The following is a 70,910-nucleotide window of genomic DNA, read 5'->3' as shown; positions in this document are numbered from 1 at the left end:
CTATACTGCCTGGGCTGAAAGGGTTCTAGATTCAACCAGAGATATTTGTGGCTAAATGAGAGGTTATGATTAGAAACCTCACCGGGATTTGTACCCCGACTATTTGGAGATGTTTTCATGTTGCACACAACTTCAGATGTTAATAGATCATAACCATAAGTGGTTTTGATGGTTAGCTCCAGTACATCTTTAATAATAGCCTCTCTAAAGACAGATTACAGTCTATGCAAGTTCCCAGAGACCCAAAACCCTGAAGAAGTCCGATGGCTATGAGGTCATTTGAAAAAAAGGCGAATGAGTTAATTGCAGATATTGCAGACTTCTTACTCTGACAATATGTTTGAATTATTTTGCTGTTTTGGAGGCTGTGCAGACAAACAATTATTTTCTTATTAATCAATTATTGACACTGTTAAAAAACAAATAAAACATTTTTTACATCACTGAGTGCATGACGGACTGAAAAATTGTAATCGTCATCATCTTCAAAGCCAGTACAGCAGGAAGAAGCTTCAAGATATCTTGATCTTGAGCCTGTTCTCTCTTCATATCCATCCACTGGTTGACTGCTTGACTTCCTGATCTGCCTTCAAATTGCGGCACTTCTGACTTAATTAAACACAGCCATGATCATATACAGAAAGAGGGATGACAAAAGCAAATAGAGACAAAAAGAGGAGAGGAACTCCATTGTTCTACCACAACACTGGCGTGTGTTGCCAACGAGGCGAGGATGAGGTGAAGCACAGCTTATGTCAAATCAAATAAATTACTTTCAAAAGGGAGAACCGTTAGGGGGGGGGGGCATTTTGGAGCTTTTAAAGTTGAACAGCATGAAGTCTTAATTACTAAGACTTCACGCCGGCCAGCGCTGCACTCAAGCTGCGGCGGTCAGGAGTTGCCCCCACGGCTTCAGAAGAAGGAGAGAAGACACAAAACATTTTCACTGTTTCTGTCTGCAGGAGGCAGGAAAATAAAGGCTGGTTAAACTCTATCCCGTTTCTGGATTGTTGGATTACAGCGGTTGTGATTTTATCTCGTTCTTCACTTGGTGTCATGATAAAATTAATTTCCAGCATATTGCACATTCTTTGCAGCTATTATCCGTCCTGTCAGACTGAACCTTCACACACACCCACGTTTATTGGAAATAATGATCCGAGGTTACCCCCCACCGACCAATCACATGTTAATGCTTGTTGTTCAGATAATGAGGGGAAGGAAAGGGTGAGCTTCTGGAAAAAGATCAGAGAGTCCATTTGTAAAAAGATGTGATGAAGTGAATGTTCATTAGGATGCACATGCTCCTAACCCTAACTGCAGATAGAATCATAGTTAACTATATTAGAGAATCTGTACTAATGTCTGACACTGAAGTGCTGTTCTCAGTTCTCAGCAGATCTCTGATCTGATTTCTGTTCCTAAAACACTCATCATCGATCAGTCTCTACAGAAATTATGCACTTATACATCTATAGAATCACCAGCCTGCAGAAATAAATTGATTTTAAAATTAGCCTGAAACCCCCCAAATCCACACACACGATCTACTGTACAAGATACTCTAAACTATGTACTCTTCCTAAACACAGATGTGATGATTTTTCCAAGAATGTTTTCTTTTAGTCAAAACAATGAACTTGTTTGCCGAGAGCTTATCACTGTGAAGCTGTCGATTGCTCATAACGAGGACACAAACTGTATTTAGGTCAATGAAGAAGTATCTATTCTTGACAAAGCTGAGGCAAACATAACATTGAAAGCAAACAAATGAACAAAAAAGAACTGGAAATCTTCTATCAGCTGTTGGTCTTTTTCCTAATTTTCTTTATTTTCAAGTAACTAGTGAATCACAATTGTAATTAAACCATACAAAAAGATGATTGATCAATTGACAGCACATTAGAGGCCAAAGAGTTTGGAAACCTCTGCTGTAACCTTTAACAGTGAGTTGTGTTTAAAAGCTTCTTGTTATATTGTGTATTCTTAAACTTAAAGACACCTACTGTAGACACAGCAGAGCAGAAAAAAACGAGGCAGAGTCAAGGTATAAAGCTGCTCATGATGGAATACTAAAGTGGAAGTATATGGAAGTTGTATTTGAGTACGGTGCTGTAGTGAGCAAACCCAATTTTTTAAAAAGTTGTGACAATGCAAAAAATGTAACTAAAAACAGAATGAAATTATCTTAAGATGATATTTTATTCACAACAAAAAAGTGTTATACTATTTCATGCATTTGATGCCATTTACACGTCTCAGAAAAGTTGAGACAGGGCCATGTTATCACTTTGTACCATCCCCTCTTCTTTCAACGGCGCGAGGAAAGTTGTCTCATTCTCATCTGGAAGCATTGGATTCCAGCTGCTCAGCAGCCCTGGGTTTTGCTTGTGATAATTTGCTTTTTATGATGCTCCAAATGTTTTCAGTGGATAAAAGGTTTGGACCGCAGACAGGTCAGTCCAACACCTGGACTCTTCTACTAGAAAAGCCACGCTGTTGTAATAGATGCAGTATGTGGTTGAGCTTTTTGCTACTGAAACTGGCAAGGCCCTTACTGAAGGCACTAACACAGGGATGTCCAAAGTCGGTCCTCGTGGGCCGCTGTCCTGCAGGTTTTAAATGTTTTCCTGCTTCAACACACCCGATTCAGATGAAATGGATCTCTTCAAAATATTGCAAATTTCTGCTAATGATGCATTGATCTGAATCAGGTGTGCTGAAGCAGGGAAACATCTAAAACCTGCAGGACAGCGGCCCTCGTGGACCAGGTGTGCACTAATGGATCCATATACCATCAGAGACAACAAACTGGATGGTTCCTCTTCTCTTTAATCTGGATGATGCGACATCCATGCTTTCTGACGTTTGTCTGACCACGTAACAGTTTTCCATTTTGTCTCATTTTAAATGAACTTTGACCCAGAAATGATGAAGGTGTTTCTTGGTCACGTTCACATTTAACCTGCATTTGTGGACGGCACGGTGGTCTCAGTTCACAGACAATGATTTCTGGAAGTGTTCCTGAGCCCAAGCAGTGATTTCTATGTCACAATCATACCTGCAGGGCCTGAAGATCCCAGAAGTGTCTCCAGATTCGTTAAATGGTAAAATGTTTCACTTTAAACATTTGATTTGTATTCCTTGTTCTATTGTGAATGAAATATTTGTTTATGAGATTTCAAATCATTGCATTTGTTTTTATTTACATTTTACACACCAGCCCAACTTTTGTGGAGGTTATGGCTGTTGTTATTTTCCACCGCTGCCGTGTAGCAAAAGATTCTTCTTCATATGAAAATAGATTACCTTCAATGTTTATTTTCTTCTTGGCAGTTGTGCATTTTTGTACTTTACATGCTGGACTTGCTGATTTACACCTAAAATATTGGAATAGAGGTGAGATGATGTTTCATTTACTTAAGTACTCAGAATTGTTGTTCTTTTCACTTCAGTTAATTTATCTGACAGCTAAAACTCGTGATCTGAACGTGATATATGATGCTCCTTAGCAGATTAAAACTGGCTCTGATTTAAGCAATGGCATTCGTGCATTAGAAATATCATATATAAAACACCAGATTAAGCTTCTGTTTTTTTTTGCTACTCATCTCAAAGCCATTGAGCTGCTTATAGAAATAACAAATCTGAGTATTTCCTTCTCCATCTCCAGGACCACCAAGCAACATTTCTTGATTAATCTCATTGTTTAAAGACTTCTTCCTTTCAGTCCTGCTTTATGATTTTTCTAAAGTATGTGCTGCAGATTAGTTGATAACTGCCCTTTTGACCACATCTCTTTTGTTAAATACCAGTAGATCCTGTGAAGTCCATAATAATTCCTTAATTAACACCCAAATGTTCTTGTGTGATTTGGTCATTTTTTGTTTTTGTGTCCATGTTATTAGAGTAGTTTATAGTTTCCTTAATTAAGTAAGTAAATAAAATCTCACCAGACTTGAACTCTGCATCACTCTGCACAGTCAGAGCTCTTTTCCTTCCTAATTAGCCGAATATCCGGGCATCTCCTGTGGTGATATCAGAACAAATGTTAAGGGGGCATTCTCCTTTTGGCTGATGTACGTGTCTGCTCTTGTGTAAAAATCTCTCGAGCTGTGTTACCTTTAGAGGCCATGCAATGGCCCGTTAGCAGCCGTGAAGATCAGGGGTCTGGTAGCCGTGACGATACACTTTCATTTCAGCCAGCTAGTAATCCCACAATGCAATAAAACTGTCTGGCCCCTACGTCTGGCTCCAGTCAGACCAACTTTACTCACAAAAAAGTCCCAACCCCCTCTCAGTATTATTAAGAGGAATGTAAATCTTAAAATACAAGTTTGGATCTCTCCTCAGGTTTTTTTCCTTTGGAATGTAAGATGTCATTAAACAGCTTTTGCTAAAGACAGAGTCCGTGAAGACATACAAGCACAGAATCACGTGTTATAATGAGGGTGTGCGTCTCCAGCAAACCAAGACACCAGCAAGGCCAGAGGTCACTGCAGTGTGGTCGGCTGTGTTTACGTTGGCAAAGCAGCTGCAGCTTCATGCAGAAAGTGTGTCTCTGGGTTGAGACTTTGTCTCACAGCTGCTTTTGGTCAACTTTACAAAACAAACAAGTGGCTTCTGCACTGTCCTCCCTTCTGGAACGTAATTTTACGAAGATAAATTGTTGTATGACGACATCTCATATATCATAGAAACATGTATTACGGGACCTGCCTGAAAAATCTTAATTGAACTCGTTAATATATTAACAAGGAGACACAAGTACAGTACATCTGATGCTTTTATTAGTTTTGCAGGTATTGAGTCATAAAGTAGCCTGGGAACCAGACGATTCTGAGACTTCATGTTTCGTTTGATCTGGCAGGATGCGTCTGGACCTCCTCCTGTTCAAACAGATTTACACACAGCCTTTTCGAAGCTGGGCCAATCACATCTGTTTATATAATTTGCAGCGGATCTGATACGATAATACGAAAGAGAAGGGCTGTTGGGAATGTTGCTCGAAGTGACATCCCTAATTCATATTTGCTTGTATGTCTGGTGACGCCAAGATTTTCTTAAACTACAATAAAGAAGACGTTGAAATAATAATCCAATATAGTTCTAGATTAAAAATTAATTTCTTTCTTATTCTGAGAGTAATAAGAATCTCTGTACCAAATTTCATATCAGCATTTCATATTGAAACTTTCTGGAGAAAAAACACATGTACCTATTGATGCTAGAGCAAAAGTCAGGGGAAGGAGAGACACCAAAATAGTAAGCGAACACTACACACCCTCTACAAAACATACTGATTAAACAACAGAGGGGTTTCAGTCAGAGGCTTCTTCAGCTCTGCTGCAATGAGGATCAGTACAGGAGATTATTCCTGCCCACAGTAACAGGTTACAGGTTTTCTTTGACCATTTGTTGTTGTGTTTTCTGGATTTTTGTTTAGCACTGTACATTAGTTGCACTTGAAATTTTATTGAACTATTGTTTGTACAATAACTATGAAGGATGTTCTGTTTCTTCCTCATCTTATCACGTAATAACTATAATTTCACAATTTTGTACTATAGCACTATAAATTCCCTTTAGGAAAGCGTTATTCAGATCTATTCAACTCAGTCAGGATTCATCCCGACACTTTGCTGTAATCTTTCAGCTGAGAACAAAATAAACAAAAAGGTCACCCTCTAAATTAATTCTACTTGCACTGATAATAAAACCCTCTTTATGGGGAGTTTAAGAGAATAATATCCCATTTATCTCTGAAAATAAAGCTTTATTTGAACTCTTTGAATTTGAATCTGACCAGCAGTGAGTTTGTCTCTAACCACTGCAACTCTATACAGAAAATGTGAAACCTTTTGATGACCTCAGTTTCCTTGTTGCAGATCCATTTCATGCAGTACAGCCTGAAACATAAGCTTCTGATATTAACTTTACTTCCTGTATCACATATTCTGTCTCTATATGAGCTCAAGATGACCCCCTCATCATACACATGAACCAAATGAAATAATAAGCAGATTGTGTAAATGGTAAACTGAATGAATTAGATCATGCTTCTGTCTTCCATCTATTGCCCCTTACATCCATCAGAGGTCTTCAGACTTTCAGGCTGAGTTTGGATTGCCCATTCATTCGCTCATTCAATCACCATTTAAGTTTTGCTATTTCAAGCACTGATGTGGGAACGCAGGCAGCCAGCTGCTGTTGCATTTCAGACAAACACCAACAGAATATGTGAAGGCCTAATTTGAGGGGGTGGAGGGCACAAGTTTGTTCTTTTTGAGATGAGAACACGCTGTGATTAAAATGTCTCCTTTTAAAGCCCAAAAGAATTATAATACAAATTTGTCCTCACCCAAAACTCTTCATTTGCATTTATCCACCAACTAAAGTAAAAAAAAAAGGCTCTGCAACATATTTTACTGATCATTTCTCAAATAAAGCTGCTGCTCAAATAAAGACAGAAAGTAGCCACATTGCAGTTTAGCCCCACAAGTAGTTCTCCTGTGTCTATACCAACCATTTTGGATTTTCTCCTTGTCAGTTTGTCTCAGTCCCTCACACATACTTGAGCCTATGGTTTTTTTAATTAAAGCTTCAAACCTGCTCACGTGTGCTTGCTTCTTGGATACACATCCTGCCTAACTGCCAAACTCAGGAGCAGGAGTCAATTGTTAATCAAATCACGCTCTAAACTGAATCTGCGCTGTCATAGTAAACTTGTATGTCAAAAATCCAGAACTCCACATGCTTTGGATTTATAGCCTTAAGCTCCCTTATGATTTTAAAATCTGGTTAAGAAGATGCTGGAGTCATTCTCGACAAATACCAATCCACATGCTGTCACCAGCAGCGTAATCGTTTAACATCAAGAAGCAAATGCTGAGTCAGTCAGTGTAGGTAAGATGAAGGTCGGGCAGTGTGCTGGCAGATTCAGAGAGAATGGCGGTCACTTAGGGACAATCAAGCCTCCTCCTGGCTGGAAACTCCTGTTTGGGACAGCGTGTGCTGATGAGGTTGCACAGATACAGTTTCTGCCCGTCAGAGGTTAAACATGTGAGAGTTGTGCTTCAAATGCCGTTCTCACTGTGTTAAAACTTGCATTAACATGGGCATATCTGCAGTACAGTTTTCTGCAGGAATACACTGGCTGAGCGGTCATTGCGTACACAAGAGGCGCCATGGGGATTCCAGAGGGCCTCTGTCCGTCCTCCGCATGCGTGTGCGAGGATCATGACCGCTTGCACTCCTTCATAGACTGCAGGAGCCAACTCAGTTATCATAAACAAGTGCTTTCACATATACATACTGCATTCTTTGTTGATTTGGGGTTCATTTTATTTGACTGATGACTGTGAACTCTCAAGAAAGGCAACAACAAAGGTAACAGCATTTCAGAAAAATGTGCATGTCGTTTGTTTGTCACTGGGCAATAATGGGAGAAGCACTCATATATTTAATTTTTCAGTAAAAGTGCTAATACAACAGTGAATCAATCCAAAATAGAAGCAGTAATTTACACAGTCATACATATAATCATCAGTAACATAATACTGGATTGTTAGATCACAGTTATCAATGTATTAATTCAGTTAAATTAAACCTCACTTATATAGTTAAGGCAATAATCAGTACTTTATCCCATAAGAACCCAGACCCATTTTTCCATGGAGAAGAATTATAGGGAATATAAAACAGAACAAATGGACCACATAGATCAGATTTCTGCAGAAATATTTCAAGTACACCAAGTGTCAAATATATGTTTAGCTAAGATATGTTGTTACATTGCACATTTTTGGTAAATATATTTTAGTTTCAATCATTTTTTACACACGTGTCACCATGGGTTCTTGTAGTTTAACTGAAACCATGGTTTTTGATCATATTTATCACCTGAATCTGCAACCAGTGACATAATCTGTCAAACTGATATGAAAAAGACAATAAACTTGATGACCAAGCTTAAGTATCATTGAATACTAAAGCCAAGTTTGCCCTTAGTGTCACTACCAAACAGATTATATCTTTATAGATAAATGCATGCTTGTGTGCTGTTTCATTCCACCTCTGCCTGCAGGTGGCAGTCGTGAGTTTTATTTAGCAGAGATTTCATGCACAGGTTTCTTGCATAAACCTTCCATCCGGTACTTTTTGTCTTTTACATCTGCAAACTGACACTCAAGAAAGGAATGTGTAATGGGCTCACATCAAGTACAAAAACAGGTGCAGCTGTCAGAACTGAGACGTCACTTCAGCTGAACATCTTCTTCTCAATCGCAGCAGTGTGAATGTGAGAGTGAGTGTTGCCTCTCCTCTCCTGAACAGCCATTAGAAAGGAAGATGAATGAAGGCAGCAGAGCTTAAAAGGAACAGTTAGGCATGATTCAGGTCTGTAAAACTCTATTGATTGACTGCTCGCCTTCCTGCACAGTCCCTGCCTGGCTGGTTCCAGAGCAATTTGTCCCTCAGGTCTTAGGTTGCATGTGAATTTTCTGTTGTGTCAGCTGAGTTTAAGTACAGCGCATGCTTGAGCGGAGGTGAACTCTCATTATCCCACACTGCTTTAATTAAGAGCTCCCTGTCAACCAATGCAACATCTTTAACTCATTTATTACCTTCCACAGTAGGCATCCCCTAACTGCAATGAGCAATATTTCATCTTCCACAGTCGAGGGCGTGTGTTTGTCATAAACACATCTTAAACACATAAATTCAACAGAAACTGAAGGTTTTTTTTAAAACATAAAAGTAAAGTTCATTGCTGGAAACAGAATTCAACACTATCAAAAAATAGTTTTACTATGTAAGAAGGACCATCATTTTGTAAACATGAAACCATAAGCTCTAAAATTAGTACACACCAAAGTATATTTTGCATTTAACTGGACTGAAGCCTTGTAGCTATGATGCCATATTACAAGTATTAGTCTTTTTTTCCAAAGCAGTTTTAGATCCTTTTGGTCACCTGAGGGCAGCCGAACAAGCTGCCAACCCAACACATCAGATTAGAACCTTTCACATCAGATGTCTTGATGCATGAACAGCATGTGACCTGAAACAATAACAAGGATTTTACAGCAGATCTTTTTTTTCCCCAACTAGTTGCCTGAGTGAAATGTTGACACTAAGGACAACCTTAAAGCTTCAGGAAAATGTATGAGCTTCTCTTTTATTCAGCACGAATGCATGCTTTATCAACCAGGAAACATGTCCACATTTAGATGGGTGTTGGTAGAAGCTCTTGGGGTTTCATCCAGGAAACATGTTTTTTGTTTCGCTTTGAGCACCATACTGATTTTTTATTTTTGTTTTTGTTTGAACTATTTTCTCAATCCTCACAGAGTTATTATAATGCAGTTCACATATGTCTCAGAGAACCTTCCCAATGTGGAAACTTTCGGAGGGCTCTTGTAGTGAAAATGCAAAATTTTGTTTGCATATACTTTGACATCTTATTTCTGCCAGTTTCCCCAGTTATTTCTGAGTTCTGTAACAGAACTTTTAAAACATAGTTTATCTTATGTAAAGTATACGGCAGGAGTTGTTGGTTTTATCATATTAATATTCATAATATTGAAACTCATCTGTTCACAAGCAGGAAGAGACACAGCTAGGGTCACGGAGGGTTAATGAGGTGAGGGATCAGCAATCATGAGGAATAGCAGTGAATTGGTGAAATTAAACAATGTTTTCTGATAGTCTCTTAGCAGTTGCTTTCAAAAACACAAGTAAAAACAGTCACATTCACAGTCACGCAACCCTGCAGGAAGGTGCCAGATTGCCAGATTTTGAGTGAGGAAGTGCAGCTGAAGTGCACATACTCCCTTTCACTATGGTTTCACTGCTATGCCTGTGACTCAGGCCCACATGACAGGGAAATTATGATAAACTTTGAAGTTTTAACATCAGAGGTCTAATTTGCCAAATCTTTGTGGAATTTTAGATCACAGTGAAAACAGACAACTCTGGTGTGACAAAACTGTTTTAATTCCTTGAAAAATGTGTGTGGGACTGAAAATGCCTGTTATTTTCCGTCAAAATGTGACGAGGCGGGATTGAGATCAGGATCTTTTTACTTAGAAACATTGCATCAGCACAAAGAAAAGGTTCCTAAATGTACAACATTTCACTCTGCTGACTGGGATGATTCTCAACAGGGTTGCTTGATAGTGATTTAGACAGCTTTATTTCAACAATCACTAATCATCACCTTTCTGTGCTTCAAACAGTTGCTGACTTACACATTCAGTGGAGCAACATTTGCATTCATTTGTGGACATGTTTCCAATATTCATTCCCTCTTGATCCGTTCTGGACCCTCTCAACTCCTTGGGGAGCTGTCTGACTCTTTAGTTTCTAAATGCTGCACAATGTTCACCACCTACTTGCTAATAGTGTCTGCTCTGTGGTGCTGAGCGGATGGTTTGCATCGACAACAGCTCTCCTGCTGCAGTGAATAACATAACCAAAAATGTGGGAATCAAGTAAACTGTAAACCCATGGATAAAGATGCTAAAATGGCAGTGATTTTTACAGATTAGGTTGTTAAAATTTGCTTTTTCACTCAACATATAATAATTTTTGGCTGCTGTTATTATAAAATATTGACAACAGCAACACTAAGATTGTACATTGAGCACAATTGCCCTTATTCAGTCATTTAAAGATGTGAAGAAGAGAGAAAACATGAGAAAAGATGGGGGATAAATGCAACTGTTTTCATTCAAATTTGAAACAGTGATCCTATGGTTGAGCTAAACGTGTCTTAGACCAGGATGTGACTGTGATGCTCAAGTTCTGAATGCAGCACCCTTGCACTCACTCTATTATCACACCTCTAATCACATTCTCAGATGTCTTTTATTACCACAGAAAGCTGTGCCGATCACTCTTTAGTTTTGAATGCATGATGATTCCCTGCTGCCAGTAAAAACTTCATGCTTTCATTATGGAGCTCAAATGAAAATCAAAATAAAACTTTCTGAATCTGACTTTCAAGCCATCAGAACCCTTCAACCCAACCTGACCAACATTTTCACACGGCCACTTCTGGAAGTGGTTTGTGAGGTGTGTCCTCCTGCTTCTGCGACAACAACAACTTTGTGGTTTGGGTTTCAAATCAAACTGAACACAACGTATTATATATGACTGCCTTAACTTGTGCTTCAGAATTATAGACAAAACCTTTTGTTCTCTGGCTTTATGATGACTTTATTGAGGTTAAGGTTTATTAACCATCTGTGACACAATCCGAGCTCCAATGGGAGCTGTGCAGGCTGCATTAGCACACACTTGTCCTGTGGTGGGGGAAGCCAGGCCGAGTGCCAGGTTTGCAGGGGCGCACAGGCCCAGTGATGCTCAGCACGTCCCAAACAACCAGTGCATGAACCAGAACCATCTGCTGCCCGTTTCACTTACATTCTCGCTTGATGGTCTGCCAGTTTGCTTTTGCACCCCTGGAACGACACTAACAACCATACGAGCCACCAAAGCTGGCAGCACATCCTGGCTCTCTTCTGATTTTTTGCCAGAAACAAAGAGATATACTTCCCTGAAATGTATTTCAAAGCAGTGTCATTTATCACAAGCCCTCTTTCTCACTCCTTCTACTACTTACTGTAATGACCAAATATGCTTCTCCACTCTGCTTGAGTGTGTTTAAGTAATTTCCATCAACTAAATAACCATTAAGCACTCAGCAGCCTAGCCTCAACTGTTGAAACGCATAAATGGCTCATGACCTGAACATTAGATGCATCATCCCCAGAACTGCCGGATCACTGTTAGAGTAATTTCCACCAACTAAATAACCATTAAGCACTCAATGAGCACCCCCCTCAGCTGCTGAAGCACTCTGGAGCATCAAAGAAGATGGGATTGATCAGAGATGTTATGAATCAGAGCAAAAGAAAATTACATATAGAATCTGCAGTACAAGTTTTTGTCATTGGAGCGCTTGTCATTCTGAAAATTTCTCCACTTCCACAAAATGTGCGATCCCCTGCATGCAACATAAGAAGTGAAGCATAAGTTTGCCTTAATGATCTTTTACACATCTTTCCTGTCAGTTATAAGAAAGCACAACTAGTGTTTCAAAATGAGTCATCTTACGCTGTGAACACACAACAAAGTTCTCATCGGAAACTGACTCATCAAGAATCACATCGTATGTAACATTTTCATGTTTCCTCCATTGTTCAGAAATGGATCTACAAAGTAATGTGGCTATAAAAGGCTGGACTACAAGTCATAAACATTCATGAGAACACCATGATTCATTATGGATCCATAATGTTTTATTGGAGCTGATAAATGCATCAGTAACCATTATGTGCTGTTAAAAACAAGGTCAGGAAGTTTTGTGAATGAATTTGAGTGCTCTTGAGTGTATCAGGCTTATAAATGTTGCTCCTCTCCATTATAGATGTGTGTTATTTAGTGGTTATGAATGTGTAGCTGTTTTTGTTATCAGAACTTTCTCAAAACAAGGGTGTGCCTCACATTACTTGTTCTTCTACATAAGTCGTTGTCAGTCTATCAAACCACACCTCACAAATGTCCGGTGATGGAGAAAGCTAATATTATGCATGCAACAGATTATAGAAATACAAAATAAATTATCAAAAACAGAAGAATGGTCATGACATTTGTCACTTTGCTTTAAATAGAAAAAAATCTCATATCTGTTTCTCTAGACATCCTGCAGAAGAACTCCTGTATTCATAATGCTGCATGAGGCTTTATGAGGCTTTAAGGAAGTGTTGCGTTTTTGGACCAGTGTTATTCTAATGGGTATTTCTTTAGAAGCAGGTAGGATGGGATTAAAAGTAGACATCTCTCTGGAGTAAGTACTTTTGATGAAGCTTTACCTGTTAGTAAACTGGATTAATACAAATACATCTCTCTGAAAGGGGACATTTGCATCACAAGATCTGAGTTCACTGAGAATTGTCTTGAAACTCTGAGGTGCCCTCAGCTCTTGTTGTTTCTACACGGTTTTGTATTTTACTGCACAGTTGAGGTCAATTTGGCAGCTACTGAGCTAAAACTTGAGAGTCCAGTTAACACTTCATGCTCAGCACCCCACATCAAACAAAGTAAACACAGCATTTGCCTTGTGATCAGTAGCCTATACCCACCATTTTTATTCCAAGCTGTTCAGCAACAATCTCCCACAACCTGTCTTTAAACTCTGTGTCTGTATTCTCTGCGGGTTTTATCATAAACTGCTTTGTGCTGTTTATGACAAAACACGCAGAAATTGAACCTGTTCTGGAAAATGAATGACTGATGAAAACTTTGGAGACAGTGTGTAAATATGGTGATGTTACATGAAGTGAAATATATCTTTTGCGACAACATCAGACAACTTTTACAATCTTGCTGTGCAAAGGCCTTTACTCTAACCAAGTGATGGTATTGCCTTAACCCAACCAGGTAGTAAAATACTTGTTTTGCTAAAGTGTTGTCATGTTATTGACAAATCATATATTGGTCAAATCTACTGTCACTCAGAGACCCACGGTTGAAAGGACAGTGCTTAGCTGCTCTATCCACGCCCTTCCTTCCTCCTTATGAGGACTTTTTAAATGAAAGACCTGAGAATGACATCTGATCTGACGTGTAAACCGCTCATGTGAGTCTTATTTCCCTTTTGCCACTCACAGGGGCAGTGCTTTACAGGGTACAGTTATGAGATGTACTGATGGGTAAAAACAATGAAATAATATGACCTTTTTCGTTGCCGGACCTGTTGGCATATTCACATGCAGATAGCTGTCTGATTACAGAGAACACTGCATGCTGAATGCACTGATATCTAGATTTTTGTGTCTTCTTTGTACATGAACGCCAGCAGTGTCACAGGCCAATGCTGGTATGTGACTTGGATTGATAGTTTCATATCAATCAAGTTTTGTGTCAGGGTGTAATCTGTTAAAGCGCCTTTTTGCGTGTGTGTGGGAGTGATGTTTGGTTGAATGATAGTTCAGCTGTAAATGAACAACAGCAGGCAGAGATGGTGCACATTATCAGGGATTTTCCTCCTCTAAAGAAAGTGATGATAAGGTTCCACACAGTTAAATAGGTTACCATGAAGCCCTTCAGTCTGCTGGTGCTTCACTGTGTGCACATTATTACTGGCTAACAACCAACCACCTTCTTCTAGCTGTATTTTCCAGATGTGCATCTGCAGAAACAGCGATAAAGAGAAAGGCAGCAATGCAAAGAGGAAGTGGGTTGTTCATCTGCAAAAATTATAAATACCTTGTCTGTGAGAAGTTAACAATTCATTGTCAGTCAAAAGAACTAGCTCACAGACAGCATATGACACATCCGGAAAAGACTTAATGTTTCCTTCAAACTCTCCTCCATCTCTGCCCACCTATGGGGAATAACTATGTCAGGTAATTCAATTAGCTGGAAAAAATATCCATGTCTGTGTGATTACAATGTGTTTGAACAGACAGAATCAACTGTGTGTCAGGAGTTTGCCCTCAAAACCAAATGTTGCATGTAATTTTAGTAATAGACTGAGCTGTTTTTCCTTCCGGAGATGCGATCATCCACAATCAGAATCAAGTCAGAGAGCACGCCTGGAAGTAATAAGAGCTTTAATGTTGCTCAGAAACTGCAGACAAAAGCCCCCTTGTCTACTTGTGTGATTAGGACGTTGTTTTCTATGATTTGTATGATACATGACAATGTGCTTACCCTTCATAACTTGTGAGAAGGTTGATGAGAAAAAAAGATTTTTTTAACTTGTTCATGCCCCTTTATTTCCTCCTTTAGAACTTGCCCACTCCTGAATGTGGCTGTTTTCATGGGCCCTGATAACTCTGCATGCAGTAAAAGAGCTTTTGTTTTGCCATTTAAAACTTTTGTGTGGATAAAGGTCATGTGAAACTTTTCAGGCTTCTTTGTTGGAACAAAATAAGTCCCCATCATGTAGATCTATCATTTTTTAGGATGAGAATTTGTTTTAAGGTTAGAATAAAGTTGAGGTTTAAGTTGCTAAGTAGCCAGGAAATGGCACCACTGTGTGTGCAGCATGAAAGAAGATGAGATGGTATTTTCTTTGTTGTAAAACCCACTTTCACAACCTACAGACGTTCTCACTATGCATGCCAGTTTCGTATCTGATCATTCAAAAAGACGTTATAAACCACACAATCAAAGTGCGTTCGCAGCATTTTCTATCAGGTCATTTCATTCACTGTCATCACCCCCCCCCCTCCGAATGACTCAATGTTAAAGTTGATCAGCACAAAATCTAAACTGTCACTTCTGCACAGTGCACTTTTTTTTCTCACAGGATGACAAACTGTTCAAATAAGTCTGTCTTTTAAAAAGAACAACCTCAGAGAGAAATACAAGAACATTATACCATAAAACAATGACCAGCAGTGAGAGATTTCCCAAAGTGCAGAGCATGAGCAGTAGCAAGCTGTCTCTGCAGTCAGACAAGCAGTTTCTTAGGGCCCCCACAGGGACGGGATGGTATGAATGTGCATGGTTTTACCACTTCCCAAGGCGCCTTTCTGTATGAGGTGGCTGAGTAACTGAACAGACACAAGGAAGGAAACAAGGAAACGTGGCTCTGGGCATCTGAGAAGTGAAAAATGTAAGAGACAAGCAAAGCTACAAAAGAAAAAACTGCTTCAGAGAGAAAAAAGGGAGAAGTGGTTTTACACACAGCAGTGTATGTATGTGGTCATGTGCACATACAGTGTGTTGGTGTATGAGTGGCAGTAAACATGCACACACGTTAGTGTCAGCTGTAGAGGGTGTGCACCTACAACCATGAACCACAGAAAACACACACACACTCACTTTAAATACCCCTGTGCCTTACGTACATTTGGTGCATCCACCTCTGTGTCACTCGATGACACCATCATGGGATGTTCATGGCTGTTGGTTTTGGGTCTTATCCTAAATGTTGCTCATTGCTTGGAAATTCAGGGTAAGTCTGCAGGGTTACAACCTATCTGTGTCTGTCAACTGTTTATGAGCTTATCTTGGTGGACCTTAAGGTCTTATTTACCCTGTAGCATTTACAGTCCTCAGTGCTGCTGAACTTTTCCTACCTGATTACTCGAACTATATAAATGTACACAGGCAATAAAGCCAAATTATTAACTCTATATACTTATTTATACAATATATTACTAATGGCATGTTTGCATTGTCACTCTTGAGAGGAGTTTATTGTTATTGATCAGCTGGTTCACCTAAAACCACAGCAATTTCTTTACAGCCTTTTAAAACTAATATATGAGGGTTGTTAAGATTATTTACTCTGTGTAAGGGGAAAACCCTTGACAGCAGGCTACATTTATTTAGAGACCCCTCTCTTTACAGTCTTTGTTTCTGCAGAATCACTGAGACTTCCAGTTGGAGATGGAAGTTTAAACATAAGAAGAGCTTTTTCTCCTTAAGTTAAAAGTGTTATTTGTTTACCACATCCTCAGCCTGCAGAGGAAGACTTGCTGTGTGTCACTGCTGAACTGTTATTTGGTGAGAAAAAGAAGCCCCTGGGGTTCAGGAAATATGATGCACTGGATGAATGCATGGGTTATTTTTTTATTTTTTTGTCTCATTTATTGCTCAGTTTGTATCCTTAAGGCATTCCTTTCCCATTCTTGGCTGACATTTATTTTGGCAATAACCTGCAAGGGCATATGACTTATGGACCCAGTAGGCATAATTGAAGTGATACACAATATTTATTTCTCTCCTCTTAAAAGGTTTTGGAGGCCCTCCACATTGTTTCCATTTGCTGTGATATATAGGGAGACCCACAGAATTTCAGCTTTAACAGTGCTTGATGCAAACAGTTTAGTTTAGCCTGCAGCAGCTGGCTGCATACTTTGGTTTACAATGACTTTGCTCAGCAGCAAGTTGTCATCATTATACTCATCATGTATATAAAGCTGAGAAGAAGTTCTTGGCTTCAACTGACTGATAAAACAAACTGTGTCCTCAAGTGCACTTTGATGAAGTCAGCATAGGAACCAGAGTGAAGGAGATTTGGTATGCACTGCAGAAAGAACTGCACACTGTCCTGTCTGCAAGAGGTAAAGCCTGTCAGTGTCTATTAAATGCCCTTTCCACTGAAACCTCCCCTGAACTGTGGCTTATTTCTGCACCATGTGAAGGGAAGGGGTCTCTGCTGTCTGGGTAGGGACTTCTGGACTGTTTTCATCAACATAATGGGGTCCTCATTGAAAAAATACACTGAGAAGACCAGGCCTTTATTACCAAATGTCATTATGTGCAACAAAGTCCAGCTATTGTCTTCAGCCCTTTGAGTGTGGACAGTGTTTGTTTTCAGCCTCTCTTGCTGCATGACTAAGGGGACCAACATTGGCCCACTACTGTGTTTCAGGCTGAAGTAATCTGGTGAAAAAAAAAAAAAAAAGTAAATTTGCACACATTTGCTGCAGTAACTCCAGGGTAAGAAGTTAACACATTATGTTTCTGCAAATATCAATTATATATGCATTATAATTTTACATATATCACATATATATCAAATACCATTTTGTGTATGTGCACAACAGAGCTGTGTGGGTGGTAGTTCAATGAATTGGGTACCCTTTGCTTGTTGTTTCCTGAGTGAAACCACTGCTTAGTTTCAGCTATGGTCTTAGGATCGTAATGTGACTTGTGTAAAGGTGGAGTGGAACAGTCCCTAACCATGCTCCATCAAACTAGTTGTGGGTGGGGCTAGATTTGAGTGGAATGGAGGAGCAAGACTTATACTTACAGACAAACCAGGCAGGGGAGGAAGCAGAGATTTTAATATATTCCTTGATAACACCAAAAGGTTATCATTTTAGGCTATCGAGGCATCACTAGTCTGATTAGTCATTGGAAAGCTGTTATCATGAAAAAATGATTGAGGACCTCATTGCTGCAGTTAGTCGGCCTCATTCGTCATTGTTTCACTATTATTGAAAGACAATGGGACATTTGAAACTTTCACAGGCATAACAGCAGACATCTATCACTCTACAGTCAGTTCTCTCTGGAACAAGGCCAATTGCATCTTTGCCGGTGTTAACAATTTCAACTTTCAGATGAACTTCTGACCTCTCATTTTTACAAAGCATTGTTCTGCTCTGTTTTTCAGATTTAGGTACAGAGCCGACTCTTGTGATTTCTCGCAATGTTACAGCAGTCCTGGGGGAGGACGTGTACCTGAGCTGTATTTATGAGGGTGAGAGTCAGATCCAGAGTGCTGAGTTGAGACGCCAGATTGACTCCAGAAGTAAATTCAAGCGACTGGCAGGGTTTTCAAATGGGAAACCTTTTAGCCGTGATGGCTTCTCAAAGCCAGAATCTCCAACTAACCTCACAGTTCAGATGAGGGTGTCCAGTGTGGAAGCAGAGGGAAAATACAGTTGCCAGTTTGAATCGGAGGATGAGTCGTACTTGGGTACTGTGTTTGTCACTGTAGTAGGTAAGTAACTGATAGGGTTGTTGTACCCCATCCCTGATTTTAATTACTGACTAACTTCTAACTAATACTGACTAATGCTTTACTGGCTCAAGTCAACATTTAATTTGTGAATTCATTCCTAGCTCGGCCTTATATACAGATCCTGGTGAATGCAGAGACCAGAAATGACACTCACCATCAGTATGTATCATGCACTGCCAATGGAGGAAGGCCTATTCCCCAGATCAGCTGGTTGATTGGCGACCTCCCTCCTTCAGAGTACCCCTTCACTGTGGATGTGGCTGAAACTCTTCACTCAAATGGCACCTCCACCCTTAGCAGCATCCTCAGCTTCCCCACCCACCTGCAGGACGAGGAGTACGTGACCTGTGTGGTCAAACACCCGACCCTCCCAAACCCCAAACTCATAACAAGGAAGGTGGAAACGTACGGTAGGTGCAGATTCACAGCAGCACATATAAACGTTGCTGTGTTTGTGCTTCTGTCACCCGGCAGAGTAGCATCACCAGTGAGGGGTTTGCAATCAAGCATCATGACTCAGCATCTTACAACACTATAACTTTCTCCTGCTGTTCCTTCTCACTCTGCTCCACATACACATTGACAGACCATAAATCACTTCACACGGGGTAGCGCATTCACGTGGGAGTGCAGTGTTTCAGTGAAGTCGAGCAAGGGGAGCAAAAAAGCAGAACTAACACAATAACTTGAAAAAAAAATGCTGTGGTGCAGTGTACAACTTTGGTGGTTATATTGAACCATGCACATATTTAAAACACCAAAAAAACATGCACACCTGTTGACACAGTGAAACAACTTTCATCTTTAATCAGGTTCTTATACATCACAAAGTATTTGTAGCTGCATATGATCAAATAATAATGATAATAGTATTTACTATGAATGAAGAATAAATCATTGGCACCTTTACATTACAGTTCAGTGGTAAGATGGTAATAGTAGGGTAAAAGTCTGGTAATAAAGATGTAGTAATTAGGTCATTATAATGTAATTACACCCCCCCCCCCCCCTCCTCCCTCGTCATAACCTATCAGTAGTAATGGGTACACTGGGGTAATAGTAGTTTTAATGTTATACTGTGATCAAGGGCCAAAGACCAAGAGTAATATTGGGAAAACAAATTAAACAACGACAAGGCAAAACTATAGTAATATCTGAGTAATAATATGGTATCTTCCTTAAAAAGGGTGCTCATATCAGTATAGTATTTTGATAGGAAACTGGTAATATGGTGACATGATAATGAGGTACATAAACAGAATGATGTTTTCAAAATAGTTCAAGTTACAGTCAGCATATCTTAAAAATGTCAGAACAGAAGTTAAAACTGGTAATTGCAGTATCGTTGTAAAACGCAATCTTTTGTTTCCAGGAGTCACAAAGTGTGGTGTGGAGGTGATGATGAAGGACCCAAATGCAGATTATAAATTAAAACTTGATTTATTTCAAAGAACTGTAACAAAATAACGCAGCAAAGCCGAGATTAAAACAAAAATCTTAAGGAAAGAAAATGACTATGACTAAACCTAACATGAACATGGACAAACCTGATTCTAGCATGAATGACAGTGAGGATCTGACAATGAACATGAACCAACTGGGAGACCAAATACAGAGGAGGGTGATTAGTGAGTGAGTGCAGCTGATGACAATGAACACAGGTGAAGGGAGTGGAGCTGATGACGGAGAAGAAGAGAGACTGAGGATAGTTAGTAAATGGCAAGACTAAAAGAGAGACGTGACAAAAACACAAGACATGACCAGAAAAGGAAAAACATGACACCAGGTAATCCTGTTGAAAAAAAAGTATTTTTGCTTCAAGGTCCTATCTCGAAACAAGTTTCTTTGCAATAACCATGAATCAGAGCCGCAAGTTTGGTTTATAATAATATTAACATGACAGGTAGATGGTCAGATTACAGCCCTGGTTCACTGTTATTACTTAGAAACTACAACACCTCTTTCCAGGTAATGGTTATGCCTCTGGATGTTGCCATGAATTGTGGTGAAAATAGGAAATCTGTGAGTTTTAAGGGAACAGGTTCCGGCAACAAATATTTCATTTGTACAGCAGTAATTTGAAGCGAATAATGTTTGGCCGTAAGGAATACATTTAAGTACTGGTAGTCACCAATTTGAACTTCTTTCTCACCAGACTGAAGGTTGCTGATTTTAACACAAATTATTTTGTAAACATCATTCTTCACATCCATCTGACCATGTTGCCTGTTTCCTTAGCAAAATACTTAACTTCTATAACCATTTTATTGCAACCTTATTAAACATTACTCAACATTAGTTGCTCAGGTAAGAGAAACATTAGTTATCTCTCTTTAAGCATTTACATATAATATGTTTCTCAGATATTGGAAGAGCTCAAACTAGAGAAAGAACAGAGAACATAAACACTATTTAAAATGAATTCTAGTGCTTGTTAACTACCAGATGAACAAACCTGTTCATTAAGTTTGGTCATTTCAAACTAAGAAATCATTGTGTTATTTCCATTATTTTATGGCCCCATGTGGCTTAAAGCATCCACTTATTTACATGGTCTCTATAATGTTTCCACTACAGGTATAATGTCAACTAAAATTATATGCTTTAATAAAGCAATATATGACATTAAGAAACCAATGCCATGCAAACTGATGTAAACTGGACCAAAATAGACTTTAAAACCTTAATGCCCTCCTTTCAAGTAGCTCATAAACTCTGATTTTCCTCTCTGGTTTAATAAGTATGCAGTTTATTTGGTGGGAGAAGACTGAATGTGCAAGTTCACCTGCTTCCATACAGCATGAAGAGACTTACATGTGCTAGTGGTACTTTGCTTGGATGTTTAGTTTTTTTCTCTCTATTATGGATAGTACTGCATGGGAGATGCCTTTTCAGTACTATCGTAGCAGATATAATCTGTGGGCATAATAACTATCTCTCTTATGGATGGGGTCAAACCCGTTAAACTACTTGTGTGTAACTTCATGATTTCAATTTTGGCTCCAATGTTAACACATCAACTCTGTGAGATAGGCGTCCCAGCTGCATGCCATTCAATTCAGCACACGTGCACAGTTCACAGACAAAGCAGCACTGTGAAGCCAGCACAAGTCCTGCACAGTTCACTACACTTCCTTGTTCAGTGAAGAAACAAGTCGTTTTTAGATCTGTGGGAATGAACGTCCAAACAAAAGACAAGTATATCCCCTCTGTGTCCACAGATGGAATATCCACATGCATGGATTATGAATTAGTGAGCAGGTTTATAAAACATCCTTGCCAGTGTACTCTTGGCTCTCTCTTTTTTTCTCTCTCTAACTGGAGGTCCTCAGTTGTTATGCTCACCCTGAAAAGATTTAAAAGACTTATATCTCAGGGCTCGAATACACCAAGCCAGTTGTTAACTAGAGATAACCCTGGTTGTTCAGCACGGTGAATCAGCTTTAGAAGTTAATGTGACATTACATGTGCTATTTTTCCTTCTGCTCTGTGCTTTTGTCAGAGGACCTAACACATCAGAAGCAGAATGTCTCTTTACTCACATATTCCACAGCATTATTCCACCGCGTTGGACATGCTTTAGTCAATACTCTATCATGTATGTATACTAGCACAAGAACGCTGGTCAAGTTAAATGACCAAGTAGAGCTGTAACTGTAGTTTGAATCAACTGTGCATGTAATTGTGTTGAATTACTCTGCACACACAGACACCAAACACACATGGAAGTTGTGTGCTCTGTCTTTGTGTCACTAAAGTTTCACAACACGCTGCAATGATAAACAGCTGATTCTGCACACATTTAAGAAATACTGACAGCATAAGGAAAGACATTAGCTGTATGCTTACCATGCAGTTGAAAAATGTAATTTCTCTTCTATTCTAATTTCTCTTCTACTCTCAGCAGAGGTGTAACTGTTTATTCAGTAGCAACCTTGCATGTAAAGCAATGATTTAAAAGCTTAAATCATAATGTGCTTTTGAAATGGTCCTTATAACCGCACTTTAGGTTGTCCAGACTCCTGCATGGATACAGTAAATGTTTATTTGGTGGACTGTATGGTAACTATCCCATTAGCATGAGCCAGGCCAGTCAGCTCATTTGTCCACCATAAATTTAGACTCCACTGAATCACTACTGCCTAGGTAATTTTCTAACTGCTGTGGTTAAATCCACACATAACTGTAGGTGTTAACAGATGGAACTTTTAAAGCTGGAGTGTGTTAACTCCCCAACACCCAAGCTATTATCAAGTGTTTGCTAACCTCTTTTATTCATTAGGGATGCCTGACTATTGCATGACACCACAACTTTTATGTATTTGATAACAGACTCTGATCTCTGCTGGTTCCTGGTATTATAGCCTGTGGTTCTCCCAGCTTTGGTTGGACAGCAGCTGGTCCAGACATCTGCTCTCAGCTGCAGCTCAGCCAACAGATGGGACAGGTGATAAGCCTAAGTCAGCACTCTCCAAAACCCAAGCAGAAGCCCCTTTTGGCCCATGTTTAGCTAACATTCAGCTCATCCGGCCCCAGCTTCCTATTGAACAAAAACACCCTGAGCCTCTACTTGCTATCTGACTTTTTAATTTGCTGGAATAAACATTAGGAGCTTGAGGAAGAATAACTCTTCTCGCCTTTCTTCCTGCTTCTCAGCAAGGCCAACTGTGACCATTAAAGCAGAGATGGTACAACAAGGAGGAAATGATTCCTGGGTGGTCTCTTGCATTTCATCCGGAGGGAGACCTGACACTAACATCACTTTGGCTTTGAACACAACGGAAGAGCTGCAGAGAGAAAATGCCAAATACTCAGACATGCAGATACTCTCAGTGTGTCTCCCTGCAACAGAGTACGAGGGTCACAGCATCACCTGTATGTTTAATCACTTGAAATTTACAGACATCGAGTCAAGACTCATAACACTGCCAACTTTTTGTGAGTATATCTAATATTTGTAAAAAAGAACTTCTGATGCTTATGAGCTTAAAGCTGCTGAAAACAGAAATGTCTTCTTATATTTGCAGATTTGTCAGGAGTTCAATCTCACTCAGAAGTGGGACGCAGCAGTCATGACTTTATGGGAACTGAATTTTTAGAGCTGCAGGAAGGAGAGAGTGATGTCGTTATCAGCCTCAATGTCACAGGGAATGTGCCCCGCTACAATGTTATCTGCAAAAAGTAAGAAAAATGAGGTGATAAAGGAGCATCTATTTAACTTAAGGGAGGCTACAGCCAAAACTGTGATAATGGTGACTGCATGAAAGCAGAGAGCCTTTGGTAGCAGTTGGAATTGTGAAATGTGTCATGTTAAGCAGGGAAGATTATGACACAATGCTACTGAGATTCATCATGGTAAAATGTAACAGCTAAAAGTCAGGGCATCATTTCTATTACCATTCAAGACTTCTGACTTTCCTGAAGTGCATTCAATTTCTGGAGCCTACCTGAAGGACCACACGATCTGCCTCATTTTGTGATATTGTTACATTGTCATGCTGAGATTTTTTTTCCTGCAGTGCCATCATTTCCTTATTTTTTTATTTCAGTCCATCAGGTTGACGGTAAAGATTACCTTGTGACTTCAGCATTCTGGTTCTATTTTCTGTGTGTTTTCACTTCTCACAACAAAACAACAAAAAAAAGATTAAATTAAAAAATAACATTAATGTTCCTATTTTTTCTCGTGCACATATAGACTGAAACAACCTTCACATCCTGTAGAGGATGTGGTGACAGATTTGGTGGCACAATACCACATGTGACAGACAGCAGGAACCAGATTTAGACATATGTTCAAGAATGTTTTATTGTTTACATGACTTGTCACGATATCATGTTTTTAAGTACAGCAAAAGAATTACCAATGATATTATTACATTATCTGTAGAAAATGTAAATCTGTCAGTCAAATTCACCTTTTTTACACTTAGACTTAACAAACCGTGTAAAAGCTACAACATGAATTGAAAATTCACAAGGTCTAACATCTTCCATCAACAAGATGAACTGAAACAAATCACCTAAAATTTTCATGTGCAGTTAACACAATGTTTGATATCACTATTTTCATATTAGAGAAACATTCAAGCAGAAACATGAACTCCTCTTTGTGTATTTGCCCTGCAGAGATAATGGACCCTTGCCTGAGGGTGTGGAGCTGGTTGACAGAAGCCTCACATTTCAGGGTCCCATGGAGTATGAGCATGCTGGTCTGTATAAGTGTGACTTCTCTTATCACCACCTTGAAACAACGCTGCGGCTTAATGTCACAGTCAAACTTCAAGCTGAACAGCTTGGTAGGTGAAACTTTTTCCAGAGACTGAATCTATGTTGAATTTCTTCTTCGTTTTACTGTAAAATTTGATGGGGAACCTTCTCTCCACACCCTTCCTCTCAGTTCCTCCTACGATCAAAGTTGATCTGCGGAGTGAAGATGGACGCAGGGTGATTGAGTGTGTAGCAGCTGATGCTGTTCCTGCAGCCAATGTGTCTTGGCGTCTACCAGATGATGTTTCTGTGGACTTTTGGTTAAATTCCACCGCTTATAATGAAAGTCACTCTGTCAGGAGAGTTGTACTCCTCCCTGCCTGCTTGCCATGGGAGCTCACTGCAGTGTGTGTGATAAATCACCCAGCGTTTCAGGAACCAGAGAACAGAAGCGTAACACTCCCTTTTTGCGGTATGTACTACAAATCAGCCAATGGATCATTTTGGTTTCAGAAGGAAAATGATAAGTTTTTTAGATTGGCCATAATCTATGTGCACCATAGATTTGATCTTTTACTCAAATGAAACTTCCTGTTGTTCAACTTTCTTATCTCATGCAGATCGCCCCAATATCACCATCAGCTCAAGCACTGAGTGGAAAGATGGTCAAAAGTACAGAAAGGTGCTCTGCTCTGCAGTCAGTGTTGCTTCTGCTGCAGCCATAAGCTGGCAGGTTGGAAAGGAGAACACGAACATCAGTGATCTGATGGAGACAGAAGTCCAGGCTGGGGGTTTGGTGTTGACCCGCAGCTCTGTGCAGTTCCTGTCCTCTCTGTATGCTGGTCAGAATTTGACTTGCATAGTGAAGCATCCAAGCCTGGAGACAGCAGAGAAAAGAACAATTTGCATTCCTGTGCACAGTGCGTTGGCTCATTCTTAGAAACATCTCTTTCCTTGATATACACAGCTGCTAACCCCCTTCCTGCTACCCCTTTTTTCTTTTTCAGAAGCCCCCCGGCTGAGTGTGTCTGTGGTGAGACATCAAGACTCCCCTCGCTGGCTGGCAGTGTGTGACTGCAAAGGAGAGAGTGTCGGAACAAACCTTGCCTGGGTCCTTCCTGAAAATGCCAGGGGTGAAACATTCCTGCACACTGATTATGAAGGACACATAACGAAAGTCAGGCTGACTTATCAGTTTCCTCTGGCTCTTCATGAGGGACAGGAGCTGACCTGTGTGTATAAGTTTGAACATGGAATCACAGAAAAGAGGACTGTTAAAATCCCCAGATACTGTAAGTAAACGAGACAAGTAAAAATTCACTCAAATGCATGGAGAATTCCAAAGATACAAAGTTCACAATCAATAATCAACTGCTTTTTCCGCAGATATCTCATCTGTGAGAGTCCTGAACGACACGACTCCTCTGCAAAGTCGTTTCAGTGGTCAGCCTGTCATATATAGACTGTCTGTCCACGAGAAGCATCACAGCCAGAAAATACTGCTCAAAGTTGAAGGCAATGTGCCAGAGTACAGTATCGATTGTCGAAGGTGGTGTATCTTAAACAGATGGGCTGTGGTATAAAATGTAAATAAAAACAGAATGCAATGACTTGAAAATCATTTACACCCTGTAATTTACTGACACTAGTACAAAGAAACATCAGAAAAGAAACAGTGAAACTAAGAAACATTGTTTGATCTTCAGGCCTGCAGGTAGTACGGCATTAAAAACAGACACGATTTAGTTGTTGAAACTACTGCATGGACTTGGGAACACCTCGGAAAACCATCAGAGAACAGACATGATCACTTAATCCACAAATGCAAATGAAATCTCTACCATGCAAAGAAAAAAGGAAATACACTACCAGTCAAATGTTTTTACACACCTAATTATAAATGAATGTGTAAGTGTGCTCAAACTTTGACTTCCTTTTATATTACTATGGTAAATATGCCCCATCCCACATTTTGTGAAACATGTTGCTGATAAAATGAAAAATGTTTTATTTTTTATTAGAAAGAGGCTTTAAAGGATTTTTGCCTGATTGCAGATCTATAAATCAGTCTACCAAAATGAAAACAGACTTAACAGTTCTGCCTGCAATGACACAATATTAGCAAATACTTGCATTCTGTTTCAATTTACATTTCACACAATATATCAACTATTTTGGAGATAATCTAGAGCACTTAATCATGATTAGGAAGCACATGTGAACACAATGTGCTGAATGAAATTCAATCTTCCTCCCAAAACTTAATTAAACAGCATCATCCTGAAAATATTAACTTGACTTTTTCCAAAACATGGATGTCATGGTAAATAATTTAGCTAAATAAACTGGTGTTAGCTTAACTTTGTTTAAAGTCTGAAAATAGTGGGAAACAATTAGTTTGGTATTGTGTAAATGTAAAATGATCAACTTTGAGTTGATTTGTAAAGGTAAAATGTCATGTCCTGCTTATGAAGTGTTGTGTTTTCAGCCATTATGATAAGCTAACCAGCTGTGCCACTTTTCTAAGAAATTGTCTGGTCCATAAAATTTGACTCTTTTGTAATTGTGGGTTTTAAAAAAATCTAATATAAAATGATTATGTAAACTTTAGAGATGACAATACAAGCATTTTGTCACTGTTAGAAATCCAGCTAGCTGCTCCTTTGTTTCATGGCTTCAGGCAAAGTTATGTTAACTGGGTTTAGCTTCCTATTTTCTAAAAGAGAGAGTTGTCAGCTGATGACATTTTTAATTAACCCCTAATAACACAGCAAAATAAAAGTATATTTCACAAAATGTTGAACCTATTGTTTAATGTCATCTGTGTTTTAGGAGTGATGGCTCTATTGTTCAAATGGATGGGGCTGCAATGATCCTCCAGCCAGAGCTCTTCGGGCAGAATAAAGGCCTGTACATCTGTTGGGCTTATTTCTATCACCACAAGGCCACAGTCAACATTCAAGTGGAGGTCATGAGTGAAGATGAGCAGTTTAGTAAGTATCTGTGACATGTTTACTTGAAACCATCTGATTCTATCAGCATGCTGAGGTGTGTTAACAGCTCAGTCTTGGCTTTCTTGAGATGTATGACGTATCTGTGATGTATTTGTGGCTTTATTTAATGTTTTGCAGTGCTGGTAACGATGATCTGCACCTCTTCAGCCGCAGCCATCCTTCTTATCTTTGTCGTCGTTCTCTGCATTTGCTGGTGAGTTCCAACGGTGTCAACTAGGCAGGTGATGTGCTGATGTGTAAATGAGGCCAGCGCTGTCAGAGCAATACAAGACAAGATAAAAACAGGATGCATAGATTGTTACCCCAACTCACCAACCACGCTCCTCAACCAAGCATAGTTATTCACAAACAGGAAGTACTGTGGCTGAAGCAGACAGGTGGCACCACCACCGCAGCTTTGTGTAGGAAGACAGGTAGAAAATGTTCATGCGAATAACAGATTTATTCTCCAGTTTCCTGCTTTGGCGTTTCGCAGTGTTACTTTTGGCCATTTCTGCAGAAGACTGCTGATAGCTGGCCCATTATCATCACTGCCACATTACAAAAGCCAAGGTAAAGGAATCAGAGAATCCATATGTTCGGAAGTTGTTAATATAATGAAACTCAAGCTCACATTAATCAGTCTAAAACATCCACACTTGAATCTCTTGATGATGTTTCTCTTGGAAAAAAGTTGTTAGATCAGCTATTTTACAACTGATGAGGGACATCTGTCAAAAACCTACAACTGGTAATGGTTTTTGCCTGCAGAAATTTCCAGTGCAGGCTGTTTGTAAAGCTGCACAAGAATGGTTTGCAACTTGTTGAAATAAGCCTGCCACCTGCAAGAATATTTGGTCAGAGTGCCATTGACTGGAAAAGTCTCTTTCTTTTTATTCCTTACTTCAGTGGGAAGGTTCTGTCAGGTCAATTTGTGAAGGTCAGTCACCCAGTGAACAACAAGAAAACATGACGCCCCAAGAGGAGAACTATTTTGAGACTTGTTCCAAGTCCCCTCACCCTCCCCTCCGCTACTGGGAACACTATGTCAGCAGCAGGCCATCACTTGGTTGATGTCACTAAGGTCATAATACAAAAAGTGAGCTGCTACTCAAGATCAATGATAAGGACTTGGGTCACCACTGCTATCCATTTACATTCATGTGGCACGCAATCCATTCAACCCTGCAACTTGCCTCTAAGAGTTGATTCTGTGTATTATTATATCACAGTGCCATCTAGTGGCAAACAACAATTCTCCCAAAAGTCATTAAAAAAAGATGACTTTTCATTTTTAATTCAAGCTTTTTTTGTTTTTGTTTGTTTCACAGCAAAAGAAACAACAGGAAACAGTACAAGGTAAGCATCAGCTGACATGTTTATTCAAGGTTTAGCTTCATAATACTTTGTGTTTATCTATTCTAACCATTCTGTTTGTATCCGTTGCTGAACACTAACTCAGCAGCGGGAGTCTCTCTCGGCCTTGGCAACTCTGATGCAGGAGCCCGGCTCTCCTGGGGTGAAGAAGCCAGCAGCAGCGACAGAGGAGAGTAAAGAGTACACTCAGCTGGTCAGTTACTCCATAGTAGTCGACGTTAAGAGTACAGTGTGAAGATAGAGGTGCTTTTTTAGGGTTTCATGTCTCACATTCAGCTTTAGCAGGAACTGCAGCACTGTGGATTTTGTTTTTTTCTTGAAGTTTTACTGTGTTTTTGTATGGATGTATCATTTAAAGTGAAACTGATATGTTCTGAGCTTTTCCATAGACTGGCATTAATGATTTTGAAAGCGTAAAGTTTGCACTCTGTTTAGTCATACTTGAATTTTGCGTCTTGTTTTATGCACATTGTATTTTGTATTTCCCAATAAAGTCATACCAACATCCTTTTCCTCCATCTTTCCACTATGTTAAAACACATCCACATTTCAAGAAATGGGCAAGATGGCTACCAGACTTGACCTTGTGGTATTCTGAGATACCTAAATGAGTGTGGGCCATCTGCTGTGACAACAGTAGCCATGCTATACTTAAATTCTAACACAGTGTACAGCTGCAGACCGTCTGAACTGCAGCTGCCCACTGCTGTATTGAATGGCAGCATTGTTGCACCCTCTTGTGGCAAATTATTACACATGCACCCAAGTAAATTCTTCTCCACACTGATCAGCAACATTAAAACCACTGATCGGTAAAGTGAGTTCATGTTGTTACACTCAAACTTTCTTCTTGGAAAACCTGCTCCCTGCTTTTCAAATTCATTTTTCTTAGACACTTACCAACTAATGAAACATTTTTGCAGACCAATTGACAAAGAGCAACAGCATAAGACATGCATTTATGCAGGCAAATGTTTGGGCACCCTGATCAAAATATCTGCTTCTGTGTGTAGGTGTACAGAGTAATAACTGATCTGTGTGAATCTAATGGTTAAAGACTTTCTGCTATAATTACATTTTAATGGATTGTTTTTATTTTGCACAATTTTACATGATAAAAGGATAATAAAAAAAAAGAAAAACGCTTGAGATAAACAGTCAGGTAACTTTTGCTTTGGTCTCAATAATCAACTTGTCAGGGTTATGGCTTATTGTTGCATGGCTCGGCAGTGACGACCATCAACATATGGTGAGGCCTTCTTTGGCTGCTCTGGACCACATTTATGTAATGACCCACCTGAAGAGCCGGTGACAGCTTTTTAACCTCAAGACTCACTTTTTTTATTCAGCCTTTAACTGAGTTTCATATGATTTAATCTTTTTTTATTCATTTATCATTTTTGCTAAATGACTACATTGGGAATTTTTTCTCTTCTTTTTATGCACTTCCTGCTTTTTAATCTGACTGATGAAGATAAAATACAGCTTTCAGGCTGCAAAGGCCAAAGGGACACTCCTCAATATTGACAATGGACCTTTTCAAGAGGCACAAAATGAGGGCTCTGCTATAGTCAACCAACTCGAATCCAGTCGAAAATCTACTGAACCTTAAAAGGAGCAGAAATGTAACAGAACCAGAAGCTTTCTTAAAAAAGAAAACAAGAACCGAAAGACTTTGCGGCCACAGAACGATGATTGCAAAAAATGTCAAACTGTGACTGATGATTTCATGCCACTGTTATCGAAAGCAAATCTGTATTACTTCATAAATATTGTTGACGCAAGACATGAAATTTGTTTATATACTGATTTACACAAGCTTACAAATCCTTTATTGGTATCATCTTTTCTTGTACACACAGGGCTTCAACTGCAGTCCATATTTCTTCACGTTTTTTGGAGCATTTCCTGTCTTCACAAATTCAAAAGAGTAGAAATGAGTGTTTTCAGTATCCTGAAAGAAAAAAAAGGAGATAAAACAACAGTTATTATCGCTGGCTAACTGAAATACCCAAACTAATGTCCTGGATGTGCTCAAAGTCTTGTTCATTTACATGTTTTAAATTTAACCGTCTGTTTGTTGCCAACATTAAACCAGTTCACTGAATGTTCTTTTCAACCTGTGGTTTCCTGCCCACAGCACCCCGAGCTATAAATTATAAAACATGCAGCTGCCAACCACCGACTCTCAAGAGACCTCTTAAAAAGAAAAATAAATGATCGCAGCCGTATTCACAGTCAAAGTTTTTGTGTATCTATGTATATTTCTTTTGGATTTGGAAACTAAAGTGTAAACTACAGATGACTGTGCAGCTCACTAACGCTGGCTTCTTGCCAGTCTGAGCTTGTTGTTTCATGTGAAAACAGCTGTGACAATGCATGCACAAACACGATTAATGTGTAATAACAGGAAATGTGGTCCACGATGTCATCTTGTTTGTTGCTTCACCTTGGACACCATCTTGAATCCAAGACTTGCCAGTGCAGAGGTGAAGTTCCGCTCGTTGTCGAATCTACTCGCCACTTCTGCGACTTTGAGGACCCCCCTGTGGAAATTGGGCACAACCAGTTAAAAATACAACACACTAGCAGAACCAAACACTCATATGAATAATACATATTATGTCCTTTACCCCATTCTTAAGACTCGATTGGCCTCTGTTAAGAAATCTGCAAGGTTGGTCCCCATGAGAGAGAGACAAAACACAGCGATGTCCACAGAGCTGTCACCGAGAGGCACCTGCGCAGGCACACTCAATTACTTTCTTTAACCATCACAGAAAGACAAACAGTACAGGGATGACCGAACAGAGAGACACTCACGTTGGACATGTCGCAGACCGTGACGAGCTCGCAGGTAGCTGCCAGGTCGAAGCTGTGCACTTTATTCTTAACGCTTCGTGCTATTTTACAGTCACCGCAGCCAAAGTCTGCAACCACCAGAGAGGAAGATCTGCAACAAAAAAAATCTGTTTTCGACTGGAATCTCACAATCTAGACAGGAACGGTGTAAATGTGAACCTCAGAGGTTTTCTTTTCACAAACTGCTGATGTTAACAAGGACCTCCTCTCACAGCATCAAAATGAAGCATCGATTAAACACCCACAGAGCTGAATTAGGCTCCTCAATGTCAGAGCGTCTTCAGCACAGTCATATGTTGCATTTACTCTTCACTGCAGACAAACAATGCTGTTAACTGGAGTTTAAAGTGGACACGAGGGACGATGTTTATTCCTTTTAGTTGGAACTTTGAGAAGACCCCTTCCGTTCCCCACTTCATCATCACACTTCTCATGAAGTCTAACCATGAATTATGTCATTTCTTAAATTAAATTCAAACTCTTTTAAGAGCTCATGTTTTTACATTCACAGGTTCATTCATAATGTTGGGATGCAAACCTCTCATAAGCCTCTATCTGAAAAGCTGTTAAAGCTAATGTTTCTTTAAGGCCACACTGCAGACAGACCCAGTGAAACTAGATGATGAACTCTAACTCTGATCCTGTGCACTTAGTAATTGTCTGGTAATGCTAACAAAAAGCCAGCTGAGTTTAGGTTACACTGGTCTGGTCAACACAGCAATAAACTGTGGGTGCACAATCAAAGCCACTGACAAGATTAACCACATTAAGTCACGCGACATTTTAGATTTCTTTTTTACAGTCGTGCAGACACACAAAAAAGAGAAAAAGTGAGACTGTTTTCTCCTGCTGCAAATGTCAACCTTTTAACTTATGACACCTGCTACAAAAGATTCTATAAAGAGACTATTTCAGAGGGATCTCATCCAATGAAACTTAAAAATATCAAAGCAACAACGAAGTTATCTCACTTTTTCCGAATGTAAGAGATGATGGCATCCACCGGATTCGTGGGCCATCTCTGAACCTGTGCTGTGTAGCCTTTGTGGTAAACCCAGAAGGCCTGCGGGTCCTGCTGGAACATCCGCTTCGCCTCACCGCTGGACGTACTGTACAAAACTTCATTAATGTAGCGGAAACGAGCCGACTCCAGCCGCTGCTCCATGCGGGACCGGAGCGAGTCGGAGCGGCTTTGTTTCACCTCCTCCTCGGGCGCCGCCGGTTTGTCTCCCTGCTCTGCTGGACTCTCCTCCTGCCTGAGGAGCATCTTCTGCAGCTTCTGTCTTTTCAGGCTCTGTTCTTTACTCCGCTCAGATTTCTGTCTTATTGTGAGGAACTCCCGCTGCTCGTTTGCGATCTCCATTTGAAGTTCATCTATTTTCTGTTTAGATCCATCAGCAGAAGATTCAGATGCTCTTTTGTCAGCTTTGACACTCTTTGTTGGTTTCTCTGCTTTCTGCTGCGGCTCCTCTGACACCGGAGTGTCCTCTTCTGTGTTTTTCCTTTTCGGTGGTTTATGCTGCCTTTCCTTCTTCTTCTTCTTCTGCATTGTTTTCTGACTGACGTTTTCACTGTTCTCGACGCTTTTTGAATGTAGTTTGACTTCTTCCTTTGGCCCCTGTGTATCAGTCTTTGCTGTGTTCATGTCCTCCTCAGGTTTACTCTGGCGGTATTTATTTTTACATTTCCTCTTGTTCTTCATCTTGTTTTTCCACCGTTGTCTGCTAATTTTCTCCATGCTCTGTGGTTTGTTTACGTTGACTTCTGCAGATTCTGAGATCTCTTTATCGTTTTTCTCTCCAGCGGGTGTGTTGTTTGAGTTTGGAGCACCTTTAAGAAGACAGAAAATACTTTTCAGTCCTTTTGTTCCAAGTAGACAGGTTGGAAACATTCAAAGGCTTTTATAGGAGTAATGGAGAATATCTTGAATATAGTTTATATCATGCCCTCATCTCAGCTGTTACATAAAACTAAATGTAGGCATGCAGATGTAATCCATTAATTACTCACCAGATTTGTTTCCTTTCTTCTTCTTTTTTGGCACAGGATTATCTTCTTTGACAGTGTGATCGAGGTCTCCATTCTCTTGCTGCTCCTCTGATCTCTCCGCACGCTTTCTCTTTTTCCTTCTCTTCTTCTTCTTGTGGGATGGAGCTGCTTCTGTCTCACTCTCACTGTCCTGCTGATGGTTGCTGCTCTTCCACTCTGGTACCGATCCCAGTGTCTGCAGGGTCCGCAGCAGGCTCTTTTTCCCAACAATTCTGGACTAATGAGGGGCGTGATAATAATAGAAATTAGGCTGATGTGCATACTAACGTTTAGCTGGGTTGTACTGCCAAACTCAAAACAGATTTATTTCTGAAGCTCTGAAGAAGACACATCAAAGTGATAATCTACAAGCACATTTCAAGTTTTTACTTTGTGGCTCTGGTGACGATTTGATAAGCAAAGCAATAAAATAAATAAACGTATCTACCTTCCCATTTGGGCTGCTGTTTGCCTTCTGCGTGTGTTCGAGGACGGTTTTCGTCAGGATTTGGGAGTTTTGTTCATCATTCCAGTCTTCATCCTCGTTAAACATGTTTACGTGAGCTCTGTAAAAAAAAAAAAGCACACATATAACAAGCTAGAATCACGTCCTCTCTGTCAAATAGCAAACTCTGCTACTTTATATCCTAACCAGCACATATTTGATGCAGGAAAAGGAATCGGCTTACGTGTTAAACAGATTAAGTTGTTAGAAGTTGAAAACGTATTCTTTACTCAACGTGTAATTCGTAATTACATGTAATAAAAGCAGATATGTCTTGTAAGATGCAAAAGCCACGTTGGTTTGGGTCATGTGCGTCGCGGAAGCAAAACAGAACTACAGCGCACTCTGATGACGTAGAATACACCCGAGACATCTGGGATATGATGTTTTTGTCACGTTTTCGTGAACTACACACGCACACAATAATGTTTTGTTTCATATTACAATTATTATCATACAATACAGGAAGACTATTTCCATGTTACCACCTGTGAGATTTAGTCTTTCCACCTTGTATTGTACCACTTGTTGATTTTTTTTTAAATTCAATTTCAAAGTTCAATCCAAAAAAATAAAAATCTACCCGGAAAAAAAGTGTTGACGTTTATTTTGGTTAACTCTGCAATAAATAACAATAAACATTACACATCTCCAGCAGGCTATAACACTAAAATAAGTTATGGTATGGATTATTTCCTTCTGAACATACAGATGGTTTTTACAACCTTAACCATGACTTTGTAAATGCCTTAAAAATAAAGAACATTTTCAAAAATCATCTGTGTAAGGGTATTATCTTTAAATTAGCTCTAGTCTGGTTATGTATGGTTAAAGGAATTAGCACAATCTGAAACTACATAAAGTGTGTAATGAGTTGTCATTATGGCTACCACGAGGGATAGTGCCTTTGAACTTGGGTGGATCTCAGCAACTATGCATTATATTTTGTTGTGCCAACAGAAAGTCTGAGTACCAGTAAAAGCAAGTAATAAATACTTATATTAACACACGGGGAAGTAATTATTTTTTCCTCTTGTTCTGCTGGCTGTTGAGTTTGATCAATGTTCTTTAATGCAGTCCTATTATATTTTGCCTTTGCATGCTGCTGTTATCCACATAAAATGTAATTAAAGATAACGAAAAAACATGACCCGAGGCGGTGAATATTTGACATGTTGTTATCTGCGTCGCCTTTAGAGGGCGTAGCGTTCTCTCCGTTCAGTATACGTTGGCACGCACGTACGGTGGCTCCGAGGGTGTGGACGTCCTACAGTACTCAATTTACTGAGACAACTAGCTGTAACTATACACCGTAAAACGCGGCTAATAACTTCTTCTTTTACTACATTACATTGCAGAAGGTGGATAAAAAAAGGTAAGTTTATTGCTGTGGATACAATTACTGTTGGTAAAGGAGCTTTAACCACAACATAGTGATTTTTGAAGGGATTCATCAGTCAGTCAGCGTTAAATTAGAGAAGTGGAGACAACCCGCGACGTCAGGATTGTTGGTTAGCTTGCTAGCAGAGACCTGCTTGCGTCTCATTTTGCCAGCTGCATCAATGTGCTGGATTTACGAGGAGCTAGTGGAGGCTTTTCTGTTAAATACAACGTAATGAAAGCAACCCATGGCGCTGCCTGGAGCTGTAAAAATAGCCTTCTAAACTTTGAGCGTTTCCCACCTTTCTGCGTTAGCTAGATAGCAGTGCAGCTAGTCAAACTGCTGTTACAGTGAGTTCATAACAGTGGATTTATTACTGTCACAACAGATTATTGCTGTTTTAACAACATTTAAAGTAAACTAAACACTGTAAATCTTTTCTTTTTCATTGTTATTGTAATTACTGCAAAAGTGAGCTCCCAGTTATTTGTCAGTGCCTTGCTGCTCTTCAACATTGCCACAATAAGCTGTTCTTACTAAAGCTTTGCATTTATATTTTTATGTGGCCGAGAACTACATGATTGTTTAATCTGTGAAAATGAAGTTATTCACGCTACTTACTCTGTGTGTACATTTTGACTTAAGATGCTGTGTCATAGATTGATCAGGACATATCTCAATTATTTGTTTTGTCAGTGTTTGATCATTTTCACGATAATGTCAATGTCATACTTCTGGGGAAAAATAAAGTCAGGGGCGAGATATTCATGTATCTTGTTCTGTTTTACTTTCATTTTAATACCTCATTAGACATACATAAGCAAACAGTAGCAATGTTTGACATATTTGCTTAATAAAAGACGCTTCATTCCTTCATTGAAGGTTTTGTGGATTAAAGAAAGGCTGAATTAAGACACGGGTTGGATTGTACAAGGTGTTTGGTCACAGCTGAGTTTTGTTAGTCACAACGCAATAACTGCATATCCACCCAGTATTACAAAAAGGTGGATAACATTACTCGGCACTCCTTGTTCCTTGCTTTTCAATGTTTCAAGCTTTGTATGACCCGATAAAAGCTGGTCAGAATTAAAGTCACTCACAGAAAAGGGTTTAAAGAGGCGATTTCACCTTTTTTGTCCCTTTTTTTTTTTTTTCTTTCAGTGTGCCCACACCCTTTGACTGTGGTCATAAATGAGGGACTGATGCTGGTCAGGACTCGTCTCAGCCCCCCAGGTCACCTCTTTCATCAGTCGCAGTCTAGTTTTGCATCTGCTCTCACGGGTGAACTTTAGCAGAAGAAGAGTACACCAAAAAAAATGGATGATATCTTCACGCAGTGCCGTGAGGGCAATGCGGTGGCAGTTCGCTTATGGCTGGACAATACAGAGAATGACCTCAATCAAGGGTGAGTTATGACCGTCTATGACCTCTTCCCAAGAAAACATGTTTGAACACAAGGTAGCAGGGACAAAATTATATCATATCGACTCATAGCTGACTGTTTCTTTGTTAATCTGTATTTTATTTGTTTGGTAAAAGGTGCAAAAATGATCACTTATCTGCACCCTTTCTCAGTACAGGCATCACACCCTTGGCTGGGATTTGATTTGGGATTTTATTTTGGCCAAAAACTGCTTTCACAGCAATCTTCATGAGACTTGCCACAGCTTGAATTTACAATGCCAGAAAAAAGCAGATTGGAATCTCAAAGAAGCATGCTGTGTATTTACTTACTTTAAATGATGCATTCTTAAACTCGGTCCTCGATGCTGACTCAAAGCCCGCCTTTTCAGTCCCCAGTGAGCTTGTGGCCTGACACTGAACCCATTTCTTGTGGGCCATGTTTATATCCGGAATGCCAGCAGAATAATTCTAAACCATGATGTTGAACAGGAAGCGTGCTGTGATGGCACAGTTAGTCATGATGAATAGTTGTTGCTGTAATTATTCAGTCTCTGCAGACATTAAAAGAGTTCTGGACGAGGCCCTGGGCAAATCTTTTTGTGTCATTCAAATATTCCTCTGAAAGTGAAAGAGAGAGTATCAGCGTGTGTTCAGTCTCTGCCGTTTGTGTGAGACTGGACAGTATTTTATGTGGGGTATATCACACGAGTCCTCACAGAGTCACAGTTTTTCTCACACATCATGTCATATCAGTCGCTGCCGTTTGCCTGACGAGAAGCTGCACGATTACACAAAACTCTGAGTCCCTCCAGAGTAACAACATGTTATTTTGTAATTAAAAACTCGTATCAAGCTGAAAAGCACAACAGAACAGGAGCGGATGGTGAAAATATCGTCACACAGTCAGATAGAGAGAAGAGGCTTCATGTGCGGCTCAGACACTTTTAAGCTGTTTTATTTTGGAGATGACAGAAACCACAGATGAAGTTCGGACACGCTAATATCTATTGTTTTATTAACAAACACTGCTGCTGATGTGCATGTCTTTTAAACTGACTGTCAGATGCTTAGCTACGCAGTTATTTAGATATAACATGGATAGGTTCAGATTAATGGAAACATTCAGTACACCACATGTCTGTCCGGTAGTCAGTCCTCAGCAGCCCCTTCTTCTTCTTTCATCCTCCTGACTCCGTTCAGTAAAACAGCTGCAGAAAAGAAAAATGTTAGATTAGCTTGTTGATCCAGTTTTGATGGCCACCCACAAATGTCTTTGGATGTTTCTGTCCTAGATTTAGACAAGCGGTATTTGTTTGTAGAGCAAACAAAGAAAGAATGAAACGTCCTGTTTAATTATGTTCTTTGTGTAGCTTGGAGTAGCTTATCTTTTGTCTATTTTCTCTCCGTTTCAGTACATTTTGGGGTGAGACTCATGACTAATTGACCCCCACGCATGGAGTGCTTTTTATAGTGACAGCGAATCGCTTGCAAAATACACTTTCAATCACTTTTAATACTTTTGCAGAGTTAAACAACAGAAAGATATTTTTGTTAATTTGCGCCACCTCCCAATTGTATTTGTAATGCAGACGAGGAAACTATGATTTATGTTTTTTTAATTTGGAGGCTGAATTCTGTTCAGCAGAATTTAATTTAGCTAACTCCTGTTTAAAAGCTGTGAAATTCTAACGATGTTAGGAAATAGTTAGAACACAGATTAGCTCACAGAATATACCAACTGCACTTCCTGTGGAATATTTTGAGTTCCACTGTTTGCTGTGTTTTGTCCTCAGTGTCTCTTTCTTGTGAGATTGATTGCACTGAACCTCTGTGGACAAGTCTGCCCACATGTGACGTCCCCATTAGCTGATTACACGTCAAGCTTCCTTTTCCGGTTGATTTATCCCCATCAGTTGGTGGAACACATTTATTCTTGTCCTTTTATTTTCTCTACAGAAGCTGTTATTGTTCTCTGTCTGTGTTTTAGTGAACCCACAATACTCTGGCCTATCTGAACTATAATATTTTCTGTGCTCCCTGATGACAGTGTGTTTACACTGATGTAACTCTCTGACTAAGTGTAGTTGTGGAATGCTGAATCTCCTTACAAGGAGTCAAACCTGGGCCTCAGGGGAACCATTTACCACCTACCAAAACTGGGGGAGGAGATTATTATTGTGGGCAGGGCTGGAAGAGGCTGACCATCTTTGTGTGTATGTGAAGCCAAATAGTCAACTTTCAAAAGAGGAACGCACAGCTAAGCCATAGAAGCACACATCACTTTACCCTCCTCCTCTTATATATTTCCGGTATTTGGCTCCCAGCGGTATCAGATAGCTCCACTCATTTCCCCTCAATGCTTCCTCAAAGCTTAGAGAGCATCATTTGCAAAGTTTAGAGCTTATCCTCCCAAATATTTGTTATAGAGTTAGCAACCCTGCTGGCTCAGCATTTAGCTACAAATGTTATTACAAGTTCTGGATCTGGGTTCAAAATTAAACTGGGGGATCAATTCAGGTCTGCACACAGTTAAATCAAGATGAGTTGACTGACAAATGTTTTTAGAAATGTCTTATATTCGTGAAAAAGTCTGTTATACTTGTTCAGAGTAAATGGTGATGTCTTCAGAGTCCTTTTTTCATTGCAACTTTAAACCAAAGCCCAAAATGATTTATTATTGTTTTTTTGTATACTCATAGAACCAATTAACCTTAATGGATAACTAAGATATTAGCAGATATTTTTAAGAGAAAGTGTTCATTACACATGTAAAGATTTTTGAGACTCCTCATTTTTCACAGTGCCACATTTTGTGCTGGTTTTGGCCTCAAATCGCAGTGAGTTTTCTAGTGTTTCGTTGGCCAGTGTCGCGTTGATAGATGTCTCTGTCTGACTCCTCAAAATATGCATCCAATCGAGTACCTGAGTAGTGATTATCATTCAAGATTATCAGTGACGTGAGGGCAAAATATCTTGTCTTGTGTTTTTAAAGTTGAAATCCCCTGTTTGCAAAGATATTTAAACCGTTTTAATCATAATGTGTGTCACATCGTGTCTTGATCAGTCTGTCAAAATTACAGCTTTCAGACACATTGATGGTACATTTCGGCATATTTCTGGACAGTTTTTACCATTGGTACAATACTGAAGTCTGTATATACTCAGCAGCATGTCATTGCCATAGAATTCATATTGTGTCAAGTGAACTGTAAAATGATTGCTTTTCTACACATTTCAGCCTATTTAACAGTCAGTGTTACACAGAACAATGACTGATTTGTTGATTAGAAATGAGCGTAACTGTTAAAAACTCAGAACCTCTCAGGACATGCTGAGGTTTTTAGAGGGCTTCTTTCTTTGTTTCAAAGGGCACTTTCGGCCTTCATGGGTTATTGGAAAGCAGTGTATGTGAAAGGGGCTTTAGAGTGTGAATAGAACCTCCTTGTTGGGGTTGGCTCTGTGAGTCTGTTGCAAGCACTCAGTTTAGTGCTCTGGAGGCCTGTTCGGGCAGGTGGGAATGGATTCAGTCAAATGAGTGTTGGAATTTATATATTTTTATTTTGTTTTATCAGTTTTAATTCTGCCCTGACTCAGCTGGATGAAAACTCGTGCACTGCTGAGGAGTCACACACAGGCGTGGATTGAATCAAAACATGAATCACAATAGTTGAACTCATTTGATCACATGATTAGTTGTGCATGTCGCTGCCTGGATGCCTGACTGCTACATATCATCTCTCACAAAGCTACATGCATTAACTTGATTCTGCACAGCTGTTTCTCATATCGGGTTTCTGCTTTGAGAGGCACATCGCTCATTTACTCCGCACATTAGAATGCCATAACGCTAAATTAGCCACTAGCATAAATGTGAAAATAATTTTGACATAACGATGAAATGTGCTTTAATGTCGGGAATAAAACATACGTAATCTCTGAGTTCTGCACAGACAACCAAAGCATATAGACTGAGTTAAGGGATTAAATGTATTGCCAACATGAAAACACTGAAAACATAGTAGTTATCACATAATCACCATAAACAGTAACCGTCTACATTCATAGTTTGTAGTGTCTAGTCAGTGGAATTTACTATTCTTTGTCTATTTGTCTATTGTGTTGTTTTATGAATTAAGAAATAGAAAAGGGAAATAAAAAAGTTGCTCTCATATTAAACCCTAAACTTACTTTGGATCAGTTTAAAGCTCCAACAGTTCAACCAACAGAAAATTCAGCTTATTCAGTGTAAGGTCTTGTGTCACAATTCTTTAGATATTTTGACGTTGGTCAAAAACCTGCCACAGTCCCAGTTGACTTCTATTTTAATTCAAACAGTGCCAGCTGCCTGTGCCAGATCAGTCCTCTTCCACTATGCTGCTCTCATCCCAATTATTTACTCGTTTATTTTTGTTCTAATTCTTTTCACTCGTTAGATTTCTTCTTCTTCTTCTTCCCCTTAGCTGACATTTGTCATTTGACCTGGCGTGGGTGTCACTGCAGAGACATACAGGGTGCAGACAGGGGCTCTTCCTCTGGCTCTTCAGTCTGCCAGGCTGAGCTCTGCTGGCAGGTGGAAGTGCCTGAAATAAATTACCGCAGTCCGAATGGAGGGAGGTGAGCATTAGAAAACCCCGGCACTCAAGAGCCTCTGAGGCTGGCAGATGAAGTTAGCTTAAAGGGAAAATCCATCCTATATGATATAAATACATATAGAAACCAGAGGGCTCAGCCTCACTTGATGTAACCACAAAAGTAGATTTTCAGCACTTTTATGTGAATTGGGGGCTTTAATTGTTAAGTAATCATCATGATGAACTGTAAGGGGTGTGTGATATTTTAAAAGCACTGCAAAAACTATTTGCAGTGCATGTTGGGAAAGTAAAGCAAAGAAGGATTAGAATAGATTTTCATTTTGCCAGATGTAAAAGTCCTTATGTTATTCTGTAGTGAATAAAACATTGTGCTGAGAATAACTGTAATCAGTTTGCTGTGCAAGCAAGTAAAACCACTGGCTTTGCTATTAATTCTCTGTTCCCTGAAAAATGGATTACTTAGTGTGTAATCTTATTTTCTTTTATTACATCCTTTCAAGTTAGACAGTTGCACATTAGACGGCAGAACTTTTGAATGTTTTATGCACCTCATACAGATTCTATGATTTAAATAATTAATTAATTAATTAATCACTTGTTCCCAAAACGTCTGGTTTTCCAAGGTTAAATAATTTTTTAAAGACCAAACCCCCTCAGAGTTAATGCTGTAAAAAGAAAAGCAGCAAACTGTCTTCTTGTTTAAAAATGGATGCAGCAGAGTTTTACATTTATACAGGACTTCGTTTTAACCTGGGTTCTATGTTTCCCTTCAATTTGGGTGCAAATCACTGATAAAACACAGCAGAAAACACGAATTACAATCTGAGTCAGTCACTACACAAGTACAGGATCTTTTACTTTATCATGGACATTCCCCTCATCTTACCACACTGAAGCCGCTGAGCAGCTGCTGGTCATGGCATGTTCAGCCCTATTTACCCCAAATGCAAGGGGAAATTGGGCCCAGGTTGAAAAACACTGACTCTTTCTTTAAGCAGTAGATTCACTATCGAAATAGTTGAAAATGAAGGCATGAATAACTGATTGTTTCAGCTCAGATTTGCAACCTTAAATATTGGATCTCATTTCTGTAAAGAGCCTGCTGGGATTCTGTTTATTATGTGCTTTCTTGCTTTCGAAGAACAAAGAGTTAACATAACTTCACCTACTCCTGCCAAACAGACTCGAGTGTTGGGCTGAATGCTAACAAAATCACATAAGTGGGTCTGTGGGGAGTTTTTCTCTCTTGCAAAGGCTAATTAGTTTTTTAGAATGTGGCTCTCTGGTCTGAGAGGAAATTGCCCTCTGAGTAGATCTGGTATGATGGCAGCAGGTCGCACAGATAGATGTCTGTTGTGGGACTGAGGCTCTCTGTGGGGCTCTTGATCTGTTTTGAGTTGATCTGTGCAGGATGTGTGAATGCAGCCAGTGAACTGATGGTGGTGGGGGGGGGCAGAGTTCAAATTCCTGCAGATTCATAATACGCGCTCAGTTCTAAGACCTTTTATTATGCTGCCCACTCATGGTGTCAGGACAAGTACATAACTTTTTTTACAGGAGTATTGTACTGGCTTACAGTTGAATGAAAAAGGACAAAGATTGGAATATAGGATCAGTGCCATCCAGATGTTTTAGTGGATGGGAAGGGGAGAAGATGAGGGAATGGAAAGAGCAGTGGGAGGAAACTTCACAACAGCAGAGGATGTGACAATGAGACCAGAGAAATGGAGAATGACAAACTTACACATGGCAGCTGAAGTTTGTGTCAGCACTGTTGAAGGAAGTCTCATTTGGCCTGACGAGGTCTGAGCGGATGCTCCCCCTTCCCCTCCACCCTTCAGTTTTTCTTGATTGACTTGCTGTCACCCAGTTCCTCCTGTTTCTTAATCTCTTGTCTTTATCTCCTTGTCACTGAGGCAGCACATCAGTCCTGTAGTGGAGGCCTCTGTCACACATTTGTCAGTGCCGGTGTCAGTGAGACAAAGAGGACTGATGAGTGTCAGAGGTCTATTAGCTGTTGTCTCAGTCTGGGTGTCATCAACTTACTATTTTAAAGGGAGAAAGTCCCGCTCGGCAGCTTTCCGTGCAGTTTTGCCCTGCTGTGCTGAATGTTTTTGTGAAAGCTGTGCTGAATGCGCTGCTCTTCTGTCACTGCAGAGATGACCACGGCTTCAGCCCCCTGCACTGGGCATGCAGGGAGGGCCGCTCCAGTGTGGTGGACATGCTTATCATGAGAGGAGCACGCATCAACGTCATGAACCGGGGAGACGACACACCTCTGCACCTGGCTGCCAGCCATGGACATCGGGATATTGTGGGAAAGGTAATGTTCATGTAAACGCTGGGAAGCAGAGACACTGGAGGAGGTTCCTTCCACGTTCTTTTATGATAACGGTCATGATTGTCACGAGTTTCCCTGACAAACTGCTCAAGATAGATATGTTTTCTCTCTCATTCTATTGTGATCCAACCAACTATCATCACATTAAACCTTAATGTCATGTACAATGCTAAGCATAAAAAAGGTGACTGAGGAGTGACAGTAACATCACTTATTCAGACACAGCTGAGTAATGATGATATGTTTCAACAAGTTTGCTTTATGAAAGCAGGATATTGTGAAACCTGAAATGGTGCAATCTGACTAGCATTTATACAACCCCAACTGCACAAAAGTTAGGACGCCGTGTAAAATGTAAATAAAAACAGGGTGCAATGATTTATAAGTGTCATAAAGCAATATTTTATTCACAATAGAACACAGACATTGTGTAAATGTTTCTATTAATCACATCAAATGGTGGTTTCAGCATTTAGTAAATACATTTTGTTGGAAGTGTTATTTATTGACAGAAATATAAAGATAATTTATATCTCAGCATTGCACAGAGAGCTGTTTACATAAAGGGAGACTTCAACCGCAGGGTGTCTGACTTCGAATAACTGCTAGGCAACTATTGAGTTTAATATTAGGCATGTCTCAATACCTCTGGTATGTAACCCCAGGCAAGAAAAACCCAGCATCAGTTTTCTTGGTAGCATAAAGTCTTATCTCTGTATACAGCCCAAACAAGATATGACCAGTCTTACAGTGCTTTTAATCTATTGTTTCTCCTTCTTCTAGCTGATCCAGTGCAAAGCAGACACGAATGCAGCCAATGAACATGGAAACGCACCACTGCATTATGCCTGCTTCTGGGGCCAAGACCAGGTGGCTGAGGTTGGTGCGCCCTCTGGTGGTGATAGAGCTAAAAACTGTTATGTTGTATGTACAAGCGTTGCTCACAGCCATCTTTTTTTTGTTTGTTTGTTTAGGACCTTGTGAATAGTGGGGCTCAGGTTAGCATCTGTAACAAGTATGGGGAAACTCCGCTGGACAAAGCCAAACCTCACCTGCGCGAACTCCTCAGAGGTGTCGCATCTGCTCTTTTAACAGATTATTTCTCCAGCGCATCGCAGTCGTAAATGTTTCTGTTTTTTGTTGCTCAGATCTGATCTTTGCTATTTCTCTATCGTTCAGAAAAGGCAGAGAAAATGGGGCAGAGCTTGACTAAAATTCCATTCAAGGACACGTTCTGGAAAGGCACCACGAGAACTCGACCCCGTGAGTCCCAACAACTCACAAACCGCTGACCGTTTTCCATCTGTTTGTTTGGTCAAAGTTTGCATGAAGAGAAAATTGTTCCATACAGTAGCTTTAAATAAATCCATCACTTGTTGAGTCTGCTTTACGTTGGTCTTGATTTGACATTAATAATGGATTTCTGTAGTCTGAGTGTCAACATGTCACTTAATTTGGTCTCCATGTGTTTAAGGCAATGGCACGTTGAACAAACAGGCCGGCATCGACTTCAAACAGCTTTCTCTGCTCGCTAAAATAAATGAAAACTACTCTGGAGAGGTACTTCATATTCTTCTTGGATTTTTCATTGTGCTTTGTATTCATTTTATTCATTCTCTCTCTCTCTCTGTTCTTTTTTTTTTATTATTATTATTTGATTTATCTTTAGCTGTGGCAGGGCCGTTGGCAAGGAAATGAAATTGTTGTCAAGGTGCTGAAAGTTCGTGACTGGACTGGAAGGAAGAGCAGAGACTTTAATGAGGAGTATCCCAAACTCAGGTTATTATTGAATCCTGACTTTTCTACAACGTGTATCATTGTTACTGTTGTGCTCATTCATGTGTGTGTTATGTTGAACTGAACTCTACGTGTTGGATATTTTGAGGGAGGTGAATCACACACAAAATATCTGTTTATGTCAAATGCCGTGTGCGTTTGTCTCTTTTTGTTCTTTTTATTTTCTGTCTCTCTCCGCTGTCGCTCCCTCTTTGGCTTCATCCCAGGATATTTTCCCACCCAAATGTCCTACCCATGTTGGGAGCATGTCAGTCTCCTCCCGCCCCTCACCCTATCATCATCACACACTGGATGCCTTATGGCTCCCTGTACAACGTGCTGCATGAAGGCACCAGTGAGTACTTCCACTGCGCTCACAGAGTTCATACTGGTCACCAGTTTTTGCGATTTGCAGGAATTTGTGATTCTTCTTTTTCTTTTGCACTGAAGCATTTGTCATTATGTTGCCATCGTCTTTTTTTTCTACAGTGGCAATATCACTGTCATCTTGTTATGTGCTTGAAGGCAGCTTGGCTTTAACCTGTTATTTCATGTAATCCATCCTACTGTCAGATTTTGTGGTGGACCAGACGCAAGCAGTCAAGTTTGCTCTGGACATTGCTTCTGGAATGGCCTTCTTACACACTCTTGAACCCATGATTCCTCGCCATTATCTCAACAGCAAGAGCGTAATGGTAAGAAGAACTTCATTATACCTTTCAGGATCATAGCCCATCTACTTCTCGTGGATGATAAAAAACGCAGCCACCAAAAAAAAGGTGACATTTCAGTGAAATTTCTTGTTTCCAAAGATCGATGAAGACATGACAGCAAGGATCAGCATGGCAGATGTCAAGTTCTCCTTCCAGTGTCCTGGCAGGATGTACTCGCCTGCATGGGTGGCCCCTGAGGGTAGGCATCACTCATACAGCACAGATCTAAACTGACAGCAGAAGCCACACAAGCCTGAGCCAGAATGATGGATGCAGGGATCTCTACTCTGTCTCAGAGCCAAATGCAATTTGAAGCTGATTTCCCCTTGAGATAAAGTGAAATCTAAGCAAGTTACAAACATAAACTGATTATAGAATGTGAAAACAACCAGGGAAAGTTTGCAGCAGTTCTGAAAACAATAACAGACGTCCTCAGAAAAGCTTTAGAGTTTACAGATCAGGGTGAATGCATCACCACCAGTTACCTTTGAAGCAACACCAATACAGTGTGCGTATAGTAAAGTTTACTATTTATATGGCACAAGTTCACACATATATGTAGGTTTGATGAACCTAATGTGGAGAGAAAACTTCCTAACCTGAACTGTAGAAAGATGGAAAGCGCATGTCCGTGAACTAAATTGGTTGTACACTTTAATCCTGATTACAATGTATAATCTAAAAGAATAACTGAGAACTGTTGGGGTCAAAATGTCCCGAGCAGCTGAGTCCATGCAACTGAGTAACCAAAACCTTGCTGCTGTTAGTCTCAGGCTTCCCACATTTCGTCAATCTTCACCGTGCCTTCCATTACAGGCAAAAGGCTAAACCATAATAAATCGAATGTATACTTTAACGGGATACATTTCCATTCCAATTGATGGATGAAACATGACTTTGTGGCTGCTGCACCACTTAAGGGTTGTAGAAAAGGAGGATGAGATTTTAATTTGGGCACTGAGGACGATGTGGTGTATCCCACACGTACTTTCAGACAAATCAGAGCTAATAAACTACAGCATGTGTTGAATTTATAGCGTAATAGAGTGAAGTGTTGTTGAAGTAAACCTGCTTAAGAGGTGGAAAAAATGAATTGTTTAACCAGTTTCCCTCCTGTGATTTACAAAGAGAATTGAGCCAGATTTTCCATTTCTAATCCTTTCCAACTGTAGCCTCATAACTGCGTTTGTGATGTAAATCACAGCTTATCGGAGTTCTTCACTTTATCTCCACGGTGGAAATGTAGTTTCCATAGCAACATACACTACAGCAGCTATATCACAGGATTTTACTGGGCATGAAAAAGACTGTTTGGCAGGAGATAAAATGACACAAGTCAAGTTCAAAGAACAAAGCAATACCATCAGGGAGTGATATTTATTATTACATTTTAATGGTATAGTTCTCTACTTGTCAGTGGATGAATATGTGCCTGCTCACATAAACTAACTGTTTAAGTGGATGCATAATGTGCTTAGCTTTAAGTATTAAGCAATCGTACAAAAGACTCCTCTTGAGCTAGACTTAAATAATAAAAGATATGAATGTGGTAATTCCACACTTGTTTATTGTTGCATATCTAATGTGTAAACATGCAGATGCTGTCAGAACACTGTTCTACTTAAAGTCCTTTAGCAGTGAGGGAAGTGGCACGATGCTTGTTGTTTAGCTCCCTGCATAACCATTGCTTGCTTCTCTTTGGTTCCCAGCGCTGCAGAAGAAGCCTGAAGAGATCAACCGTCGCTCAGCTGACATGTGGAGCTTTGCCATCCTGCTGTGGGAGTTGGTGACCAGAGAAGTGCCGTTTGCTGACCTATCCAACATGGAGATAGGCATGAAGGTCTGCGAGACTAATGCTTAATAGATCCCATTTACATTTCCAAGTGCATGTAAATGTAGATGAACTAATTAAATTGCCATAGCTTTCAGGTGAAAGCTTGTTAAACCTATTACTTTAATGCATTCGGTGTCTTTTTGTTTTGTAATTTAGGTTGCCTTGGAGGGTTTGAGGCCCACTATCCCCCCTGGCATCTCACCACACATTTGCAAGCTCATGAAGATATGCATGAACGAAGACCCAGCTAAAAGGCCCAAATTTGACATGATCGTGCCAATTCTGGAGAAAATGCAGGACAAGTGAAAAACCTCCCGAGCCCCCCTTTATTGAACCAACTAAATTCCCGGATATCTTACCCCAGACGTGACTCTGGTATGGTGGTGTGGTGCTTACCAGTATTGCCTTAAACACATCCTCTACTACTGCATTCAGTGCTATTGTAGCTTCTGCTTCTGAGATGAGTTTGGTGGCAGTCACTACTTTTGTATTGTTATTTTGTCAATGTGATCTGAAGTTTATATTATTATCTATTACCGTCTTTGCTACTGAACTGCTGATACTGTCTTCAGAGGAGTTACCATTGACTGTTCATCTTCTAAGCTGTTATCGTGTGGACTGACTACAATCTTCTCCAGTGACCGAATAACCTGTGGAGGTCGGCATGGCGCCCTTCTGGTTTGAACCAGTGGATGTAAGGCTTTATTTTATCCCGAGTGGACTCTCTTTTAAGAAATCGTCCTTTAAGATAACTGCTGTCTTAAAATGGTGGCTCACGATGAAATAAACAACAGATTAACCCAAACCTTGTTTGTGGGAAAAGGTTAATGTTTGTTGTTTCAGTGGCAACAAAATGTACGCAATGAGCAAGCATGTCAATTGTCAAAAGTTAGTGTAACCTAATTATTAAAACTTAATTTAAATGAGTGATGCCCTTGGAATGTTGTGCCACTTGGCTTGGCTGCATAGTGGTGATGAGCTTGGCCTTTCTTGAGCATTTCTAACCCGACAGTATCCTGAACAACCTGCAAACCATTTCTAACTGGCCACACAAGCCTTTTCTTTCTTTGGGGCCGTGACACTGTGTTGAGCATTTTTGGGAATATTATGTTTCAAATGCATTGAAAGATTGAGACTCGTAATTATAATAATGTAATCAAACACACCGCTGACATTTTCATTTAGTCTCATTTTTCTCTGTTTTTCTCAACTTTTTCATTTGGAATGTTGAGCATAGTCGGCCTCTGTCGAGATGTGAACTGTATGCCTTTAACTGGAGTGTTGTTTTCATGCTGAATACAGGAAATCTGTTTCCCAGATTTTAATGCTTTGCATTCTTTATCATGTTGGCAATATGCACTCCTATTCACACTGTAATATATCTCTGTTCGCAGGTACAGCTAATGTTGTTGTTAGAGGGAACTTCGTGCTCCTGTTTTTTTTTTTTTTATTGTTCAGAAACTGCTGCCACCGCCAGGACATTACGGGGTGGAATTTACTTCCTGTAAACTGTTATTTCTTCTAATCCTCTGTGTGACATCTGGCTACCAATCACATGGGTTGTTTCCTTTATCTGCGTCCATTTTGTGCCTCCACCAGCTTGCTTGTTTGTGCCGAATCACATGGTTGAAGCCAAATTCAAGAATGACTTATACAAATGTATGTATTTATATATAAGTGTATATTAAAAATTAAACATATGGACAACTTGATGGTGTCATTTGTAGTGGGACGTGGAGGATATGGGGGTGGAGTGTAACTTTCCAATTGAATTGATTTATTGGACCTATCAGAAACATCTACCATGTGTTGATTAGAAATTTGTGATCTTTTTATGGGATCTGAGTTGCACTTTAATGGTGAAATGACGAACAGAATGTTCATGAGCTGTTGGTAGAGAAATATGTTTCTATGGTCCTGCAGTTACTGGGTATCATGCACCAATGGCCATATTGAGCTCCCTGTGGTCTTGTGTCTCAAAGAGTTTGTGGATACTATTGTCATATTCATGCAAGGTTTCCTTGTAAAATAGAAAATCCTTGAGGCAAATTAACTCTCATCACAATACAATAACAGCTACAATTAGTCTTGTTTACAAAAGAGCAAAAACTGTTTGAGCATTGTTTTTGTTGGAATATTCAACTTCAACCATAGTTTTTACCATTTTATTACTTTGGTATAATCATTCATGGATAAATGTGTGTACTTTTGTTTACTTATTAACATACCCTTCTAAATTAATTAGAGATTATTTAATTTGAGGCAAACTTTAGATGCATGGCTTTTTATTTTTATACATCTGATTTGATCAAATATTCTGGTACAACTGTCTGATTCACTGTTCAGAGGGCTTAGAAATGTGCATGATTAACATGATTTTTTTTTTTTCAGTTTAGACTTCAGAATCATTTGTTGGCCTTGTAAACTCTTCAGCTGGCAAGCCACCGCTTCTTACTTTACAATAAGCTACAGTGTAGGTTGTTTATGTTCTAATAAACCATCAACCAAATTTGTAGGTCATCAGTTGTAACTAACTCTGGGTAATATTCTGAGCTCCACGTGGAAGTGATTTGTGCCCAAATTATAGCGGAGAAAAAGTGCTGCATTAATATGTGTGCTGTGGGGGAATCATGACTTAATCTGCAAAATGCTTTGACACCAGACCAGTAAAGTACAATGTAAATTAAGTCCATTTATTATTATTAAACATACTATTAATAACTGATACCATCAAGGTAAAAAGTCCATCATTTAAAAGACAGATTGACTACAACATGATATACATTTAAAGACTTTACAGTATATTTATCATAAGTTACACTCCATATATACAATGGAGCTGAAATTATCAAATTCAACTGATCTATATCTGTTGAATATATATATATATATATATATATATATATATATATGTATGTAATATTAATATACATATATATGATATTATTAATACATACTATATAATATTGATATGTAATTAATCTATATATCTAGAGAGACATATATATATATATATATCTATTTGAACGAAAGACCACTATCAATGCATTATTGACATTTCATATCGGATAAATGAGCATAAAAAGTGGTTTCTTGAGATAAACATGTAATTTGGTGCAGAGTCCCGTTCCTGACGCATCAGACATTGTAGTTAAAGCCGTTTTCACAGAAGCTATGTGTGAGGACTTTAGTTTCGACAGACTGGACTATGTTGCGCCGGATCAGCATGTCCAAAAACAGTGAAGAGGACGGTGCTGATTGATGGAGCTCTTCCTGCTCTGAGCCTGAGGGGCAGCAGCGGGCCCTGGCCGTGACGTTAAGCCGTGACGCAGGTTCGCCCTCCATCACTGGCCGAGCCCACTGACTGAAAACACCACCCAGAAACCCAGCGATTCCTCACGAGTTGTGGAAATATGTAGTTAGCTCGCAAAGTTCAGCATATTTTGACAGCAAGGGGTTTGGTGGAATTGGTAAGTGACCATTCTTAACATTATCTTGATAAATCGGTGTTACTTCAGACGTTTTGAAGCTCCTGTTTGGAAACGTCAGCTAGCTTGCTAGCTAACATTAGCCTAGCAGAGAAGACGGTGATGATGGCGGATGATGCCCGTTATTTCCAGCTTCAGCGAGGACATCTGATGTGTATCGCTGTATTTCAGATTGTAGCCTGCTTAAGAACAGGATTTTTATTATCATTATTCTGGCTGTACCTAAAATGTTGCCCTGGGTGGTTGTATTTAACTTGAAATGTGAAACGGAAAAGGTCGTGTTGGCAAATGGAAGGTGAAGCTCCTGAAGTACGTTTCTTATTCGTCCAACGTATCCAACAGGGAAAGCTGCCACATTCATGGCTTACCTGGCATATACGAACAAGAAACGAACGTCATTCACATTGTAGCGACGCTACCAGTAGCTTGACAGTTTCTATTTAACAGGGAAATATGAACAAGTTAACTCTTATACATATATTTTACAAGCATCCACAATACGTACAACACACAATGATTGTATTAATCAAGAGGGATTTTATTATTGTTCCAAAATATTACCAAACATTTAACATCAGTGCCCTTCCTCATTCTGTTATTAGGGTGTTTGTTAGCATTCAGTTGTATCAGACCAAAAATACATGGCACCATTGATGTATAGAATAGGTATAACAAACAAAAGTTACAGAAAATGACAAATTAATAATTTTTAGCTTTCCAGAATATTCGGGGACTAATTTTTCGTAACTGCTTTAAGATCCCCATCTACTGGCGCTGTGAAGTCTCCATGATCAGCTTTAATTGCAGCATCAACCAAGGATCATTCTTTTCCCTTTATTGTAAATCTTAAGTTTGACACGGGACCTCAACAGGATTTTAGTTGGATAAGGAAGGGATGAGCTGATTATTTGGTGAACTTTGAGGACTTTGCAGGGTAGCTAAGCAGTGGAAAACTTACTCAATACAATCGAGTAGAGTCCTGAGTAAAGATCTTGAATCATAAGGACTTTACTAATGTTCAAACAGAGATTTCTTTTTATATATGTCAGTCTCATTTTTGATACCATTAACCAAGCTCCACCCTGTAGGCACCTGACTTGAAGAGGCACTCCCAGTTTGATGTGACTCATCACACACTTTTCCTCTGTGTGTATTTGCTATAAGCTTTTAGTATAGCAGGGTTTGAACTGATCAGTAGTTCTGGGCTACATTGTACTCACCCACTTATCGATCTGCAATGTTCCCACATCACTGTATGGCGCTTGGTGTCAGTATATTTTATGCTGCTGTGTTGCCTACAGTTGAAAAAACAAACCTAATAAAAGCCTCTGTATAGACAAGTCTAACTATTGTAAACGTTTTAATGGAAAAATCATGTGTTGCATTTTGTCTCAGTCAGTTCAAAGCTGATTCAACTGAACAACCATCAGAGAGCCACGTTATACTGTCTCTTTAAGTGTCTTTCCGAACATCTGTTCGTGTTTTCCCTGCAACTCTGCATTTTCTTCTTAGAATATGTTTCTCTATGTGGCTCATAGGGCAGTATTCATAAACACCAAGTGTCTGTTTAAACATCCCATGGACTCGCTCTGCTGCATTGACATCACAGCTATGATGAAGATCATACTTTTCTTTTGTTTTTGTTGGCCTGGTAAATCACCGTAATCCTATTCCTTGTCTAAGTGCAAGTCTGAACAAGACCTCGACTCATTTGCAGCAAAAATATTTGAGTGGTTATTTCAAACGTGTTATTTTCTGAAAGATATTTCCAACTCTTTTGAATGACCATTTCCCTTAACTTTAGGCCGTATCCTTGTAATCACACGACTGTGTTTCCCTTGAAAGCAATAATGTTTAAAGAACGTTTAAGGGTTGTAATTGTAAATGTGTATCGAAACAATGTAGTCAAAATACTCACTTGGCCAATGATTGTGTGCACAGTGCAGGTTTTTTTAAAGTATTAAAAACAATTTAAAATTGAATTATTTTTGTATTGATAGCCACCTGCCAAGTAGCATGCAATTTGTAATTATAACAGATCTCTTCCTCTGTCTCCATCAGATTAGTTGCATGGAAAGTTACCATGGGCGGTCATGATGATGAAGATATGACATATGTTGTAAATAAACAAAAGCAAGATGAAGAGCTAAAAAACAAGCTGAATGATGGTAGCCACTGGTGTGACCAGGAGTCCACTGGCAACAATGCCAAGTGGGTGAAAGAAGGCCAGAACCAGCTACGGAAAGTAGCCGAGAACCAACAGGATCAGGACCACAACTGCAATATCAACCAGAATGGAAATGAGGAAGAGTTTCCTCACCCGAACATCACTCAGGAAGAACAACAGGGAAACGAGGAGCAGACCAAGTCTCCCAAAACAGCAATGACCCCTGGCCTCAGTCAGGAGGAGTCCAAGAACATCCTTAATGAGCCGCTACTCATCGACACTCTGGAGTTAACAGAGGAGAAAGATAAAGAGAGAGAAGAGGATGACAAAGAGAAGGAAAGTAAGTTGGAGGAGGAGGATGAGGAGACATCAGGTGGCAGCAGAGGAGAAAATGTCTCCGACCAGGTTAGCGTAGAGTCTCCCAGAGAAGGCGGCGTTGTGGGGAGAAATGCTTGTCTCCTCTTTTCCAACATGAACGGGACACCAACCGATGAAGAGTCCAGCTGGCCTACGCTGTCTCAGGACAACACCGCCGACAGCTCTCCAAATGGCAATCGAGGTAGATAAAACTGCACGGAGTGACTTTTAAGCCACTCAGTCTATCCAATATCTGTTCCCACAGGAGCGAGCAGCATAAACAGACAGTAATCTACTTACAGAAAAGAAAAACGGAGCTCAAATGCTGCTGTCCCAGTTTATCTGTTCTCAGAAGTATTATAGTACCAGAAAGTGTATTTGTAAATTTGGTGTATTGTACAACTTTAGTCTGTATTTCAACTTTTCCCCTTTGTTCCCTCTCTTTTAGAGTCCTTCTGGGACTCGAGTGCTTTTGAGACAGATACAGACCTGCCTTCAGGATGGATGAGAGTGCGAGATACATCGGGCACATACTATTGGCATATTCCCACTGGCACCACCCAGTGGGAGCCTCCGTCACCTCTGGGTAAAGTTGGGGACTCAATGATGTCCTCCACTATGTCCCTGGAGACTACACCCTGTGAGGAACCTGAGGTGAGGTCTTAACAGACATTTGGGGTGGACATGCTGAAATGAGAATCTCTTGTTGATGGTAGATTTTTTTTTACATTTTCCAGGAATCTTGGGCTCAACTTTCCAGCACAGACGAAGGTGCTGGTGAGGGGGAACTGTGGAAAGTAAGTCACTGGCAGATTTGAATTTGACTGACTCCCATTTTACAATCCGTTTGAATGACAACCGGCATAACACACAGTCATCAGCCCTCCACTGCTATGCTTAACAGTTGGTATGAGGTGTTTGTGCTGATGTGCTGCGTTTGGTTTTCTCCAAACGTGCTGCTGTGCATTATGACCAAACATCTCCACTTTGGTCTGGTCTGTCTGAAAGACATTGTTCCAAAAGTCTTGTGGTTTGTCCAGATTAATCTTTGCAAACCTAAGCTGTGCAGCCATGTTCTTTTTAGAGAGAAGAGTCTTTCTCCTGCAAGCCTTCCAAACAACCTTTTTCTGATTGTACTGTCCTGAACTTTAATATTAACATGCTAACTGAGGCCTGCAGAGTCTGAGGTGTAGCTTTTTAGGTCTTTTTGCAGTTTCTCTCAGCATTGCGCAGTCTGACTTTGGGGTGAACTTGCTGGCAGTCACTTCTTGGAAAGTGGGGATCTGTCATGAATATTTTCACTGTAGAATAATGGACTCAAAACAGTTCCTCCTCAGCTTTGTGTTAACACACACCTGAATGATCAGGTTTTTTATTTTTTATGTCCTGATACATGAAACGTCTGTATTGTAACAATGTGTATCTGCTTGTGTTGTGTTATTGTTAGCCGGGGATAAATATTGCACGCTTTATTCAGTGTATTAAGACTAACGATTGTGACTTTTGATGTTTAGTTTCTGTGCTGTTATTAAACCTGCATTATTAACCCTAATATTTGTGTTCAGGAGGAGGGAGAAGTTGCATCTGATCAAAGTCTGAAGGAGTTTGAGGGAGCAACTTTACGCTATGCATCTATCAACCTGAAGTATGTGGCGTTAAAGTGCACTGACTTGTCCATATTTACTACATTTGTAACTCGTTAGCTTTGCCTGTTATTAACTTACTTCTTCTGGCTTTGCAGTTACAATTGCTCCCAGTCTGAGGAAGAAGAGAAGCTTGCTCCACTGTGCACAGATTTAGAAACTAAGGTAAATCACGCCTTATGCTGAGTTTCTCCAATACGCTTAGAGTACATAAATGCGCTTTCAGCCACTCATGCACTCCTTTCAAAGAGTCATGTGGTAACTGATTTAACTGACAGCTACGGCAGGTTATGTAAGAACATTGAAGTCCTCTAACACACAAGCTGTTCAAGCATAATTATGTTGAAAAGTAGTAATTTCAATACACCTTTGGTACGCTTTAAATGACCACAGTGTGCTTGTCAAGCTAATATGAATTGTTATGGCAACATGATGTAATTGTGGGAAAATTCTGCATCATATTATAGAGAGTTTAGTGTCTAATCTGGTGCAAAAAGGGGAATATCAAGCGTGTACAGTGGTTTCTGTAGCATTTGCTCCATCTAATTGATAAAGCTGAGAGTGTTAGAAGTCCCACGTAAGAAAAGGACTTTAGGATCTCAGGTTAAATGTGACAAATGCTGTTAGTTTATTTCTTTTCTTTAAATAGAAAAAAGAAAACAACAAAGCATCAGAATCTGTCCATGTGCACTACACTGTGGCTGTTAGTGGTCTAAGGCATTTAGATTCGATCAGACAAACATTTCTTTCTAAACTGGAACTTGGAAAAGCCAAAAGTTCCCTCTTCTTCCAAGGTGCAGATACAATATCGTATGCAGCTTGTTTAGGTGTGTGGATTAGTGTAGTAGATATTTCTATGCCTCTGTGAATACTGATATTTCACAGGGGTGTTTCCTTTCCCTCTAATAATATGCTGCACATTTGTGCTTTCAGTGTTTTGCTGTGCGTTCCCTCGGCTGGGTCGAGATGTCTGAGGAGGACATGGCACCTGGCAAGAGCAGTGTTGCTGTCAACAACTGCATCAGGCAGCTGTCGTATCACAAACACAACCTCGATGACACTGCTGGTATTTGGGGAGAGGTGAGGGGATTTTCCTGGCAGTAAAGTGGCAGTCGGCGTACTGAGCAGTTTAACCTAGATGAATTTAACTTTCTCGTACAGCAGTATGTTGTTGGGTTTGGTAGTTAATACTAGCCACCATTCATCTTGGTTAAAGTCATTATTGTGATACCCCAGCCATGTGTTGTGACCTTTTTAAGAAGAAGTAGGTTCCCTGGTAAAATTGATTGTAGGAATTTAAGTCGAACTAACCATGAACAGCTATCTTAAATTATTAGCTGCCAAAATGTACAGGTGGAATGCTTGAGGTTGCTCATACTGTGTGTGCGTGTGTGGGTCATGACAGGGCAAAGACATGCTAATGGTCCTGGAGAATGACACCATGAAGCTGATCGACCCACTGGGTCAGACTCTGCTTCATGCTCAGCCAATTGGCAGCATCCGTGTGTGGGGTGTCGGCAGAGACAACGGCAGGTCAGTATCCACAACGTAAGCGCCAATTAAAGATGGTAGAACTACCTCTGATATATTTATCTCCTTCCTTAATGCAGCTTGAATCAGAAAGTTCTATTTATTCATGAGTCTGTTATGTTTGATGCATGATTCTACATTGAAATATTAAAACTGAAATAGCTCCACTTATAAACATCTTAAATTTGGAAAGAAAATTAAATGTTTGTGTAGTTGAAGATTCGATTTGTGTGCAGTGCTCAGTGACAGCATTTTGGGAATGAATTCACTTATTCACAACTTACTGAACTGTCAGGTTTATTGCCTTTAAATGTGGGAACGCCTGCTTTGAGTGGAAGTAGTTTCAGCTTGAGTTGTGTTAGGAAAATCTTTTGTCTGCCATTGTTTGAATATTCCACCTCTGCGTTGCTGAGTCTGTATGTCATGGTTTTAAATAATGAACCAAATCTGCCACAGTGTGTATTCTTTTGTGTGCTGCCGCCCTCTGCTGGAGTGTTGATAGTATTACAGACACAGATGACTAACAGATGTTTTTTTTCCTTTCATGCTGCATTTTCCATCCTATACAGGGAAAGGTATACATGATTATTATCCTTAAAATCCTGTTTTTGTGTTGCCGTTTGCTGCTGTGTGCACAAGTGCATCTGCGTGTGCGTCTGTGTGTGTGTGTTAAGTACACTTAAGCATATGTAAATGACTAAATATGCGAATGTGACCTTTTTCCATTTGATTTCATATGCAGGGATTTTGCTTATGTGGCTCGAGATAACCTGACCCAAGTTCTGAAGTGTCATGTTTTCCGCTGTGACTCACCTGCCAAGAACATCGCTACCAGCTTACATGAGATGTGTTCAAAGGTCAGGCCTCATTGGATTTAATTTAGCTTCATTATGAATTCACTGAATCCATGGATCTCTTCTTTGAAAGTCACATGTTGTCTTCACATAATTTTACTTCAGATAATGATGGAGAGAAAGGCAACTAAGCCAGGGGTGAGCAGACTCAACTCTGACCCAAGTAAACCTTTTGTCATCCCGGTTGAAGGTAAAGCAGTGTGCCTTTAGACATTTTAAATATCCTCCTAATTAAGACTCTGGAGCCGTGTGATGCAAGGTTTTCTACTTTCTGAACAGAGTTTCCTGCTCCAAAGAATGAACTCTTCCAGCGCTTCCATGTTTATTATCTTGGTGGTGAGACTGTGGCTAGACCAGTAGGTAAGAAAAAGAAAGAAGGATATATTTGGGGCATCATTATGATTCCTGTTTGTTTTTGTAGCTGTAGTTAATGCTTTGAATCCTATTTTGTGTGCATGTTTGACAGGAATGGAAATAATCAATGATGCATTAGAGGGAGCAATAAATGGCAAAGACAAAAATGACTGGACTCCCGTCTCTGTGAATGTTGCACCAGCCACCCTCACCATACTTTCAAAACAGGTAACAGGAAACTAACCCAAGTGAAAATAAGTCTGCTTAAACATGTGCTTTATACCTTGGGTTTGACTTCTTAAAGTTCACATTTTTCTGTTTGAAAACAGAAGAATTCTCCTGGGACTTAAATCGTTTTCGACACGTTTTGTGGCTCTCTTCTGTTTTTTCTTGACGGTGTACATTTCTGCGTGCAGGACGAGGAGGTGCTGTCAGAGTGCAGGGTGCGTTTTCTGTCTTTCATGGGTGTGGGAAAGGACGTCCGCACCTTTGCGTTCATCATGGCGGAGGGTCCCCGGGACTTCACCTGTCACATGTTTTGGTGTGAACCCAATGCTGCCAGCCTGAGTGAGGCAGTGCAGGCTGCCTGCATGGTGAGTCAGAACAGCAGAAATGTCAAAAGACTGCAGAGAGATCAGTTTTCTTTGCTAATTGTGTGCAGAGTAAAAATGCAAAAGCTGATTTTACACATGTGAATCGCAGCTGATGTGCAGGATTCCGTGTTGCGGCTGCTGTTTGATAAGCCCCATGTATGTGGTGTGTGTTCACATTTCCAGCTTCGTTACCAGAAATGTTTGGATGCACGTCCACCCAGCCTGGCCTCCTGCCTGCCCACTCCACCTGCGGACTCTGTGGCTCGACGAGTCAAGAAGGGGGTGCAGAGTCTTCTGGGCAGCTTTAAGAGCTACAGGTCAGGTTCTCAATCCCCATGAGTTCCAGCGAGGATTCCCATTAAACACAAGCTCCATCACCGCAGCCCCTGCTCACTGTCACATGTAAATGTGCTCTCTTATTATCCTGCCACTGATTCGCCTTACAACTGTTTCTTTTGTTTATTCGCTCGTTGGGTGCGTGGAGTAGTTTTAGGGGTAAATGTGTGTCAGATAATATTCAATGTTTCTTTTTTTTCTCCTTTTCTTTACGGAAGAATTTCAAACTTTCATCTCCAAACAGAAGAAGCCTCTTACATGAAGTGAGTTTTTTGTACTGGCTTTAGTATGTTTGTGTTTTAATCGAAACAATGATATGAATGTTGGGCACGGATGTATATTTTACATGCCGACACATGAATTTGCTTGAAAGAGAGAGGTTGATGGATTCCCTCACAGAGAAGCTCTCATCAGCTCGTCCTCAGTGCAATTTTCATCTCTAACGCTCCTCCTTTTTCTACGGTCTTAAGAACGTACTGTAATGCAGTCATCAGTTGGTGTCAAGGATCCTTTACTGATTTTAATTTAAATTTTTTTCCACAAACATCGCTGCACCTCTCTCTTCTACTTTAGGCTGTAATAGAAGCACTGTAGGTGTCACAGTCGTGTGCAATGTAGTTCTGGCCCTGATTTCCCCAAACCAAGATGTAATTTAGTCTTCCAAAGAATTGTATGGTCATCTGTCACTCCTGAGCAACCACTGATTTGAGTGTAGTTTGTTCTCATTCTGCATGAACATTTGCAAGTTCAGTGCTAGTGTGCAATAACCAGATGTGTCGGTATGATGTGGTGATGAGACGGCTGCCTTGCGATTATTTGTTCACTTTAATAAGCGCGTCTGAGTAGATTGGGTATGAGGCCAATGGAACAACAGAGCCATGTTGAAAATCATTATCTTATGTTAGAAATAATAGTAATAAAAGATACAAACTCTGGGTTTTTTCGCACAGCCGTTTACCAACAACAACTCCTGAATAGTACTGTAGAAACTCACCAGAAGCTGCATGTTTTGATAGCTTAGAGTTATTGGTGCCTGCAGCAGTTTAGTGCTTAAGAGCCATCAATGTATCCTGTAAATTCTTTGTGTTCCTGTATGGAAAGAGGAGGCTGGAACTGGTGTAATGTTTTTTGTGTTAAATAGGCATGTCACTCTAGTTAGTGTCAGTGTTTACCATAAGCTAGAAGTAGAAAGTTAGACTTACTGTCGCTTCAGACTCAAAAGACGAGAGCAGGTCAGTGTCTGTATTTACAATTTGTGTAAATGAGAAACAGAGATGATTTTTTATTTTAGATTCTTTTTTCCCTTGTCCGTTTTGACGTGTGCAGGCCCTGGCCTCTCCAGTTAACGCTTTCTTTTTTTTATTGTTTCCACACACTACAATGTACACAATTAAGACAATTGTCACATTAACTCATTAGATTTAGTTTTTATAAAGAAGACACTAATAGCCAAGTCGTATTTTATCTTTGTCTGTTGTCAGTGAACAATACTGTATGTAGCACAATAGTAATGGTCATCTCAAATATCAAAGATGCAGTTTGTAAGACATTTTGGCCATTTTAATCTCTACAGAGCATTTTTTTCACCACTTTGTCTGTGGTCTTCGTAGCTTGGGACGTCCCAAATTAACTGACCTCCGAAGAAGAAGAAGAAGTTTACAAGTCTGTTTTTATTTTATATTTATTTCTCAAATAAGCGACAAACACCGAGAATGCACAAGGCATTCGGTGGTTTCTTTTGAAGCATCACGGAGCGTTATAAGATAAAGTTATTAAATCATTTCAGTCATCTCGCTCATCAGCTGTGAGCATTACATTATAACTAAAGCACTAGTTGTCAACATCTCATAAAGAAGTGATATCCAGTTAGAAGAAAGCTGAAATCAGTGTGCCAAAAGGTGACCTGTGCGTACACACGAAGCATGTGTGAGACACTGCGACATATTTATGTTCAGAGAAGGGTTTGACACAAAATATGTCTGTTGTGAAAGCAAAGCTCTGTGAAGATTAGGTTTTCTAAAAATATTCTAAGCCGTGGCTCCAAAACTCTTAAAACTGCCTCTCTATATGTAAAATATAAGACTAAAGAAAATTAACCTACATTGACTCATATTACTGCCTTGTCACTCATGTGTCACTTGGAATTATTGTGCTTTTTCTCCTTCTACGATTGCTGTGTCCAGTCGGTGGCAACACTAAAGCCTGATGAGTTAAAGAACACTAGCAGATTAATTTATTTCTGGTCATGTAAATTAGGTGTATAAAATGTATGTATATAAAAGTCACTGCACAATAAATGTGAACATATCATAACTCCTCATCTTGTGGTCTTTTGGCATTAGTTGATATGTTTGTGTGAAGCCCAGTGGCTGTGGAGAGATTGCTTTCCAAAGGGCGGGTCTGGACCCCGTACCCTGAAAATGTCTCTGCCCTGGTTTCTGGTTGTGGGAGCGCTGGATTTTTTTTTTCATTTCCTATCAGTGGCTTTATCTGTCATTCCTAGATTTTTCATTAAAATGTAAAGAAGCCCCACACAGGCTGTCTGGACCTTTTGAATATATAATTGAGCTTCCGACACTGGTTTTACCGTGTGCGCTGACACTCTGCTTTCACACCCCGCTCCTGTGTCCCCGAGTCACCTGCTCACTTCATATAAGCGCTGCCTCCCCCACCTGGAGTTCAAAAGGATGGGAGGAGCTGGCTATTGTCTCCTTAAGAGATGGTTTTGGAGATAAAAGGTGCACATCAAGTGGCAGCCACAACAGAAGCAGGCTGGTAATGACAGGCTCCGCCCCCTCCACACGGATATCTGCGGCCCTGCCAGCGGGACGCCGGAGCTGTCGGACAGATCAAGGCCATGGCTGCAGCCGCTTCTGTTTGAAGGAGCAGACTGGAACCTCAGCGATGGGTGACTGATTGACTTCTGTTTGTGTAGATTAAACAGATCAAAGTCTGCAGCCCTTTCAGTCAAGTATTCAAGAACAAAAAAAGTACGGCTTACCTGAAACACTCCAGATATTGCTCAGATCATTTCACAGGATTCAACCGGATCAATGTGTGAAGAATTTTACATCTACACAAGTTGAAGCTGTCGTTTACGCAGTTAGCTAACATAATTTTGATCATTTTCCTGTCTTTAAAAGTTAAATGCTATTTTCATTTTCAGTGTGAAGGCATCCATCGAGCCCCCGAGATCAGTTTTACTGACATATTAAGGCACAGATTCAGAGTCATCCAGGTCTTGCATATTGTTCTTTTAGTTCAAGAATAAAATTAATTTCTATTAAAGCACCTAATTTCACTGACCTTTTGTTTTTCTAGCGTCGCAACCGAGTCAACAGTTGTGGGACAACGTGGTTTGACGTTTAGATATGTGTGTCCCTCTGGGTAACTTAGAATAAACTACGTTCTTTGTGCTAACGGCAACAAATTAAGATTGTAAACCTTTTCCCTGCTGAACACTGGGGTGTTTATGTGAGCAGCATGTTGACATGGAAGGGTTAGCATTTATCAAAGAGCTGCTGTTGGCAGAGTATAACCTCAGAGAGCAGCAAGCATGACTGCAGAGTCTTATCTTCACTTGTGCGATATATGGATTCTAAGCAGGGAGTGACTGGTGAAGTGTGGCACACTGGGACGCTTACTAGAAAACAGCACGCACAGAACAGGGTTTATTTTCCAGGAACACGTAAGGAGACAGAAAAAATAAAAGCTAAAACATTAAGCAGTCTCTGCGACATTTAATAGGCAGGAGTGCTCAAAAGTGCAGTTTAGCCATTTGTATTCTGCATAAATTTTTATAAATATTCAATATGTTAATTGCACTTATTAGAATTACAAAAACAGTGTACATATAAAATATGGCTGATTTGTATTGTTTCCCTTATTAATGCCAAGAGGAGAAGGCAAACAAGGGTGTTGAATTTCCTTCATTAGTGGCTGGATCAGAGCAAAACCAGCTGCTACTCTTTACTTTGGGGTTGATTCCTAATCTAAAACACAATAATTGTGTCTATACTTGGATTATGAACTTGCAGCGGTGGCATATTTACAGATCCATGTCTCAATTCCCTTTGTCATCTCTGTATTTTGCTGCATGTTATTGTTCTGCAGAGTGTGTCCATGTCTCTCAGAAGCCAGATTTATGCACTCCCATATTTGCACGGTGTCAATCACAATTTGCATAAGTCTGCCCTTGGAGAAACTAATCATAATTATTCCTATACTCTAATTATGTATGTGGCATTTGTTTAATGGATATTTATTTTGAGTAATGAATGTGTAGTCTTGTGGAACATTGCTTTTCCTCTTGGTGTGGAGGAGAGGAGTTGTGCCTCCTCTGCTGGGCTCTTCAATCTAATCACCAATCTGAGGCAAGATAAAAGGAGTCGGTGCAAGCTTCCTCTTCCACCTGGTATCAAGGTCTGAGCAAGCTGATGGAAATCCCTGCAGGGTGCAGCCTTTCCAACTGATTCATATTGCTGGAATGTGTCTCTTTGTGCAGAGACTCATATCTATGCAGCCTTTTTTTTCCTTTTAACAGTGCTTACCCACTGAGATTTCAAAGCTTTTTCTGCCCACTTCTGGGTTCTGTGGAGCTCTGCCCTTCTTGATACTCTGTGATGACACTGATGAGTGGCAGGCTTTTGTCAAGGCCACAACAAATCAAATGTGGCCACAGTTAAGGTGTGCAGACACAGATTTGGATCAACTGAAAACAAAACGCCGGATCAGAGGACATTACTTATGTACTACATCTTTCGGGAGTGTTGGAACAGAACAATTTCTGTTCCTACCTTTAAGAACAACAATAATACAAGATGACACAGACAATGCAGGTAAAAGATACACCTGTCTCTGTAATGCCCTGCAACCCTTATTTTTGGGATTAAGCAGTTGGATGTCCAAATGTCCAGTAATTCATTCTTTCCAAAAAAAGTGATTGCTTCGCCGGTGGGAGCAGCCTGCAGTTCACTGATGTCTGGATAATCATTTCTCCAGTGGTCCTCCAGCGATTCCAACAGCTCAGCGGCCGCTCGGTTACAGTTCAGTACACACCAATCTAACAAGAGCCACAGCCTTTACAGGCTCTGCTGCACTGTAGCATGCAGCATGTGATGCATGACAATGACAACCTCAGACCATAACCTAAACCACTGCAAGGGTTCCAAAACACATCTCACATTTGAAAATGTATTGTTTTTAAACTTACACAAACATGACAGATATCAAACTGTTAAACATGTGTTTCTGCTATGCATGAGAAGGATCCCAGTTCAACTGTGTAAGAATACAGGTCGAAGTTGAGCATTTAGATTATCAACAAGTGCTGTTACTTAAGTACTCAAAGTGATGAATTATTGTTTCAATGCGTAATGACAGTTTTGTAATGCTGTACAAATGTATTTGTCTGGCACTTTTTGGCTTCATCCAGTTATTCATTTATATTAAAAAATGTCAGATTTCATAAAAAAGTAATCACTGTGAGGAATAACAACTGTCACACTGAAAGTGAAGGGTCTTTATATTACCTGCACTTCCGCGTCAGTGGACTCTTTAATCATTAAACATGAGATGACAGACAGCATCCAATTCATATTTACACAGCGAGATGATTGGGGTTCGTCAAGTTGTAATGTTCAATGATTGGAGATGGTAGAAAATTACATGTCTCATTATGCATAAGGATGAAGATGTTACAGAGGTTGTTAAAGAGCCCATTCTGAATGCTCCCCCCCATGATACAGCATTTCATATCAAACTTTTAGGTTCCAAAGTGGGGTTATGAGAAGTTGGGAATACACATTGTCCTACTCTCAGTTTGGAGAATCAGACAGATTCCTCCTGTGTCGTAACTCGGACCCAGTTGCCACATGGATGTTCAAAAGTATGCAGTGTGAAAATTCCCACTACAGCTTTCGCTCAAACCTGTTTGAAATGTATGAGATTTGATTTGTTTCAGATGGCGATTAGTTTGCTCTTCTCATGGCCCTGTTCTGACTGCCCTTTGGCTTGGCTCATCCATTAGAATGGGTTTCTGATTCTGAGAGCACTCTGACCAGTGCTGTTGTCTGTAGTTATGACACCAACAACTCGTACAGCTCACAATTGCTTGACGCAAATCCACTTAAAGGAAAAAATGACAATAAATGTGGAAAAGACAGGAGCTATAGTGGGTGAAGATCTGCTCTACGGTTGAGTGAAATTAAGTCTCTCTCACAGTGTGAGGTGCGACTGATGCAGATAGAAATGTTCTGCCATTACTCAATTCAAACAACAAAACACAATGATAGTGTTCCAATCTATGAGTGTCATTATGATAAATGTTTTTTTTTTTTTTACTTACACATTTTCTGTCCATTTTTTCAGCTCGATAGCATCACAACTGTGCTGCATAGAGAAATTAAACAAAACTGTTGTGTTCAATTCTGAGTGGTCCCCAAATCTGCATAAATATGTCATATTAGGTCTTATGTTTCTCTAAATTTGTTTAATATGAAAAAAGGGGAAAAAACCCTGCAGTTTATTTTAATTATGAACAGTGAGATTAACTGCAACCAACAACTGCTTTCTTTCCTGGTCTCTTGTGAATCTCCACCAATCTGACGTCTAAAGCCATCCCAAGGCATACTGCCTCAAATTGCATTGTTACTTTGCAAATTTGTTCAAGCAATCAACTCAATCTCACTTGAGGTACCAGTCTGACAACAGGAATGATTAGAATCCTGGCCGGCTCGCTTCTTGTCACTGGGGACCGAGATGAGAGAGGAATTACAATGAAGCCTGAAATTGTGTGTTATTGTTACCTCCCTGTGTTCCCGTCCTCTTTCCTCCATCCACCCTTTTCCTCATGCCCATTTCTGTCCTTTCTATTCTATCCTTCGCAGATGTGGTAACAAGGTGTGACTGTTAGAGACAAAGCCAAAAGGGCAATTGTCTTGGATTGGAGACAAGAAATAGCTCCTTTCCCATCTCTTATTACAGAGCAGACCTGCCATCACTGGTGTGTAAAAACTCCTGATTTGGGAGATGAAATATGCAAACTAAGTTTAGGTGGAAATGCGTTTGAAGATTAAAGCTGGTGGCCTTTTATGTTACACGAGTGGGCGGGAAGTGGTTTAAAAAGAGCAAATCCTTTCAGGGAATTTTAGCAAGAGAGTGGTTTTGTCAGGTCTCCTTCAGGTTTGGACAAAATACATTAAAATGACCTCAGGAATTGTGGTGAAATGCAGAGGGCAGAGGCAGGCGGCTCTCAACTTGCTTTATATTTATCAGTCTCTCCTCACACCTTGCTTTCAAGAGGAGCGTAGTGGGGGTGAAATGACCTGACGGGAGCTGATGGGAGGAGAGGCAGGCTGTTGATTCTCATTTCAGCGCTCCCATCTCCCAGCAGGATTGTCTGAGACACAGATAAATACTGCCAGCTCTGCGATTTATAAGCTGTGCAGCAGACACAATTTCACCTATTACCTGACTGACTCACAAGTCCAGCACGCTTCAGTCCCCTGCATACAGAGTGCCATGATTTCAGCTGCTTTTGCCATTCTTGTTACCTCCCCTTTACCTTTCCTCTATTTCTCTCCTGTCGACATCACAGACGGGCAAAGAGACTCTCAAATTCTGAATTCTTATTTTGTGTTGAAGGAGCTAAGTACCTTGTATTTTGTTACTTGTTTTGCTCTTCAGTCTCATTACTGTGTGTGATTAATCTCAAATAATAGAAATTCAAAGACTGGACTGAATGTAATCAATGTATTTGTGTGGAATTGATCATCCAGTCAGTCAAATTCTCAGAAGAAAAATGACACAATGCAAAGGTTACTTTAGATTACATTTTGTGTTATTCTGATGTTATTGGAAAGCAACCATTACCATGGCCAGGAGGTACAGAACAAAAACATTTCAGAAATCACAATATTCAAAAAAACCAAAACAAATGTAGTTATTTTTTGTCTTTTGTTGTGTTTTCTAAGATGTTTCTGAAAGCTGTTTCTCTCTCTCTATTTTTGACATACGCTTTTTAAAAAATATATTCTACTTTTATTTATTGTGGGTTAAGGCCTTATGGTAAATATGCTACATTTTACAAATATACATGTTATGACATGAAAGGCAGATCCAACGGAAGCATTGTCATTGTTTTCATGTGAAGGAAGTTGGTAATGTGAAGCAGATCGACCAGGATTTGTGTTTTAGCTTTTGAGTTCAACGTCATTTGTGCAAAACAATCAAATCCTTGAACAATTTCTTCCTCCAGCAGCAGCTTTACTTTCTCCTCACAGCTCAGATGAAAGGTCAGCTGACCCAAATCACAAAAATAATCTTTCCCCACTTACTCTGAGAGACATCTCATCTTGCAGATAGTTTGAGCTTCCTGGCCTGGTTCTGAAATACCACGAAAACCCCTCAATAAAATAGAGATGGAATTGCTTTTTTTCAGCCCAAAAGTTTCAAATTTAGATAAACCTTCTGAAAGATCTCACCCACGCTGGGTAAGGGGAGAACGCAATATAGCCTTTATATATTAACCTTCTCTCTTAATCTCTCAATCACTAAACACTTCTTTACTGTTTACACTTACTTCCAGTGTTCTATTTTAATTGTGTTTATTGATTGGCTGACTTTTTCCAATGTGTAGTTATATTCTGTAGCAAAGCCAACAATCATCTGATTAACATCTTTAGCTGCGTCTCCTAATAAAGGAAACTCGTATGTTTAAGTTGGTCATTTGAGGGTTTGTCTGCTGCTGAAATTCATGAAATTCACACATGAAATTCCTCTTTCGATCCCGTTTGATCCCTTGAACATTCACTTCCGAGGTGTGGGGCTGAGTAACCTTAGACTGGCCAGAGAATATGAACCAGACAATCTGCTGGTGTTTAGGCAGACATGAATAAACTCTGGATTCACATTCAGCTACTGTTTTCTTCTAATCCTGTTGAAAACTTTGGCTGTAACACAACAGAGCATCCGTGAATGAGCATGTTGACTGCCGCCTTATGTTCTTTTGCTACATAATGTCTCACCTCAGGATTTGAAATCTGAGCATGTATATACATTACATTCCATGTTTGGTACCAAAAGCAGCAAACACAATCTTTTCTGTTGGCTATTTTGTTTCCATAGGTATTAGAAAACACAGTTTGTCCTCCCCATTTTCATTCAAAGTCAAATTACTCTTTCAAGGCCTGCCAGTAATACAGGTTAATTGTTCTGGATGGCTGGATCACTTCCACGCAGTTCATCCAATTTCCATTTAAATTGAGCTATCGGTGCGTGACACAGGCAGCACTTGGCTCTGCTCTGCTGCAGACAGGCGACACCACGCCGCTGGATGTAGAGAAACCTGTTTACAGGTCATACTGGAGACTCCCAAGTGGCTTGTCGCTACAAATATGCAAGCACACACCTTGCAGTTTCTCTTAAAAGGGTTTAAAAGGGAGCCTCATATGGTTGAAGTGGTCAAGTGTGTCTCTTCTTTTGATAAACCCCGACATGGTGCTTCTGATTTCTTTCTTTATCCTACTTGACAGTGATGCTCGAAGGCTCTAACTTTAAAACGTTTGCTACATGCAGGATTCATGTAACAAAATGTATCAAACAGGTTCATCTTTAACCAAAACTCTTCTATGTTTTAAATCGTGGCTGTTTATTTAAGGCTTGAGTTTCGCCCTCTCCTTTAAATTGTGAACTCTAATGAGCCGTAATTGTTTCCTCCCTCTGCCCTTGTGTGGAACATCTTTGTTTTTTCTACAGATTGTAAAAATCAAGGCAGTGCATTTAATTTCAAAGACATTGATAAATTAACTTGCATCATATGAGTCACCCTGAGGCTGCCAAACACAAAGAAGCTTTTGAATTACAGAGGAAGTATGCCTCATCTAAACCACAGGAGTCTTCTGTTTCTAAGCTTTTTTTCCCCATTTGTATTCAGAATTGACACCTTTGCTCTTCTAACTCCACATTTACACGAGAGCGAGAGAGTGGGTGGCATCAGTTGTAAATTATTCTGTCAAGTGACTATATAGCCTTCATCTTCCTCTACCTTCAGATTTTTTTATAACCAAACTTGATGTTGGTGTCAACGGCTGCCCTTAACATTTTGTGAATAAAGCAAGAAAGATAAAATGTAGAAAGTGATAACTCAGCTTTTAATGGGATGCAATCTGAAAAAAAAAAGCCTCCAAATTGAACTTTGCTGAGAAAAGGACAAAAATGTAACTGAATGCAATCATTCATCAGCTGCTGCTACTGATTATCTGTTAAACTCTCAGACGGTTCAGGGAGATTTTATAAAGATTGTTAAAGGTACATTTTCTCAGTTTCATCATCAATACCCTTGCTCTAATAGTACCTGTTCCTACGTTACTAATCTAATCAAAAGTAGCAGTCATGAGTGGCAAATAGTATCTCTTACCAAACCACATAAACTAAAACAGAATTTTATCACGTACTATATATATTGGTATACAGTGTTAAGAAAAACTTCTTTACTCCCTCCTCTCATACTTAATATCTCTTCAAATCAAATCTACTTGAAACAGAACAACCCAGGTAAGCATAACATTCAAGTTTAAAATGGTAATTGTATGTATAACTGTATGTATGAAGTTTTTTTTGTATTACTACACAAAAAAGCCTGCTAAAAAAAGTAATTGACCCTTTAGTTTCTTAATTCAAACCAATTGCCGACTTGCCTGATTACTAAAGGTCTGCTCAATGAAACCATTCCTTAAATAGAACATTTTTAACAGCACAAGGTTAAAAGGTCTCACACAGTGTCAGAATTAAGAAAAAATCCAGAAGAGGTGATGACTGAATTACTTCTTTCACTGGATGCTATTTCTTTGGTTCTCGGACTCCACAGATTCCTTCCTGGTCTGTCAAATATATGTGAAATGAAACTTCTTTGAATTGAGTGGTGAGGTTTGGCTGCCTGTATCTGTTCCTGGACCAAATCATTTTACTGCATGATTATTGAAATATTTTTTTTTATAACCAGAATCACACCAATCACACCGCCCTGCTGGAATGTCTTCCTACTGAAGTTACCTGCACTTATTTACTCTAGTGCCA

General features: G+C 39.9%; 4 protein-coding genes across 7 annotated transcripts; 3 read left to right on the top strand and 1 right to left on the bottom strand.

Annotated features, from left to right (window-relative positions):
• The first annotated feature begins 15,843 nt into the window (after positions 1–15,843).
• LOC140314121 (uncharacterized) lies at positions 15,844–29,565 on the top strand. The gene is made up of 14 exons (XM_072392182.1): positions 15,844–15,973; positions 18,146–18,475; positions 18,598–18,906; positions 23,153–23,434; positions 23,524–23,677; positions 24,626–24,795; positions 24,897–25,178; positions 25,327–25,626; positions 25,714–25,998; positions 26,093–26,255; positions 27,539–27,699; positions 27,838–27,913; positions 29,031–29,058; positions 29,162–29,565. Exons 1-14 carry the CDS (start codon positions 15,907–15,909, stop codon positions 29,309–29,311), a joined length of 2,757 nt encoding a protein of 918 aa, XP_072248283.1. The 5' UTR covers positions 15,844–15,906; the 3' UTR covers positions 29,312–29,565.
• Positions 29,566–30,885: 1,320 nt separating this feature from the next.
• rrp8 (ribosomal RNA processing 8) lies at positions 30,886–34,800 on the bottom strand. 3 transcript variants are annotated; one of them, XM_072392178.1, is made up of 8 exons: positions 34,707–34,800; positions 34,415–34,532; positions 33,949–34,204; positions 32,910–33,768; positions 31,900–32,029; positions 31,710–31,816; positions 31,526–31,622; positions 30,886–31,030 (listed from the first exon to the last, which is right to left on the bottom strand). In XM_072392178.1, exons 1-8 carry the CDS (start codon positions 34,778–34,780, stop codon positions 30,917–30,919), a joined length of 1,755 nt encoding a protein of 584 aa, XP_072248279.1. In that variant the 5' UTR covers positions 34,781–34,800; the 3' UTR covers positions 30,886–30,916. The 3 variants fall into 3 exon arrangements, with proteins under 3 accessions (XP_072248279.1, XP_072248281.1, XP_072248280.1); XM_072392180.1 differs by having other exon boundaries at positions 34,656–34,789; XM_072392179.1 differs by having other exon boundaries at positions 34,724–34,788.
• Positions 34,801–35,706: 906 nt separating this feature from the next.
• Positions 35,707–50,219, top strand: LOC140314119 (scaffold protein ILK). Its single transcript, XM_072392181.1, has 13 exons — positions 35,707–35,846; positions 37,014–37,257; positions 44,006–44,171; positions 44,973–45,068; positions 45,164–45,260; positions 45,369–45,452; positions 45,664–45,749; positions 45,859–45,968; positions 46,193–46,320; positions 46,539–46,660; positions 46,778–46,877; positions 48,388–48,518; positions 48,669–50,219. The coding sequence occupies exons 2-13, from the start codon at positions 37,169–37,171 to the stop codon at positions 48,816–48,818; spliced, it is 1,359 nt and encodes a 452-aa protein (XP_072248282.1). The 5' UTR covers positions 35,707–35,846; positions 37,014–37,168; the 3' UTR covers positions 48,819–50,219.
• A 1,620-nt stretch (positions 50,220–51,839) lies between these two features.
• On the top strand, positions 51,840–62,147 carry apbb1 (amyloid beta (A4) precursor protein-binding, family B, member 1 (Fe65)). 2 transcript variants are annotated; one of them, XM_072392177.1, is made up of 14 exons: positions 51,840–51,982; positions 54,062–54,726; positions 54,973–55,178; positions 55,262–55,321; positions 56,090–56,169; positions 56,266–56,332; positions 57,101–57,247; positions 57,573–57,700; positions 58,440–58,554; positions 58,657–58,741; positions 58,831–58,911; positions 59,018–59,133; positions 59,322–59,498; positions 59,682–62,147. In XM_072392177.1, exons 2-14 carry the CDS (start codon positions 54,084–54,086, stop codon positions 59,835–59,837), a joined length of 2,061 nt encoding a protein of 686 aa, XP_072248278.1. In that variant the 5' UTR covers positions 51,840–51,982; positions 54,062–54,083; the 3' UTR covers positions 59,838–62,147. The 2 variants fall into 2 exon arrangements, with proteins under 2 accessions (XP_072248278.1, XP_072248277.1); XM_072392176.1 differs by having other exon boundaries at positions 57,573–57,715.
• The last annotated feature ends 8,763 nt before the right edge of the window (positions 62,148–70,910 follow it).

This window comes from Leuresthes tenuis, unplaced genomic scaffold (genome assembly GCF_036924035.1).
Source record: "Leuresthes tenuis unplaced genomic scaffold, fLeuTen1.0.hap1 SCAF_9, whole genome shotgun sequence".
NCBI classification, from domain to species: domain Eukaryota; kingdom Metazoa; phylum Chordata; class Actinopteri; order Atheriniformes; family Atherinopsidae; genus Leuresthes; species Leuresthes tenuis.
The sequence above is the reverse complement of the archived record's forward strand: the minus strand, read 5'-3'. Positions and strand labels throughout refer to the sequence as shown.

Bases quoted from the DNA above. Each gene is read 5' to 3' on its own strand.
- LOC140314119 (XM_072392181.1), top strand. From the start codon at position 37,169: ATGGATGATATCTTCACGCAGTGCCGTGAGGGCAATGCGGTGGCAGTT. The intron at 46,661-46,777 runs GTAAGAAGAACT...TTGTTTCCAAAG, and splicing joins TCAACAGCAAGAGCGTAATG to ATCGATGAAGACATGACAGC. The intron at 46,878-48,387 runs GTAGGCATCACT...TTTGGTTCCCAG, and splicing joins TGCATGGGTGGCCCCTGAGG to CGCTGCAGAAGAAGCCTGAA.
- rrp8 (XM_072392178.1), bottom strand. From the start codon at position 34,780: ATGACCCAAACCAACGTGGCTTTTGCATCTTACAAGACATATCTGCTT. The intron at 32,030-32,909 runs GTGAGATAACTT...TTTTTGTTGCAG, and splicing joins ATCTCTTACATTCGGAAAAA to ATCTTCCTCTCTGGTGGTTG. The intron at 31,623-31,709 runs GTAAAGGACATA...CAATTTCCACAG, and splicing joins AATCGAGTCTTAAGAATGGG to GGGGGTCCTCAAAGTCGCAG.
- apbb1 (XM_072392176.1), top strand. From the start codon at position 54,084: ATGGGCGGTCATGATGATGAAGATATGACATATGTTGTAAATAAACAA. The intron at 56,333-57,100 runs GTAAATCACGCC...TTGTGCTTTCAG, and splicing joins GCACAGATTTAGAAACTAAG to TGTTTTGCTGTGCGTTCCCT. The intron at 59,499-59,681 runs GTGAGTCAGAAC...TCACATTTCCAG, and splicing joins CAGTGCAGGCTGCCTGCATG to CTTCGTTACCAGAAATGTTT.
- LOC140314121 (XM_072392182.1), top strand. From the start codon at position 15,907: ATGGGATGTTCATGGCTGTTGGTTTTGGGTCTTATCCTAAATGTTGCT. The intron at 25,179-25,326 runs GTATGTACTACA...TATCTCATGCAG, and splicing joins CGTAACACTCCCTTTTTGCG to ATCGCCCCAATATCACCATC. The intron at 26,256-27,538 runs GTGGTGTATCTT...TCTGTGTTTTAG, and splicing joins TACAGTATCGATTGTCGAAG to GAGTGATGGCTCTATTGTTC.